General features: G+C 42.5%; 2 long non-coding RNA genes across 2 annotated transcripts in view; both read right to left on the reverse strand.

Annotated features, from left to right (window-relative positions):
- Positions 1-2,333: 2,333 nt before the first annotated feature.
- On the reverse strand, positions 2,334-38,681 carry LOC309529778. Its single transcript, XR_014218446.1, has 3 exons — positions 38,635-38,681; positions 38,055-38,096; positions 2,334-2,559 (listed from the first exon to the last, which is right to left on the reverse strand). It is a non-coding gene; the product is annotated as an uncharacterized lncRNA (long non-coding RNA).
- A 10,808-nt stretch (positions 38,682-49,489) lies between these two features.
- LOC309529774 overlaps positions 49,490-72,089 on the reverse strand; it is a 28,352-nt gene continuing 5,752 nt past the window's right edge. Inside the window, exon 4 of the long non-coding RNA XR_014218442.1 lies at positions 49,490-49,683. This is a non-coding gene — a long non-coding RNA (uncharacterized lncRNA). The remainder of the gene's footprint in view (positions 49,684-72,089) is intronic.

Below are 72,089 nucleotides of genomic sequence, written 5' to 3' on the forward strand. Positions count from 1 at the left end.
GTAGGTGGCCCAGGTCTTTGTGCTGGACTTGAGCTTTCCTGTTCTTTTCCTTTACTTTTTAAAAACTGTTGTTATGTTTTGTTTACAAAGCGACTAGGTACATTGCACCTTAATTTGCCCAGAGGCATCTATGCATATTGATTGGCATATGCAAATTTGTGTCATGGGCCTAGCTATAATCGTATTGGGGTACCTTCTCCCATCCCGTTCCTTTCCCCTCCAGAACCATGATCTGGGAGAGCTGTTTGTCAGTGATACGTCAATATATACTAGCTCTTAAATTCAAGCCATAACTCTTCTTTTTAATTTCCTTTTCCCTCACTGCATTTCTCTCAATCCCATCCCATCTCTCATCTTACCTCCAGCGTACTTCAAACAGAGGCCTTGATGCACTAGGAGCAAAAAATAAAAAGGGAGAGACTGGGGGAAAACCCCCACGGAAAAATGCTCCCTATATATAAGACTGAAACAATACATGCAGCATGATTGAAACAAAAGGCTCCCGCGTGCAGCTGACTCATAGCGCCCATCGCTTCCCTTTCTTGAATACCTGTCAATCAATCACCAGTCAATCACAGGAAGGCCCAATCAGCCACTTAATGACAGCCAGATGGCATCTACTCCCTATGAACTGTACTCCTGAAGTCACACACTTGCTGCCGATAACTAGCAGCGTTGCCTGTCCTGCGAAGTAATGAGATGTTTTTTGTATTCAGGCTAAGTTGTAGTGCCTCGCACCTCTGACAGGACAGCCCCGCGAACAGAATACAAGGCCGTTATTGGGCTGGCATTGTTTGGCCTTTCGTGACAGAATCAATGGTGGCTTTATAAACATTGATGCCCTTCCCATCATCCACCTTGCATAGACATCAGTCAGCTTCACTGGAGAGTAAATATGACTTGTAAATAACGTGGAGATAGATAGATAGATAGATATGGGCATTTGTAATTAAGCCACACAGACCAGACAGAACTAGGGTACCTACACAGAGTCTGACGTGATCTCTTTCATGCTGGTTTACCAACGATTTCAACCTTGACCTGAAGGGAACACTTTTTCTTCAACTGATCGGTAATTTAGCCTCTTTGCTTAGTTCTGGGGCTCTCTTGTAGTGAATTATGTATGGTGCTTCTGTGGTGCAGGCCTCTGTCCACAGAGAACACAGCTGAGGCTGTTAAATAGCTCCTGGAGACCTTAGTTAAATACAATTCCAAACGATTCCCTTCAGCCCTTGTTTGTATCTTTTCAGCTCTGCGGGGGCTTTGGCTGTGTACACATTAGCGGCTTAAAAAGCAGTTCTTTATCTCAATTTGGGTAGAAGCTGGTTTGGAGGGAAATGCATAAAAATGCAGTATTTCATAAGAAACAACAGGCGAGGTACCGGATATGGGCTGTGGCTAATGTCATTTCTATCCTACTCCCCAAACCAGTGATGGGAGGGCACTGGATGCCGAGGAAATGGGAGTGTGTACACAGCCTTTTTCAAAGAAACAAACAAAAAACACTGTACTTTAAAGTCATTACTTCCCCCTTTGAACCCCGATGGTGAGTTTCTGGGAAGGTCCTAAGGGGGCAGATTTCCTTTTACAAGAAGAAAATGCATAAAAGAGCCTTCCTGAGTCACAGCGCAACATCCTTCTTTTGGTAACAATCAACTCACAGATGAGTAGGATTGAACAATGTGTGATACATCAAGCCAGCTGCAAGTCTTCAGCAGTCAAGCCTCATATGATAGCTCACCACAAGCTCAATAAACCTATTGCTTTAGCCGTCTCCCTAGGACCAGCAGATCACAAGGATGTAGTTAACTTGGTGGGTTACAATTTTGTGCAAGACTCCTGCAGAGGAAGTCCATAGGAACCCAGAGAGCATTTTCTGTTGTTCACCCTTGGTGCCTTCAGCCACCAATGGGAAAGGGAGGAGCCCAATGGCAGACAAGCAGAGGAAGCCTTGACTCTTCCTCTGGTGCTGAGGGAAGAAGTCTTGGTGATGTTGCTCCCTCTGATGAATCCAGGGACAATGGCATTTCCCTTCTGCGGCATCTCAGCTTTGCCATGTCCAGCTTTGCTTTGCAGTTCACACAAGCCTGGGATGTTTTCTCCCACCCGTGGCTGTCTTTTGGGGAGGGAGAGAGGGATGGTCCCTTGTCACTCAAGGGCAGGCAGGTTTGCATCCATTAAGGGTGGAATGTAAATGGAAGCAGGTCCCCTGTGTGAGAAGCGGAAGCCCTCCCTACGCTCTCAGCACTGGCTGCTGGAATGCAGGCCAGGGAATCTCATTAGGAACCTAATACAAAAAGGGCACATAGATCCTGGGTTTGCAGGGGGAGAAATCAGATTAGCTTCATTACTTTATTCTGCACCTCACAGCGCTTCTGCCAGTGGACAATTACATTAGATCAGAAAGGAGATCAAAAGGCAAAATCTTCCTGGAACGCCGCTTTTCATTGTCTTATTGGTAGTGAGGTGTGGAGGTGGGGATAATTCATGCAGATGGAGGCCGCATCCACCATTGCTAACAAACAGGTTTGGGATAAGCCATTATTTTAGAAAGAGGGTCTGTAAGAAAGAAAGGAAAAAACGTTACTGCTTCATCTGCTCAAACTGAGAATCTCATGGAGGTGTTAGCCTTCACAGCAATACATTCCCTCAAAATTTGGCCACACAACTTTATTAACTCATTGTGCATTTTTGTAGGTGTGTAAGTTACAATTACCTCTCCTGGTTTTCAATTAAATAAAAAATTATCTCCTGCCCCAAAAGGAAACAGGCCTATCTTGTTAGCTGTGGTAATGGTCTTACCAAGAAGAGAAAGACACATGGCCCACAATACAGTGGTACCCCGAAAGACGAATGGCTCGCAAGACGGAAAACCCGAAAGACGAAAGGGTTTTCTGTTTTGGAGGCGCATCGCAAGACGAATTTCCCTATGGGCGTGCATCGCAAGACGAAAGCCCATAGGGAAATGCTGGCGGTCGGGAGCAAAGACTTTCACCCACAGCCGGCCTTCAGAAGAGGACCTCTTCTGAAGGCCGGCGGGGGGCAAAAGTCTTTGCTCCCCCTGCCTGCCTTCCCCCCGCCTGCCCTGGGCGATCTTAAAATGCTGGCGGGCGGGAGCGAAGCGTTAGCTGCCGACCCCCAGCATTTTAAAATCTCCCCCTGTCCCGGGGAGGTTTTAAAATGCTGGGGGTCGGGAGCGAAGCGCTGCCGACCCCCCGCATTTTAAAATCTCCCTGTGTCCTGGGAAGGTTTTAAAATGCTGGGGGTCGGCAGCGCTTCGCTCCCGACCCCCAGCATTTTAAAACGCTGTTCCGAAGGGGGGGCGGGGGGCGGGGACACCTGCCCCAGCCGCCCCACTTCAGAAAGCTGTTCCGAAGTGGGGCGGGGGGGCGGGGACGCCTGCCCCAGCCGCCCCACTTCGGAAAGCTGTTCCGAAGTGGGGCGGGGGGGGCGGGGACGCCTGCCCCAGCCGCCCCACTTCGGAAAGCTGTTCCGAAGTGGGGCGGGGGGTGGGGACACCTGCCCCAGCCGCCCCACTTCAGAAAGCTGTTCCGAAGTGGGGCGGGGGGGCGGGGACACCTTCTGAAGGCGGGCAGGGGGCGAAAGTATTTGTCCCCCCTGCCTGCCTTCCCAGGGGCTTTTAAATCGCCCCGGACAGCGGAGAAGTCCTCCGCTGTCCGGGGCGATTTTAAAATGCCGCCCGCCAGCATTTTAAGATCGCCCCGGACAGCGGAGAAGTCCTCCGCTGTCCCAGGGTTTTTTAAAATGCTGGGGGTGGGAAGAAAAGCCCTTGTCCCCCCCAGCCTTCAGAAGAGGTCCGGGGACAGACTGTCCCTGGACCTGGTCTGAAGGCGGTTTCCCTAGGAACGCATTAATTGATTTTCAATGCATTCCTATGGGAAACCGTGCATCGCAAGACGAAAAAACCGCAAGACGAAGAGACTTGCGGAACGAATTAATTTCGTCTTGCGAGGCACCACTGTACACAATGGTTTGTACTACAGAGTACAGCTGGAAACCCGTGAGCAAATAATAGTGGGACTTAATTCTGACTAGATTACAAAAATAATCTAAATTTATAACCCATTGGCTTAGTAGAGATGGTGCTCTGATGCTTCTAGCTGGGATCCATACCATAGTCAGAGCAAATCCAATTCAATAAATAAATGACAGTAGTATCCCATGTCTAGTATGAGAAGTGACTACTCATGGGAAAAACACGACAAGCTTTGTGTGGAAAAATGCCACCTTCTGAGGTTGTTATTTAGTTTTTGGCTATTTGGTAAATGTATAGCCTTTCCACCACATGCTGCTCAAGGTGGCTAGCTGCAATAAAATACAAACGCAACCCCCCCCCAAAACCCCCCAAAGAACAGATGAGGTAAAATACATTAATAAGACTTTTTTAAAAAAGCTTTCCTTTAAAAAGGAATGGCCACAATCAATCAGATTGTGATGATGATTTCAATTATGAATCTCTTCCTATGAGGCATTTCCAAACATATCATATGAAGCCGAAGTTCTATCTCAATAAAAATGCCTATGGAAGATCGCCAGGGAGAGAGAGGGTCAGGCAGCAGTTCCAAAGCCTAGCAGAAGAAACAAAAAATGCCATCTCTCAAGTTCTTTGCCAATGGTGCTTCAGATATTGGTGGGACAGACAGAAGAGCCTCTCTGATGGGTCTTAAAACACACGGGCCAGTTCATATGAGAGAATAGCATATTTCAAATCTTAATTAGAATAGCCAACACTTAGAATCATGCCTGAAAACTGACAGGCAGGCAGCGAAGCTGCGATAACCTGGGAGTCACATGCTGGCTTCAGTCAATTGCCTGGTTGCAGCATTCTGAAGCAACTGGAGTTTGTAAACAATCTTCAAAGGCAGCCCCATGCAAAGCATGTTGCAGTAGTCCAAAGAAGTTATAAGCTAAAGCATGCCATTGTGGCCAGATCTGGTAGGGACAGGTGTAGTTTGTGTACTGTCCTTAGCTATGCAAAAACACTCCTGGCCACTGCCAAACCCTGGGGTTCAAATTGCAGGCCTAAATTGAGGCATATATCCTAAACCATTTGCACCCCATCCAAAGATCTGCCTTTCTACTGAACGAGAACATGTCTATCTTGTTCATATTAATCGTCAGTTTGTTTGACTTCATTGATTGCTATGTGGGAGGGTGGAGGGAATTTAACCAGCAAGTTCTCTTAGATAGGATAAAAACCAAACCAGCCTCAGAAACCCTTAAAAAGGAGGGAGATGAAATCGCTGAGGAGGAAGCAGAACAACAAAACAAAGACAAGACAGCTCAAGGCAGTCAATAGCACAAATAATTCAAGAAGAATAAGGAACCATTTTTTTCCCTCTTCTCCACCGACACACACAAAAATCTATATTGTGAAATATTACTGACAAGAACGTCTGTTTTACAGTCTATCAAATCATTTCAAAAAGCCTTTAAAGGGCGAGATCTCTCTAGTAATTTCAAGGGACATCAATATCTGCAGATTTTATGCTGTGTCTGATAAACCCACTTGAGCTGAGAGGGATGCCTGAGTGCTGGATTCCTTCCTCTACATTCAGGGGTTTTGAACCTGCTGCCTGACAGATGCATTCTTGTGGCCGAATTTAAGGTGAGTATCAGGGAAACTCAAAGGGAGAGAAGAGTGATAGGGAGGAAAACAGAGATGAAAGTCAAAAGAGTGGTCCCCACCCCTCTTCCCCCAGAGGCCTATTGGGCAGGTAGGAAGAGGAATAGGGAGGTAGGGGGCTGGCAGAAATGGGGAGAGAGAGAAGGTGGCATAAGAAAGAAAGAAAGAAAGAAAGAAAGAAAGAAAGAAAGAAAGAAAGGCTCCATCTGTACATTTTAAGCAAAAGGATACTACTTTAAAAGTAATGGCTTCCACCAAAAAATCCTGAGAATTTGTAATTTGTTAAAGATGTTGAGAATTGTCAGGAGACCCCTATTTCCCCCCAGAGTTACAATTTCCAAAATGCCCTGGGAAGAAGTACTGGTTGTTAAACCATCCTGGGAATTGTAACTCTGGTTCGAATCCCCGCGGCGGGGTGAGCTCCCGTTGCTCAGTCCCTGCTCCTGCTAACCTAGCAGTTTGAAAGCACGTCAAAGTGCAAGTAGATAAATAGGTACCATTTTGGCGGGAAGGTAAATGGTGTTTCCGTGCTCTGCTCTGGTTCGCCAGAAGCGGCTTAGTCATGCTGGCTACATGACCCGGAAGCTGTACGCCGGCTCCCTTGGCTAATAAAGCGAGATGAGCGCCACAACCCCAGAGTCGGTCACGACTGGACCTAATGGTCAGGGGTCCCTTTACCTTTATGGGGTCTATTAAAAGCTCTGAGCACTCTTAACAAGTTCTTAGGATACTTTGTGGAATGCCATAACTGTTTAAAGTGGTATAATAGAGCTTTGAATGCACAGTGCAGATGGGGCCAAAGGCAGTCTTGTGGTCACAAGGTTGTGTCCCTGACAGATTACTCCCAAGAGAACACAGCTCCTGACAGAGAAGAGGTTCCCCACCACCCCTGATCTAGAATCTCCCCTCACGTGCCCATCCTTTCCTGTTTCAGAAAAGGAGCCCATTGTAAATCCCTTCCGTTTCCTTGCCCGTTAACTTCTGAGCTGACAGAATATGAAACAGGGTTTAAAGGCGAGATGTTCTGACAAGGAGAATTCCTTGTTTAAAAGCTCTAGTCATGAGGCACCCTTAATTAAAAATTGTATTGATTTCTCTCTTCCCTCCCTACTTCCTACTCCTAATGACAGGCACTGCTCTGGAATTCCCATTGTTAGTCCGGTTGACAGTTTAAGTAGTGAAACAAAGGGCATTTACACAGCACTTAGTGCAAAATTATTACTGATTAAAAAGTGATTTATCATGGTAATGGTATCTGCTTAGACTTTTGGTGTATATAACACATGCACACGCACACACGCACAAATGAAAGTGAAGAACAACAAAAGAGTGCCCCATTCACTTGATTCTGGATCCTTAGCCGGATGCAGTTGTTGATGGTAGAGATTGCTCACTAGATTTCAGAACAGTCTCTTAAAAAATAAATAAATTATTAAATTTCCAACAAATTAAACACAACACTACAAAAAAGCCAAAAAAGAAAAAACATACAATACAATACAATACAATACAATACAATACAATACAATACAATACAATACAATACAATACATAATAAAGAAACAAACATAATAAAAGAAACAAACAAGACAAAACAAAACAAAACAAAAACCATTTAAAATTTCAATTTCAACATCTTATCTTTCTTTCCCTTATTTCCTCGACCTCCTCACACCTCCCTTTTTGTATTCCACTTCTGTTAATTGTTTCAGCAATTCCTTTCCATCTTCCTCTGTTTTCTATCCTATAATTATCTTAACACATTTTAACCTTATTTCCCTTTAATACTCTATTAATCTATTTATACTTAATTCCTTATAACATTTCTACTGAAGCCATATAACTTCATTCCAATGTTCTTCTAACATTCATTAATTTTACAATATTTCTATAAATAATCTTTAAACTTTTCCCAGTCTTCTTCCACCGACTCTTCTCCCTGGTCTCGGATCTTGCCAGTCTTTTCCGCCAATTCTATCTAGTCCATCAACTTCATCTGCCATTATCCAACACTTCTGTGCTTCCAGGAGACAACCATTCTCTCAGCCAGCAAAGAGCAGATGGTTCACAACAAAGTTTAGGGGTCTGGCAGGGCAGGTCCACCTCCTTCTTTAGCATCCGTCAATATCTTAAGTTTTACTCGAGGCTTCCTGCCCTGCCAAACAACTCCAAAAACATCCCTCTGCCACCTCCTGATACAATCCATCCCATCCAAAACTTGCACTATTTGAAACAAAAGCAACATCCCCGGCATCACAGCAACCCTCATCCCCACCACGACTCGGCCCAACAATAGCAACTTCAGATTTGTCCATATTTCCCAATCCCCCTTCTCTTCAATCCAATGTCCTTCACAGTTACCCTTAAATAAATTCACATTTTTGGCGGTCATACTGGCCCCCAAAAGCCTCTCTTTCTCAACCGATGTTAGTCCAGTCTCCTCCTGAAGCTCTGTCAGGCTTTCCTTTCCCAATTCAGGTAGGGCTCTGGTCCTCAAATTCTTCTGTTTTTCTTTAAATTCCATCATAACAGATGTCACATCTTTGAATGGATGGGGCTCTGTCACACTCCAGTTGTATTGTTTTACATTCAGCAGCAAGGGTTTCTCCCTGACTTCATCCGCAGTTTGCCGTGTCGAAGTAAATTCCTGTATTGATCTCTGAATGGTTTCTGTGTTGGTGTTCACCTCTTGTCCCAGGTTGTCTATTTTCCTGTGAAGCTGTTCCAACGAATCGTTTATTTTCACTAATGCGACCACTAAGGCTTCTTCTGCTGACATTTCACCTGTTTTTTCCCTTTCCATTTACCATAACACTTGAGAAATTCAAGGTCAATCTCAGAGTCTCACAGTTCTTATCTTGCAGCTGGAAATCCCCCTAGCCCAGCTCTTATAAAGTAACCAATTTCAGAGATTTCCACTAGAGGGAAACAATGTCCCCTTTAAACACAACTCATACAACCCAAAGTTAATTTCAGATTTCAGTTACTTTTTACTCCTTTTTAGAAGCAGCAGGAGACAATAGAAACAATGTATTTCTCTTCCTTTGCTAGCTGTCAAGGAACGTTCTAAGTGCTGTCAATGAACATTCCAAAACGTCAGTCCTACTGGCAGCCCATTTCCAGGGTCAGAGCGGCTTTATTTTAACTCCCTTCACTCTCTCCTGCGGCATACTCAGTCCACAACTCCCCCCCTCTTCTCCTGCCTCCAAGGGGGGTTTTATGCTCTTTACCGATGGAAATTTAGGCTTTTACAAAAGGCTTTCCAAGACTTCAGCCTACAGCCTCCTTGCCTCAGTCTGTTTACAAGTAGGGAAGGCGGACTTCCTGTTTTGAACCTCCTCGTTTCGATGCCAAATTAAACTTTTAAAATCAGATTCTCCCGTCTCAGCTCTACTCAAGGGTAATTACTTTGGGGTCAAATTGTCCACAGGAAAAAGTCAATGCTCTCCGGCAACAGCTATCCGGCTTTGCTCCGTGGAAGAAGCAGACGATTTGAAGCACCTCGCCGCTCGCCCCACGTCGCTCCGGATCCCCGAAACCAGGTTTCCCCGCGGGTAGGGGAGGCGCAAAGGGTGCCCGTCGAATCCCACATTCACAGGCTTCTCCCGCCTGTGATTTATACGGGTCTCCGCCTTCGCCGTGGCGGCCAGACCCAAATTTCCACAGAGCAGATTCCTCCCGGTCAGAGGAAATCCGCCATTGCCGGAGGCACCAACCCGGAAGTCTCTAGATTTCAGAACAGTCTCTGAGAGCCAAGGTGATACTGTAGGTACATACTAGGTGCTCCCCTGCAAGCATATGCAGCAGTAGCCAAGCACAGCCCTATCACTGGGCAGAGTGAGGCAAGTACCTCCAGCGGCAGAGGCTAGGGAGTGACAGCGAGGTGATGGAGGGCAGAGCTGTGTGTGCCGTGCGCCCTGCCCTGCCTCCTTAAGCTAGCCTCCTTAGCATGGGTGCAAATGCTAGTCTGTACATCAACAATACTGAGATGGACCAGTGGTCTGACTAGGCATAAGACAGCTTCCTATACTCATATTTTGCATTCCAATGCAAAGTCCTGGCTCAGCCCAGCCTTTCTACCTGTTTTCTACTACTTCTTACATTGGGAGGTCAACACAACAGCCTTTGATACCAAAGAGGAAACAGGGAATGGAATCAAAAATGATAAATCAATTAAACCAGCATGGCTTTCTCTTTTTGCCACATTCTTTTTATCCTACTGTATGCCAAGGATGGGGAGCCTGTGGTCCTCTGGACGATGTTAGGCTCCAACTCCAGTTGGCTTCAGCCAACAAAGTCCAGCAATCAGGGATGATGACGTTGTAGTCAAACAACATCTGGAGAGCCACAGCTTTCCCATTCCAGACATGTGAAAACAATTGCCTCACTTTGCTTAAAGAAGCAACAATCCACACAGCTTGATGTAGATAATTAATTTATCACCCATATGGGATTTGGGTTCATTCAGTTGACTGGGCTTAGTACTTCTCTTGCTAAGGTGGCCGACATGTGACATATATCCTACTTCACAGACTCTGGCCCAAGAAAGGAGGACTACCCAGGCCAAATCTGGTTTAAAGATAAATAACTATAAAAGGAAGAGCCAGGGCTCTGAAGTTGCCACTGACCATTAGCACCTGTCTTGCAGACTTAGCAGGTATGCAGGTCACCTGATCACAGTATTTCCTACTATGCTGAGCTGTATTTGGTGATGCATTCCCCCACCCCACTCTTCCTAGGACGGATCCACTAGTAGCACACTGTAATTATGTACATTTTGTATGTGCTGAAGAAAGTAGCTGTATAAATGACAGCTAATTATGAAGAACTCTCCTGGGCATTAGTATCATTCTCCCCGACTACTTTTAATGCTGTATACCTAGGCAGCTATCGCGGAAGTTGATTTCACAAGAGAATTATACTGCTGACCCTTCAGAATTAATTTACAGAAAAGCATACCAATCCTCAGTGTAATGGAACAACCACCCATTATTTCAAAAATAAACTGGGGCACAATCCAGCCACCTGTAAGTTGCTTCGAGTCCCCTGGAGATCAATGGGAAGAGATGAGTGCTTGACTTATAGTTACGGTAATTTCCTTTGTATTGTCTCGATTTATCCAGGAAACTTTCAAGTGATGTTACAGATATCCACTGTGAACCAGCAAACACAGGTTTGGGATTGATTGATTGATTGATTGATTGATTGATTTACAATATCTCTGCTGGGGTCACCAACATGGGTGTCAAGTGAGTCTGCTAATATCTGTTTTCATATTGTTGTGTGTTGGTGGCGGGGGTCAGTCTGTATGATGCCTGAGTCCCTTCTAATTCCTGGGATCCTGGATCCAGCAAAGATTAAAATCTAGAGGAGGATTCCATTGTTGAACTAGTCAGGCAACTTTCATTGTTAGTTAATTAGGGTTGGCATATGTCCGGAATATCCCGAACATACTCTGATTACTGTAGCCCCCCCCCTCCAAAAATAGCTTAACAACTTTCCCAAAATAAAGCAAAAGCTCAACAACTTTTCTGTCCGGATTTTCACTTTTTGAAATATGGCAACCCCAGAGTTAATAGACCTAGGTACCATCATTAGAACAACAAAAGAAGTTGCTCTATGCCAGAGGGCAAATGGATGGGCTCCACCCTCACCTGGTTGGTAGTGAGAAAGACGAAAGCCAGAATGTGTGTGAGTTGAGAGCTAGAAGCTGATAGCTAGAGAGACTGAGCCCTTCTTGATTTCTGCTGCAATCCAAAGCTGCAACTATGGGGAAAGCAAGACTTCAAATAAGAGCAGATTTATTTTTATTTTTAAAAAAGACTTCAGGCAGTTAAAAACATTAACATTAAGATTAAAATACAGAGACAAAACAAAACAGATCAGCATAATATTACAACAAAAGTTAAGTAAAATGCAATAAAGCAATCTAGTTATTTTTGCACTGTTTAAAAAAACTATTTTAGACGCTCTTATATGTTTGCAAATCATATTGACATGCATGTGAAATGCATAGATTTGTTGCTTTTGTTAGCAGTAGTAGTATTTCTGAAGCAGGAGGAAAAGTCATGCCTTTTTAAATACAGAAACCGACTCCTTTCCCTGTGACTTAGCAATGTGCAACACTGAATCAAATAGTGCAAAAATCTATGATCCAGGCATGCCCTGCAAGTGAATCTATGAGATCTAGTTTGACATAGCTGAAATCCAATTTACATTACCAAAGGATCTGGCAAAGTCCTTTAAATTTGGCATCAAGATACTAAACAGGATCTAAACCAAATGAAACAACCAAATTGTTCATAGTGGCAATAAAACCTGCACATTAATCTTGAGTTTCAGGACAAAACAAATGTGCCATAAAAGGACCAACGACAACAATAAAAAGCAACAAAAAGAAGCATCAATTAAATATAGTAGTGTTTTTTTAATAAAGAAAAACTAAAATAGCAAGCACCGCAATGCCTCTCAACAGTAGGAACGAGAGTGCAGGTGATATCTTTGCCAGAGTCAAAGCCCTGCTGCCTGTGCTGTGATCTTTCAGACTAATTTTCTTAGCAGTCTGCATCTTTTTCCTCCCTTCCTCATTGACAGACTGTGGCTGTGCTAGTGAAGTGGCATTTATTGCATAAGCAGGTGTCCTAGTGGAGATGCAGGTGTTCTCTCCTCATTCTGGCATAATCTAGTCCTATGGGGATAAAGAAAGTTGCTTCTCTGTAGAAATTTTTTTCTACGTGCCCTTGAAGACAATGCTTGAAATTCTAAGCGCCTGATTATGCAATGGCATCTGAATGGAGCTTGTCCACCTGAGTGCTGATTTCAGGCGAAGGGAGCCGTGAATTCGCAAAGTGTTAGCCAAAGGCTAAAGTTGCAGTCCAGCACTGTAATGCGCAATTAACCAGTGCAATCCTATGTGCACGGAATAACGTCTTACAGTATACAGTGGTACCTCAGGTTAAGTACTTAATTAGTTCCAGAGGTCCGTTCTTAATCTGAAACTGTTCTTAACCTGAAGCACCACTTTAGCTAATGGGGCCTCCTGCTGCTGCTGTGCCGCCAGAGCACAATTTCTGTTCTCACCCTGAAGCAAAGTTCTTAACCCGAGGTACTGTTTATGGGTTAGCGGAGTCTGTAAGCTGAAGCGTATGTAACCTGAAGTGTATGTAACCCAAGGTACCACTGTACACTGGTGTTTATTCTCAAGTGTCCATATGGTTGCATCCTGAGGCAACAAGCCTACGTAGACTGCATGATTAATGTAATATTTAATTTGGCTCTGGACTTGGACTATAACTTCCCTAGTTGTTGATGGCTGAGTAAGAGTACCCATTTCCCTCTGCAATCATGGGGAGTGGTAATTGAAGCCCCCTTGGCCATGGAAAGCATGCACTCCATCCTCCTGGTCTTGGCATGAAAAGAGGGGTCACTTCCTGCTCCTCTGGTTGCACTAACAGCTGGGAATCACTTGCAAGGCTCAGTAGCCAATCGTAGGTGCTGAGGAGGCGCAGCTTTGGAGCAGACCTGAGAAAGAACTTCCTGTCTTTGGTCTGATCCCTGTTCTGGGCTGCAAGTGCCCTCGGTGGCATGGAGGGCCTTCCATGAGCTTCAGCTGGTAGCCCAGCTGTGATGTCATCTGGGTCCAGTCTGGCTTTAGTCGTTTGTGCTCTGGTAACTTCCAGGTTAGACTATTGCCATGCATTGCACCTGGGGCTGCCTTTGAAGATGGTCCCAATATGGAGAACTGTTCATGTTTACACAGCACAGAAGTTAAGGCAAACATCCTTTGGTGTATGTGGATTGGTTCCAATTGTTCTACTAGGCTGAAAGGCTTTTGTTTTTTGGTCTTGGAATGTTTTACAGCATGATCTGAAGTGGCACTTTATTATCTTATAGGAGTGAGTAGATAACAAGCAATGAGTCTTAGGATCTGACAACATTTAATAGACAAAATGCAGCGGTAATTAGTATTTGAAAGCTGAGAGCTTGTGAAGTTTTGTTTCTGGAACCTGGCAAAAATAAAACAATGGAGAAATGTTAACACGTCAGAAGCGTTTAAATCTGGAAAGCAGAGCGAAAAGGGTAATATTCAAACTACAAACATGAGTTCAGGATTCAAAATTCGGAATTCAGAATTTGAACAGTGGGAATAGAAAATTTGGAAACATACATCTCTGCCTTCAGCACTGAGATGTAACTTACATAAAAGGCTTTGCACATGCTGCTAGATCTCCATAAAAGCCAATTGTTAACAACATGAACCCAATTCCCCATTCTGCCCACCTTAAGTGTGCTTTCCCATCCTTGCTGAAAACAAGGATGACATTCTTTTCCATCCAACAAAAGTCCCCCCCCCCCCAATTCATCATCATATCCTACACTTTGGCTCTTTGGTTTATTATAGGGAATGTTAGGATTTGTCCATAGGAAGAGAAGGAGGCAGATATACTTTTGCCTAATGTGCTCTTCCCTGTATCTCATGAGTTCCCATGTGACCAGCTGGAGGTAATGAAAGGTAGGAGAGAAGCGGCTTGATAGGATTACCTAGGAATTAAACTCATTCTTCTCTACCTTGCTTCCCCTGCCCCCCCCCTTCTATGGGGGTTTTTCCTAATAGGCTTTTGAGCGAGAAGACAGAAGGAAGGAGTAGAGGGCAACTTGCATTGTGGCAGATTGGAACAAAAGTAAAAAACTGCCCAGGCTGGGGGCAGGAAGGAGAAAGCCTTCTTTCCGATGGTTGCTAATGGCCTGCGGAGGAGCTGCACAGCAGTCATTTCACAGATAGTATGGCAGGTCACCACGACAGATGTTCCCAGCATATGTGGAGAATTAATTACCCACTAGTAAACAAAATCTGTGATGCGGAGAGTCATTTTATCCAAATTTCTTTCGATTTTGCTGTTATTAGGAGCTTAATTTTTCTTGATCAGCCAGGCTCTCTTGAATTAAAGCGTTCCTTAATGGGCTGCGCTGAACGTTTTCTGAAGTAAAGTGTGGAGCGAAAGTGGTAAGGAGGAGGGGGCTGGGGCGAGAGAGACGAGTTTAACTGGAGATGAGTTGATTGGGATGCCACAGTGAGCGATTAGGAAATTATTTGATTAAAAGGCTGGGTACTGTTCATATAGGATTTTTTTAAAAAGTATTCTTACAGCCAACCTGTATCCAATAGCATTTTCACTCCATTTGCTGCATATTATGAAACAGCTGGAGCCCAGGGGGTACATTATAATGTTTCAAGAGGAAGGGCTTTGGAAGGGAAAATGGCTGTGTTTTCATTCGCTGTCAATATTCGGATGTGTTAATGTCGGGGGACCATATTGTGCCATTGAATTTTAAGCAAAACTCTATTTAAATCCACGATGAAATTGGGTTAAAAAAAAATCAATGGCAGTAATAAAGGCCTTGCATCATTAGAATACTATTCATATGTTCATGACCCAGATAGGAGAGCAACAAGGCCAGGAACCACATGCTATTTCTCACACACTTCCAACCCGTTCCTTATGGTGAAGGAAAGCATGGATAGAAGCAGATTGTAAAGGGACAATGAGAACTGAATGTTCTGAGGCAAAGGTCGTTTTACAAGTGTGAGTCTCCTTCATTCTATGGAAAGGATGCAGTTGTGTTCTCAGTCCTCTAAGCAAATTTGCACATGATCTTTCCATTCATGTGCTGAACTTCTGTTTCCACAAGAACACAATTCTTTTTCTGAATTGCTGTGTTGTCCATGTTTACTTTTGTTTGGCACTACAATGTAATGCTTGCTGAGTGCTTGACGCAAAACAACATGCCGAATCTCCACAAAATGGATGTGGGTAGTTGGCCACATTTGACTTGAAGGTGAGTATGGAGTTGGAATCTGTGGCTCTTATCAGTGCTATCTCTGCATATTCTAAGGTATTCATTTTCATTACCAACACTTGTTTGATACATTCTTTGGCGTTAAATACCATCTATACATCATCTTATAATAAGTTTCTTTCAAGCCATAACGTGCTGTAAATCTCATATCTGTTTCCCAAAGCTTTTCCCAGGCAGCAATATCTATCTTGTGTCCAACATCTTTTGCCCGTCATTGTTGTTTTAACCATTTCATCCTTCGTTTCCCATGCTAGTAACAGTTTATACATTTTGGAAATTAATTTCTCATCGTTTTCACGCAAATTAATTTCAAAGTATGACCGTTGCTCAGCAAATCCATTCTTTAAATCCTTTTTATAAATTTAATTTAACTGGCGATACTGAAACCAGTTGCTCACTAGGTTTCGTATTTCATTAAATTTTCAAAGCTTACATTCATTTTCATGGTTACGACGGCAGCTCTGATCCAGCTGCTGTAAGCAGAGCCTGCAATTTTGTGCCTACTATTCTAGTTGCTTCCTCCCCATTACTACTTGTGTCAATTTAGCCAGAGGGCCTGGTTACCTTCCCTCCATCAGAAGGAAAAGGAAAAAAAACAAAATCCACTACTGACTGACGGGGGGACAAGTTAACTTGGGAAAGGAAGTGTGGTGCTCCTGCAGTGCTCTTAGGTAATTGCAAAGCTTTTTAGGGTTTCTCACTGGTTAATCAACTGAAACGTTAGTTGACTAATCTACCTTTTAAATCTTATTTAACAAGCTAGCAATTCTATACCAACAGAAGTGAAGGACAGTGAAATTTCATCCAGTATTTTAACACTCCTTTGGCTGAAAGATCACCCAGAAGAGATAGAGAGACCCAGCAGCATGAAGGCTGGTACAAATCATAAGACACTTAGTTACAGCAGTGATGAAGAGAGGAAACAGCATGCCTGAAACCAAGGATACTTTTTATTTTATTTCTTGCTCTACTTATTGATTTCCTGTCTCTGTTTTTACAGGCTTGACCCATCGCAGGAAACACGAAATTCCTTGAATAAAAAGGGATTTGATATATAACACCAGCTTGTGTTATATTTCTACTGCTAGCGTCCACATATTTATACGGGCAAAAGCTTATTGCACCTGCTTCCTCTGGCATGCTCATTTTAGGGGGTTGCAAAGAATCCATCGCCCTATCTTTCAGTAGAGAAACGTCAAAGGCAATTTAGATGTTCATGGTGAAATTCTAGCTTACTGGTTTCAAGAAGCCAATGAGAACGTTGCTGTTGGTGGCATTGGGTGAGGATTACTATTCGGTTCAGTGTAGCCTAGGAAGCTGCCTTATAAGGAGTCAAACTGTTGGTCCATCTAGCTCAGTATTGCGTGCACTGATTGGCAGGAGTTCTCCAGGATTTTTGACAGGGGTCTTTCCCAGCCCTACCTGAGGATTCAGTCTGGGACCTTCTGCAAGCCAAGCAGATGCTCTTGTGGAACAGGCAGAGTTAGGGAAGCATGACTGGTTTGCCCACACTGGCAAGCCAAGCCAAGAGGGCACCACAGCAGTCACAACAAGAATGACCTAGAACAAAAAGTGAGAGCTGGGGAGCACCGAATTTTGGCATTGCAAAGGACACTGATGAAATGTAAAAACACAAGGCTTCTGGTTCCGCTCTGCCTTAATGGAGGCAGCCCAGGTTGGAGATCATAGGTGAAGGAAAAACTAGGATGACTGAGGGTAAATCATCCTTGCAATCCCCCCCCCCCTGGGACAGGGAGAAAGCAGTGTGTGGCTCTCACTCCAGCATGCAATGTGTGGGGCAGGGAGGTGCTGGGTGCAAAAGCACTTCACCTGGTGAAAACCCTCCAACACCGTCATTAAGAAGCAGAGGTTCTCCTGTTATTTAGAGCTTAATTGGACTAAAGGACATGCATGCGCGAGAAGAGATGAGATCACAAACTGCGGAACAAACCAACTGCAAGACTTTAAGGTTTGAATTTGAGATAAGACTTCATTCGGCGCAAAAGATGTGGGTGGGGAGGGGAGCTTGTGGTATCTTTATTTAAAGTTTACTTCTTTACATTTATGATTTGGCAACCCTCCTCTGAATGTTAGTTCAAATTATATTTGTACAAGTGAGGGTGGACGAAATTGGATTATAAATATGGAGTATAACATCAAATGGAACTGTGTGTGTAAAAAAAATAGGGAAAAGGGAGCAAAGCTCTATTTTGCAAAAGGTTAACTTAGAACTGACTCTTCCCCATCCTTTATTATGTTACAAAGTGAACTGAATAACGCTAAGAGAACTTGGAATTTAATTTAATTGGAAGGATAATCAGCTGGAAGGAAGGATGAAAGGAGTCTGTGAGCTGCCAAGGAACTCATAAGGTCATCTGCAGTTCAACAGACTCCTCTTCTTCCCAGGGTGAGAGAAAAAATGGTGACAACAGTTTATTTGCTGGGACAGAGTGACTTTTGCAGCTGTCATTAAATTTCTCAGTGCAAAACAACAAAGCACTGGATGGAGCTATGGAGAAATTTCTGGAACAACAATGGGATATCAGCTTCGCCCAAGGCATGATGGATAACAGCAAATCGGGGGAAAGAAAGACATAACATCTTAGAAGGACAGGAAGAAACACCACAGGCATAATATTTGCCTCACACAGGAAGAACAAGGATATAGTTTAAGTTCCTCACTTGAAATTTTATAACTCATTTAATGTGTCAACACGAATAGTAGTTATTAATATTGCAGTTGTTCTACAAGGGATCATTATTATGACCGGAATGTAATTGAAACTAATCAGATTTTGGAACACAGAAATCAAGAAAACCATCAAATCATCAAATCTAGCATGCAGGTGGCCTCTTTAACTAAATTGTATGATTTGATACTTGAATGATTGGTATTAATAATTGTATTATAAATTGTTATAATGAGGCTATTATTGGACTGTAATTGAAAACTAATACAAAAATATTCAAAAAAAGAGAAAGAAAAGAAATTTGAAAACACAAAGTCTGCTTCTGGAAGGTTGCCTGGAAGAGAATGTGCCCGTAGGGCTTAACATTTTTTCCCACCCATGTTCTAGTGGGGACATGGAAATATTTAGAAGAGCAAATGATCTTCACAATAGTCCTGTGGGCTTTCCCTGCCTGCTCTCCTCCTCTGTAGCATGGAAGCATCTCAGTGCATGGGAAAGAGACTTTGAAGTTGGCTAAGATGTTAATTTGAAGTGATTTGGAGGAGAACAAGCACCTCCTCCAGGTCTGCCAAAATGACAAAATGATGGTTGCCCTGCCACTATTTACTCCTCTCAAAAGTAATATAAATGATTAGGTGTAAGTCAGATGGTAGAAAAATGCCATGCCAGCAAGTTAAGGAGAGAGCAATGTAAACCAAGCAGTCTACCAACACTCAGCGGTCATTAACTGCCCCCCCCAGAGGTAAGATAGGCTGTCCCCTGGATTCTCTTAAGTGCTGCTTCTGCCCAGAAAATGCTTAGTTCAAGAAGCATCTTGTATGGACTTCATCTGCTCTCATTTATTATTCCCAGCAATAGATGATTAGACCAATTCTCTGATTAATCAAAGGCTCACTTTGTCACCAGCTGTGTGAGACCAGAATTTTAAATCAAACGCCAAAGGCTGGAGCAGAACAATCCCGGAAAAAAAATTAATTTTTTGCAAGAAATATTTAGCAAATAAAGTCTAATTTTATTTTCCACTCAAAGTTCGTTTCACAGCCAGGCGTCATTTATCCCATAATTGTCCACTTCAGTTCCCGACACACAACCCCCTCCCTGCTTGCTTCTTCAGAAACACTTCATATTGCTAACTGCTGGAAAGAGCAGGCCCGCGTATCCTATGTGTGCAATTTTCATGTGGGGACTCAGTTCTTTTCGTCTAAACACATTTTGCAAAATCTCTTTTCTCTTTCTTTCCTTCTCCCCCTTCCCTATCTCCACCCTGTGTGCCCATCTTTGCCTCTCCCAATCTTTCCTTCTTTCTTCCAGTGTGGACTTTGTCTACAGCAGGTTTTTGGTTGTTGCTGATGTTGTTTACATTTGGATTGGGGATGACAACATAGAATGGATATATTAATTTAATATACTTGTTAGTCACTTGTTACCTGAAGGGCTGCAAGCGACTTACAACATATTTAATACATTAATATTAACACATCATGCCACAAAAATGAATATGAAAATGGAACTACCCCTGTAATGGCCAGTTTGGCAGTTCACTAATAACAAAGCAAGGGCCTGAGGAAAAGAAGATAAGTCTTTTCCTGGAGCCAAAAAGATGTTAGTGAAGGCACCAGGGAGACCCTATTGGGGAGAGCATTCCACAGATGGGGAGCAACAACTGACAAGGCCCTCTCTCTTGTCACTATCCTCTGAGCTTCCCTATGACGGGGTGCCTGGACTTATTAAATAATTGTAAGAATCATACTGGGGTGACAATCACAAATATAGTGATTTGGTTCAAACCAGAGCGTGCAGGGCATCTGAACACTTATTTACAATAATTTTTATACCTCCTGCCAAGGCAAAAGTCTGCTCAAAGGTGATGAACTGAACTGATCTTTTGATTATCATCATCATCACCATCATCAATATTTTGTCTGCCTGCAATGCATCCTTGAAGTCTAGTAATGCCTCTTGTCTGGATGAGGGACACAAAAGTGTGCATAGATAGAAACTAGCTTACAGCAGAAAGGTAACAATTGCATTCATTGCTCTGCCTGCTTTTACCTTTGGCCCTGTTCACCATTCACCATTGGCATGTAGCCCTCAGAAGACTGCACAGGTGAGAATGTGGCCCTCGGTCTGAAAAAGGTTCCCTGTTCCTGGACTACTCTGATGGGCAGCAGCTCTCCAGGCTTTCAGGTTGAGGCCTTCCCCATAATCAGGTAATTACATCTTTTACCTGGAGAAGCTGGAGACTAAACAAAGACGTTTCTGTATGCAAAGAAGGTGCATTAGCCCTGGGCTTCAGTAACTCCAATAAGCAATTCCTGAGGTAGCTGAACATTTTTTTCAGTCAGGTAATACTTCTAGCTGTTCCTCTGCTTTTTCCTTTGAACTCTCCAGAATCCTATAGCTCTCTTTTTCTTTGGCGATCATTCGTAGCCGAGTAAGATTGTCTTCCATAAACACGGTCTTAACAGTGAGTCTGTAAGTGACTGTGGAGGCCAATTCTGGATCCACACTTTCTTCCACAGTGGGGACATTGGTTTCCGGGCAGTAGTTGATCACGGTGTGGATTTGCCAAGCGTGCCTTCCTCTTAGCACATTTCTCCCTTGCGTCCTGAGTTCAAGTGTCTTCAAAGTCCATGCCACCTTTGGTAAAGGCTGTTCTCCAGTTGGAGCACTGGCAGGCGAGTGTTTCCAATTGTTGCTGTTTATACAAAAAAATTGCCTTGAGACAGTCTTTAAACCTCTTTTGTTGACCACCAGCATTACGCTTTCCATTTTTAAGTTCGGAATAGAGTAGTTGTTTTGGAAGACGATAATCAGGCATCCACTCAACATGACCAGTCCAACGAAGTTGATGTTGAAGAATCATTGATTCAGCACTGGTGATCTTTGCTTCTTACAGTACACTGGTATTAGTTCGCCGATCTTCCCAGGATCACTGACAAATACGCTCCTATAGCATGAATCACTGAAGGAAAGCTTTATTGGAGAAACTATACTCATTTGCCTTCGTAGTTTTCTCCTTAAACAAGCAATGCAAGCTTACTTCATGCCCATGGGTTTTTCCCTCTGCTTTTTGATGTTGTGATCATTTATACACACATATTTACCAGAGAGGTAGTGTTGGTCCTGAACTTACATTCAGAACTCCATCCATAGGAATAACAAGTGGTAGGCGGGTTACTTAAAGGATGAAATTATTTCCATTAACAAGTTACCTAATGGCACTACACATTTCTAATTAGTCACAGGTTCAAATGATACTGTTATTGGTTTATGCTTCAGGGCATGAACAACCTTGAATTAACAGAATAAACTTATTATAAACTGGTAATTAAAGGTAATTATAAAGTAGGTATAAGAAATCAAGTGATATAACTGGCTTATAAGAGAATACAGAGGGTTGAGATTAATATTGTGCGACATAATTTTGGGCCTTGAAACTAAATTAATGTATATAATATTTAAATGCATTTTGTAAGAAAAATTTGTAATTGTGGGAAGACATTAAAGGATCATTCATGGCTTGTTGCATTGATGGTAATATTAATTCATGCTCGATATACCTCTTGATTATCATCAATATACAGCTAGACATGAATTAATTCACCTTGGTTCACACACTGTCATATCTGGGCTTCATTACTCTCAACTTTGCTTCGTATCCACTGATGTGGTTAGAAGGATCCTAAAATATCATGTTCCATATGTAAACAGGTATGTTAGAGCATTAATTCCCCTAAAAAACACTGGAGGAGATGAACATAATTTGAGAATAGGCCTTTAAAGCTTTTTTTTTAAAAAAAAAACATGAGCGATGGGACCTGCATAATATCCATAGAAATTGCATACTATAATAGGGGTACCACTGCCAGAAAGCCCTGTTTTGCATGTTGACCAGCCTAATCACCTTTACAGGCATGAGTTACAGCTGGTTCTCTGAGCTAGATGTCAAGATATGGGTACAACTATATGGGTGCAAGTGGTCCTTTAGGTATTCTGGTCCCAAGCCCTTCAGGGCTTTAAAGACAATAACCTGCATTTTGATCTGGGCCCAGAAACACACTTGCAACCAGTACAACTGATACATAATGGGTGTTACACGTTATGGCTGCCTTGTCCCTACCAGTAATACAGTGGACCCTCTGGATACGAATTTAATTCATTTGGGGGGTCCGTGCGCACCCCAAAGAATCTGTATCCAGAGGTGCCGCTTCTGCACGCATGCGTGGCTTGATAGAGCACTTCTGCGCATGCATGAGTGGCAAATCCCGGAAACAATACTTCCAAGTTTGCCGCTTTCACAACCCAACGTTTACGTTACTCAAGAGTAACGTAACCCAAGAGTCAACTGTAACAGGGTGGCTGCATTTTGTACCAGAGCCATTCCCAAAGGCATGCGCTGGATGTGACAGTGCATGGTCAACTGAGTTGTGATCTGACTTCTTTACATAGGGTTGCAGTTGGTGCACTAGTCTAAGCTCCTACAAGGCACTCTTAGCCATCATCATGATCTGAGCTTCCCCAGTGAGCGATGAGTCCAGCAGTACCTACAACCTGCAAACTTGTTCCTTTAGAGTGAGTGCAACCTCGTGAAGCCAAGCTGAACACCTTTCTCTGGGGTTTACCAGTTTCCCCACTTGCAACATGTCCAATATCCCCACCTCTGTATTAAGCTTTGGATTGCACCTTCCCATACATCTGAAAATGGCCTCCAAACACTGGTTTAGGGGTTTCCCAGCCTCTCTGAGATGAGTTGGTGAGAAACAGAGGTAGAATTGAGTAATGTCTGCATACCAATGGCACTTCAGCCGAAGCTTCCAGATTATGCCTCCCAGTAGCTCCACATAGATATTAAATAGCATGAGTTTCAGAATTGAATTTGAACACCCCACAGACCAATGGTCACTGGGGGGAGAAAGGCTGCTCTCTCATGATGACATCTCAGGAAGGACCAGAAACACTGTATATCACCATGACTCCTAAGCCCAGCCCAGATAACTGGCCCAAGAAAATGCCATGCTTGGTGGCCAAAAATGCTGCTAAGAGGTCTAGGAGAACTCACTGGGTTGTAGTCCTTCTACTTACTGTATTCCCTGATGCAACCAACAGAGCAACCAAGGCTGTTTCTGTTCCATAACTAGGTATAAAACCGTATTGAAATGCAGCCAAATAATCCATATCACCCAACACTGCCTGCAGTCACGCCTCTAAATATCTACATTAAACTAGAAGATTAATACTTAAGATCCTAAACATGTGTCCTCCGAAGACCTACTCATTTTGATAGAGTTAGCCATCCCACAGGCACCTTTAATATTCCATCTTTCTTTTAATTTTCAGTTTATGAATCCTAATTTGCACATGAATAGTGCCTTTCTCTCAAGTTATCAAGTTCTGAGTGTCCAGAAATTGGTGGTGTTGTGAGGCGGGAGCAGAATCAGTGGCCTGAGTCAGTCAGTATTCTGGCAGCTTCCTACGTCATATGTTCACCACGGGTGAATGCAGGTAAAATTTCAAACTTTGATTCAGTTCACTTCTAAGATTGATATGACAGCTTTGTACAGCCCATAACCTTGGAGAGCTTATAACAAACTCTGGTGAAAAAGGAAGGAAAGATGCTGAGTAATAGCCTATATAAAGAAGTCCGAGAGTCATTAATACTTTGCACAATAGCAAATCTGGATTTGCCACCAAGTATCAGCATGCATGATATACATGCTAGCACCATCACACTATGCCTCTTAAAGTGTACACTCAAAATATCTTAGCAGTAAAATTGCAATGTGTGAATTGGCTGCAGAGATGCCTCTTTACCAAGTACGCTACCACCCTGCCAGCAATGACTGAACTTGATGCAATATTCTCAAGGACCATTTGAAAATATGAATGCATTTTGTGCCAAACTTGGGTTGGATCCAGACTGAGCTATTGAATTTAGGTTGCATTGATATCAATGGGACAATTTATTAATGACTTCTGTAGTATTGGGGGACTTATATTCCATTGTTTTTATTATTGTTATCATTATCACTATTATTACTATTACTATTATTATTATTTACTAAATTTGTATAGCACCATCGAAAGATCACAAGGCAGTTTAGAAAATACAAATACAAAATGAGAACACAAAACACACAACAGAAAACAACAACAAACCAATAACCCACCTCCCACAAGCACAATTAAAAGGTCATAGATTGTTTAATTAGCCAAAGGCCTGGGAGAAACGGAATATATTTGGCCTGGCGCCTAAAGATATGTAATGAAGGCACCAGGTGACGCTCCTTGGGGAGAGTATTCCACAAACAGGGAGCCACCACAGAAAAGGCCCGTTCTTGTGTTGCTAGAAAGAGAACTACCGTAAGTTCAGCCAGCTTTATCTTGATCTGCCCCCATTTCCAAACCTTAATAAGAGAAAGAGATGAAAATAAGAAAGCATTCATTAAGTTGTAGAGAAGCTAACACTAGAAATAACAAATGGCACAGCTAAAGCAGCAATTTTATTCTTAAAACAGGGGTTAGCCAACATGGTACCTTCGTTGTGTTGTGGACTACAACTCCCATCAGCCCCAGCCACCATAGTAAATGGTCGGGAATGATGGGAGCAATATTACTGGATATCTGGGGACCCCTATATTGTCTACCCCTGCTCTAAAGAAATCTATCATATGGAGGCATAGCTATGGAAGCTTTAGTTCTGCATTGTGTGTGTGTTTGTGTTTGGGGGGAAAAGAGAGAGAGACAGTGCTTGGGAATGTAGGTCAGACCATTAATATAAATTTGATCACTTTCTTTTTATTCTTCAACATTCCCTATAATAAATCAGCTCACCTCCTCACCCCTACCCCCCTCATACATTTCACCCTTTCCGTCCTGATTTCGGATCACCGAATGTAAATCTGTGACAAGGGTATCTATATATAATATTAATGGGGCTGAAGAGGGTTGGTGTGAAATGTGAGTGCTTGCCAAATAAGGAGCGATCAGAGCCGAGCTGTTCATTCTCTGTAGCATGCTCTACATCATCTGCAGGACAAATGTAACATCATTAGGCAAAAAACCTAGCCATTCTGCACGGAAATGGCTAGGCTGGAGGTACCAATCAATCTAGCCGAGCCAGTCCCCTCTGATACTGTCAGAGGCAACAGACAAAACAGATTGCCGTCTTGATCACAGAGCTTCCCGAAGCACAGCAAAAACAACCCTGCTCTTATCTATGAGATGCCCGTGTAACCAGTTGTTGCATTCTCAGAATAGATTTAGCCGGATGGACCGAACTTGTATGATTCATTTGGAAATAAAGGAACACTCACATGATAACCAGCCCAGCAGTTCAAATACTGGGGATGTGCACTTATATAGTTGTCCAGAATCTAAACCTGACCAGGCAATGACCTGTCCAGGACAAGGGGAAACATCAACTTTCAACACCCTTAGATAATCTTTTCCCTATTCAGAAAAACTAACAAGGCCCAGGATATGGGAACAGGTCCTATTCCATTCATTCACTTATTTGAAAGCATTTGTAAAGGGTTAAAAAAATTAAAAATCATTTGGGACAGGCCCATGGCTATGAAAACCCGAACTGTTCCAGCCAGGTATGAACATGATATGATCATTGAAGTCATCCAAGACAATAAGCCTTGGGAATTCTGATGCCAATGTGGAGACCACTCTGGTAAGCTTGGGTAGAGAGACTTCAGGCTATGGGATGGGTGCTAAACCAACACTAAATGCAAATGTTCAATTCCAGAAGATTTTGGCATAGGGTATGTTTACTTTGGCAGGGCATGTTTACATGGGAGACTTGCATGTTCATTTCGAAGTAAGTGCCACTGAGTCAAATACACTGATTGCAGATCTTAAAAATAGCTCACTGCAGGCAATTTCCGAGGACTTGCACCAGTAGTGAGCATCATCAAGCAATAGAGAAGACCATGCCCCACTAGGGCCCTCCACTTCTATTAGCTGGTGCCTTCTAGCCCTGTTGCTGTTGCTCCTTCCTGATTCTGAGCAAGTGAGCAGTGGAAGGAGCAAGAAGGAGTTGCATCTTCCACTCACCTAGTTCTCTTGATCTGTCTGGGTGTGTAGATCGGGCCTATAGGAAGAGGGCATACCCTTCAAGTGCCCCAGTGTTACTGGGACATTCCTGGAATTACAGCCTGGCTTCTGATATGATCCCAGAATGTCCTGTTTCCTCCCTCCAGCGCCGCCACCACCAAGCTCAGGGAGGAGGATGAGTTGGTGCTTGCAGCCAGCAGTTGTGTTTGCAACAAAACCGGAGGCAGCCAATAACTTTCCCCACCCTGGCCAATGCTTTGCAATTCTCTCTCTCTCTCTCTCTCTCTATATATATATATTGATATCACTGATTTGGGGTTCTCTACTGAATTTCTCTACTGAATTTCTAGGCACTTATGACACCCTGGAATTTTATTTTAAGAAATGTGACCTGGGGCCTCCATGAGAATTGAATTCCCAAGGGAAAGGATAGTGTCTCATGTTGCAAATACAGTGGTACCTTGGTTGTCGAACTTAATCCGTTCCGGGAGTCCGTTCGACTCCTGGAACCAGTAGAAAACCAAGGCACGGCTTCTAATTTGCTGCAGGAGCTTCCTGTACTCAATCAGAAGCTGCGGTAGCTACGTCAGACGTTCGGCTTCCAAAAACCGTTTGGCTTCGCAAACAGGAACACTTACTTCCGGGTGTGCGGTGTTTGGGAGCCAAGCCGTTCGACAACCAAGGTACCACTAGATTCAGAAGTGATCATGACAAAATATTACAACAGGGACATAGAATATTCTTGTGGTGGGGCATTAACTGTTTTTTTTAAATGAGCTAATTCATATATTTAAAACTCTTGGTGTAAGGTGGGAGAGAAATCTTAATTTAGTACAATCACAAAAAAGGTGGCTATGTTTCTTCCAGAAAAATTAATAGGTCTACCTGAATAGTTTAGAGTTTACAAAAATAAAATAAAATTATAAGATATTTATTAAGATTTTCAAAATATTACAAAATAAAAAAAGAAAAAAGAAAAATACAAAATAAAAGTAATTAAAAACAACTCAATCTTTCCATTACTTATTTTTCATTAGCTTGTTTCCCGGACCTCCTCACGCCTCCCTTTTTTGTATTCCAATTCAGTTTGTTGGTTCAGCAAATCCTTCCCCTCTTTGTTTATCCTAATCTTTAATCTTACAATATTGTAACATTAAATCTTTACCTATTAGTAATCCATTTTTCATATTCCCTTATAGTATTGCAGCTAAAAACCACTTAGTTTCTATCCAACATCATTCTAACATTCATTAATTTTACAATATTTCTGTAGATAGTCTTTAAATTTCTTCCAATCTTCTTCCACCAACTCTTCTCCCTGGTCTCGGATTCTGCCAGTCATTTCTGCCAGTTCCATATAGTCAATCACCTTCATCTGCCATTCTTCCAGAATGGGTAAATCTTGTGTCTTCCAATACTTTGCAATGAGTATTCTTGCTGCTGTTGTAGAATACATAAAAAAGTTCTATCCTTCTTTGGCACCAATTGGCTGACTATGCCCAGGAGAAAGGCCTCTGGTTTCTTCAAGAAAGTATATTTAAATACTTTTTTCAATTCATTATAGATCATCTCCCAGAAAGCCTTAATCCTTGGGCACGTCCACCAAAGGTGAAAGAATGTACCTTCAGTTTCTTTACATTTCCAACATTTGTTATCGGGCAAATGATAGATTTTTGCAAGCTAGACTGGGGTCATGTACCACCTGTATACCATTTTCATAATATTCTCTCTTAAGGCATTACATGCCATAAACTTCATACCTGTGGTCCATAACTGTTCCCAGTCAGCCATCATTATATTATGTCCAACATCTTGTGCCCATTTAATCATAACAGATTTCACCGTTTCATCCTGAGTATTCCATTTCAACAGCAGATTGTACATCCTTGACAAAATCTTAGTTTTGGGTTCTAACAGTTCTGTTTCTAATTTTGATTTTTCCACCTGGAAACCAATTTTCTTGTCCGAATTATGTGCCTCCATTATCTGATAATAATGAAGCCAATCTCTCACTTTATTTTTTAGTTTCTCAAAACTCTGCAATTTCAGTCTATCTCCCTCTTGTTCCAGAATTTCCCAATATTTCGGCCAATATTTAGAGTTTACAAAAATGTATCACACACACAAGTTTTTTCTATCTCTCTTGTATACCATGCAGAAAAAAGGAATCTGCAAGGTTCCAAAATAGTGCTGGAGAATCAGCTGATCATAGCATTCTCTTCCCCCACCAAAATCTCACTTTTTGATCTAGCAGTAACATTTAACTCATTGATAGTTCTTGTATTTAAAAACTTGCTCGTGTCCCCCCCAATCTATTTTTAGCACCCAGAAAGGGTTAAATATACCATAGGTTATTTCTGTATCTCTCTGTCAAGGTCACAAGGTGCAGGGAGCCCAGTTCATCGTTTGCAGGACTAATAAATCTCTCCAAAGGTCAGCATCTGCACTCATTATCAGCCAATCAGTTTTAATTCCAGTTTTAATACATAAACTGCTTGGAAATACACAGAAAACATTTTGTGGGTACCTGCATCCTATTTTATTCCCTTCTCTTTTTTTAAAAAAGAGACTGTTTGTGTCAGTTTATTAATAGTTTAAATAAAGGAAATCAATAGATGCATTAGAGGTATTTATCTTTAAAAGCATTTCTGTTTCTAAAAAATATTAACTATAACAACAATTAACAGACAAATATGTCTCCAACCAAGCTTTTCATTATATCTGATGCTTCATTTACAGAACTGGGACTTGTGAAGGCTGTTTCCCTGCTACATATGTTGTGCATCTATTTCTTCCAAATGAATCTAATTCACAGATGAGTAATCAGCGATGAGTTTCATATTTTACTCACTATTTAAAATTTGGGTTCTAAAACCATAGCCAGAGCAGCTTAGTGATAAGAGAGTTGGGTCTGAAATATATCTGTCAAACATGGCTGTGACGATGTCACGAGCAAACCACAGTTCCATGTTACACCCAAACATAGGGAACTGAGGCTTGTTCTAACCGAAGTCACTCATTAAACCAAATTCAGAAATTATTCCAAATAAGAATGACTAGTAGTAGTATAAAAGGAAGAAGAAACCAGAAGTAGGGCATTCTCTCAGAAGGGAAAGTGATGGAACATTGTAACAGGAGCAAGTGGTGTAGTGGTTAAGAGTGGTAGTCTCGTAATCCGGTGAACCGGGTTCGCATCTCCGCTCCTCCACATGCAGCTGCTGGGTGACCTTGGGCGAGTCACACTTCTCTGAAGTCTCTCAGCCTCATTCACCTCACAGAGTGTTTGTTGTTGGGGAGGAAGGGAAAGGAGAATGTTAGCCGCTTTGAGACTCCTGAAGGGGAGTGATAAAGTGGGATATCAAATCCAAACTCTTCTAACTGGGAATGTTAGAAGTTTTGGAAACCTCTGAGGAGGTTCTCCTTGCTATGAGAAGCTGATATTGAGGAGCATTTCTACCCTAGTTCACTTTATATTGTAAATGGCCCTGTGATCCTCACAATGAAGGGGAGTACAGAAATTGAATAAATGAGTAATTAATAAGGGGAAAGCACAAAATTGTATCCAGTGCTGTAAAAGCATCAACTGCCATTTACGAAGCGACCCAAAACCAGTAGTGACGTCTCAAGTAGCAGAAACCAGCAAGTTAGAAATGGACTGCAAATCCATTTACAGCTTTTCATTCTTATAAGTGTGCTTCCACTTGGGAAAAAGGAGCCCTGCATTCTGTTGGGCACAGCTCATGGGTGGTAAAACTCCATATAACATTTCAGTGTAGAAGCATCCACACTCCCTCTTTGGAAAGTCTTCTATCATGTCAGAAGCAACTCAGAGGCACAAGTATGTGAGATATTTCTGCTTGAAACAAATAGTTCCTTTCCTATTATCTTGTTTCTCTTCTACCACAAGGAGGAGCACTGCTAAGAGGGACTGTAGCTCAGTGGTAGAACACCTGCTTTGATCATAGAAGGTTCGAGTTTCAATCCTTGACATCTCTAGGCAGAGCTTGAAACTCTGAAGAGGTTGCTACTGATGTAGACAAAACTGAACTAGATGGACTTATAGTCTGATGGTACTAGACAGCTTCCTGAGTTACAATGAATTTTTATTGTAATACTTATGTATTAATTTACAAATTGCCTTCTCTATGTGGGTCAAGGCGATTTACAAAATGAAACAAAAATCCTGAAAATAGATTTTAAAACAATACAAAGATGACCATCTATGGCAAAGGCCTTTTCATCCATCTGGAAGAGTCTCACCTCTTCGTGTCCTTTCCCTGTATAAATTGCCCATGCAAACTCACCATGGAAACCCTTTATAATGCAGTCCTGTTTTGTTGTGTTTTAAACAGAAACTTCCAGGCATCTGTATGTGACACTCCAAGTTGCACCTGGATAACTGCAGCTATGTAATCATAGAAGCCCTTGAAAATAAATCCTACATTATGTATAGAGTTTGCCTTATCGCCTACCGTACCCTTCGAGGGGAGATAATAAATCTAATTGATTCTCTCGTGCGTTATCTTAATGCCAAAGAGTCCAACACAAAATTGTACAGCAATATTGAAATGACCACCACACAAAGTCAACATGATGCCAAGGAAAAGAATAGAACAATATTCTTAATTCTGAAAAACTGTATTGATAATCAATTGAAATGCAGCCACCATTGAAGAGCTGTCCAATTTTCAACTGCAGTATAAGTTGGGAAACAATTTGAAAATAATGGCTCATACAAAGAGGGTGGGTTGCTGGGTAGGGTTTTTTTTAGACAGTCAATATGGACTTCATCTGAAGGACAAATAAGATTTTGGCAGCCTTTGTGCTTTAGACATTATCTGCAGTACACGCCAAAGTGGCCCAACTCCTCTCAGAGTGTGAAATCCTTGTGCTTGACTTTAGTGAACCTGCATTTAATGGGATACTCATCCTCCACAGCTATTTCCAAACAGTGATCATTAACACAACCACCAGTGCCACTATTATTAGTATACAATCACTGTAAGTGTGGGTGTGTCAACTCATTCCATATGTGGCTTGCTGAACTCATTTGAAACGTTTAATTACTTTGTAATACTTCCTCTTATCACATTGGGCTGCATGGTTTCTGGGAGTAAAACAGTTGCAAGTTGTAGCTCACCTCTGCAAAAGAAAGTTAATAATTTTCTTGCCCATTGGACAACACAGTTTTCAGTGAAATTCATTATTTCTGCTCCTTTGACTGAAGGAAACGAGCCTCTTAATCTAGGTTTGATTGCCCCTCTGCTTTAGGAGGCAAGGCCTGGCCTTTGAAAAGTCTTTAAAAAAACTGGTATCATACAGACATTTTGGTGGAATTATTATGGATTTGTGAGTAGGTATGAATGGCAGCATGCAATAAATGGCTGTTGGGAATAAGATGGGAGAGTCGGAAGCCATTATGAGCAGCCGGAAAGGTCCAGGAATAAACAAAATGGAACGTGAGGAGGGTACGAAACGGAGCGAAGAAAGTGCCTCAGGCAACATATGCTAGAGTAGAGGGAGGGTCATTCCTCTGGAGCACACCCCCCGTCCCGTTCTAATCTCTTGGAGGACAAAATTGCAAGTGCCATAGCTGGTTGCCATCAGGTCTGGTGAAGGAAACTGACCCCTCACTGGTGTTGAAGTAAGACGCAACTGAGAGTCTGGTCAGCAAGGAAGCAGTACCATGGACAGCTCCAAAAGAAGCAAAGAGAAATCTACAGGCAAAGTTCAGGTTGGGTCATACCTACAACCAGCAGAGGTTCGGAGTAAACTGAGAGTTTACATGTTGTTGTTGTTTAGTCATTTAGTCGTGTCCGACTCTTCGTGACCCCCATGGACCAGAGCACGCCAGGCACTCCTGTCTTCCACTGCCTCCCGCAGTTTGGTCAAACTCATGCTGGTAGCTTCGAGAACACTATCCAACCATCTCGTTCTCTGTCGTCCCCTTCTCCTTGTGCCCTCCATCTTTCCCAACACCAGGGTCTTTTCCAGGGAGTCTTCTCTTCTCATGAGGTGGCCAAAGTATTGGAGCCTCAGCTTCAGGATCTGTCCTTCCAGTGAGCACTCAGGGCTGATTTCCTGAGGAATGGATAGGTTTGATCTTCTTGCAGTCCATGGGACTCTCAAGAGCCTCCTCCAACACCATAATTCAAAAGCATCAATTCTTCGGCAACCAGCCTTCTTTATGGTCCAGCTCTCACTTCCATACATAGCCCCTATTATCTTTTTGGTGTCCTTGCCTCTGAGGAAACTGCTAGTGCTTACAGGGAAGAGATGCCGAACATGTGGCTCCCCAGAAGTTGTTGGACTACAACTCCCATCATTCCTGGCTATTGACCATGCTGGCTGGGGTTGGTGGGAATTTCATACACACATACATACATACATACATACATACATACATACATACATAGCTGTATTTGTATGCCACCTTTCCATTGTTGAAACCAGGCTCAAAGGATGCTCTGCCTTTGGAACTCTAGCTGAGATTCCTGATGGGTGCTTCTGTCTGAGATCTTGGGAAAAGAACACGTTCCATCGAGGGATCTGAGGAGCCAACTGTTATTCACCTGCCCTTGCTCTCTTCGTTGTTCTCTTTAGCTGTCTGTCGATGGTTCAAAATGCTCCTCTGAGAAAAGTATTCAGCCATTTAAGGCGCTCTATCTTTTCCAGGCAGAGCTAACTACACATGGTTAGGAGATTGCTTATGACATAATTAGTCGGCAAGCTGGCACCAGGTGGTGATCGGTGAATCTTGCAGCACATGGAAAGGTTAACAAAATGAGGTTCGTACCTCCGAAACAACCATGGGAAACCTTTTAAAAATTATTATTAAAAAGGAAGACCCTCCTGTAATGTTAATCGATTCAATGTAATCGGTTTAATTCGTAACACCATCTAGGGGGAAAGCGTTAACAATTTAATTGCTGCTTGCTTTTGAAAGAACACAATCCCTATCTTTCCCCTTTCCTTTCAAAAGCGCTGCCGTTCAACACAAGCAGCGCCTCTTCTGTTGTATAAGCGTAGGGAAAACCTATAGGCTCGCGACCCAGGAATGTTTTCTTGCCGGGGAGAGCTGGTACTTAAAATTCTTTGCACAGATAATTGCATCATGTCTAAAAGAGTAAAGTGTTGCAACCTTCCTCTGATATTTTTAGCTCGACTTATTTCATCTTTGCGCAAGCCAAAAAAATTTGATACCAGTAGCAAATCAATATTATAACAGAGAAAGAGAGGGCGGAAGCTCTCGGAAAGCAGCCAGATTCCCAAGCTGAGTTGCTAAGCAGATAGGAACAACTTCATCACCGTCCCTTCGAAGTAGCCTGAAATGACCATCTTTTGTGGCTTGTTTATGACACTCGGAGCAGTGGGGGGTGCGCGCGCGTAGATTTCTCCAATGCACTGCGCGCTTGCTGCCATCTCATGTTCCCTTTTTGCAGTTTGCTCTTCTTTTTCCCCTCCGTTTGGGCAGCGGGGAGGAGAGAGTTTGAAGAACATGTTAGTCCGCAGCTGCCTATCTGTCGAGGACAGTGGGCTTGATTAAAGGGGAGCTCCCTCCTGAATTTCACACATCACATCAATCATATTGATCAGCCCCCAGAAAGGCAACATATTGTCTGGGAATAAGCCAAGATGGGATATCAATTTCACAATAGCACTTATGTCTTTCAGCCAAGAACTGGTTTATTTTTGGCCACTGAAAGCCGAGACTTGCTGTGGAGTTGTCCCCCACCGCACCCCTGCCGCTCCTTTCAGGTCTATATTTTGCCTTTATGTTGACAGTGCCAATTTTGCTGTCACAGAAATCTTAAAATCAAGGCTTGAACAGCTTTTAATATATATATATATATATATATATTAAAAACTCCTAGATCACTCAAGGATGCTATGTGCAACCTTGCTACATTTGATACTTTCATTCCAGGGAACACAGATTCAACCTTCTCGTAAACATATTGTTCGAAAACAGCAACTCTGTCACACACAAAAGACAACATCTCTCAGCCACACATTTATGTAAAACAGATTTCCACACAAGAGGATGCATGTACAGCTCGCTCTGGAGCCATGCTTCCCTCCTATCACACATATTTTTTTAAAATAAGAAATACATTTGCCAAAATGATTTAATAACTCAGACACATCATATACTTAAAGACATAAAATGCACAATTAGAAGTTCCGCGAATCACCTAATAAATCAGGTGTGGGAAATCTTTGACCTTCCAGATGTTGATAAACTACAACTTCCATTATCCTTGGTAATTGGCTGTACTTGCTGTGGCTGATGGGAGTTGTAGTTCAGCAACATCGGGGGGGGGCAAAGGTTCCCCACACGTGTAATAAATAGAGCACCAGTCCATGGTGAAAACATGACAAAACACAGAACATACCTCTGGTAGGGAGGAGGCCAGCTAGGGCTAAGCTGCTTTCACACATGTGTTTTGGGCATCCACAGTCAAACTGCAGAATTTGATGCTAGCTGGGAAGCCAGCACAGACTGTAGTTTGAATGCTATATTTTGAAGTATATAATAATAATAATAATAATAATTTATTATTTGTACCCCGCCCATCTGGCTGGGTTTCCCCAGCCACTCTGGGCGGCTTCCATAGAAACCAAAAAACACTAAAATATCATACATTAAAAACTTCCCTGAACAGGGCTGCCTTAAGATGTCTCCTGAATGTCAGGTAGTTGTTTATCGTTTGACATCTGATGGGAGGGCGTTCCACAGGGCGGGCGCCACTACCGAAAAGGCCCTCTGCCTGGTTCCCTGTAGCTTTGCTTCTCGCAATGAGGGAACCGCCAGAAGGCCCTTGGTGCTGGACCTCAGCGTCCGGGCAGAACAATGGGGGTGGAGACGCTCCTTCAGGTATACTATATAAAACAGATGTAGGTAAAAATCAGGGCTGGGGAATGACAGCTCCCAGCATCCCTTACCATTGGGCGTGCTGGCTGGGCTGATGGGAATTGGACCCCAACATCTGGAGGGCTACAGGTCCCCCACCTCTGGTATAAATGAGTAGACAATTTTTTATTGCCTAATTACCAGAGCCCCCTCTAACCTGCAAGGGTTAAGTTAGCATGTAAAGGGTGTTAGTATGCTTGCTCTGCTCCTTCATCACCATTCTTGCAACATGAAGAAGAGTTTGGATTTGATATCCCGCTTTATCACTACCCGAAGGAGTCTCAAAGCGGCTAACATTCTCCTTTCCCTTCCTCCCCCACAACAAACACTCTGTGAGGTGAGTGGGGCTGAGAGACTTTGAAGAAGTGTGACTGGCCCAAGGTCACCCAGCAGCTGCATGTGGAGGAGCGGAGACGCGAACCCGGTTCCCCAGATTATGAGACTACCGCTCTTAACCACTACACCACACTGGCTCTCATGAGTTGGAGGGTGACCTTGTGGACTGACTGGAGAGTCTTCGGGTCTTGTGGAGGCTCCCCATACGTAGGGCTTTAAAATGTATAGTGATCCTCTGCAAATACAGGAGGTTCATTGCTTGAGGAGATCACTCTCCATGCTTGAGGTTAATGAGAATGGTGAAGGGGGTGGGAGCCTCTTCAGACATTACCTATTGCCCCTACTTCCCAAATGGTGGCTTAACCCTTCTAGAGGAAGGAGGAATAGCACTGCATGTGGTAGTTGCCTGGATTCAATCTCCTGTTTGCTTGGTGCTGAATACAGAAAATTATTCCTTGTGCTACACCCTCCTGTACTTATGGAAATAGCCCTGATGGATGACCCATGTGTAGGCAATAGTTTTTTTTATGCACAGCTAGACTTCTGTGTATTAGGGATTCCACCTTCAAATCAAACAGATTATATCCAGTTGTGCCCCTCCACTTACAGAAAGTTCTTACATCCAGTGGATGCTTCTGTGAGCAGTGCGTCGGGGAGACAGCTCCCCATGGCCCCCAAGACCTGGTCCAGACAGTTGGTTTGACTTTTGGTAGTGGTGTTGGAGGAATATAGAAAGCTGCTGAGTCAGACCACTGATCCGTCTCGCTCAGTGTTGTTTACGCCGACTGGCTGCCGCTCTCCAGGATTTCTAATGGTGAACATTCTCAGAGCTCACTGGAGACGCAAGTTGTGGCATTCGTACAGAGCCCCCGGTCATCTCACAGACTATTGACCCGTACACCACTAATCTACTGCCACCAGCCAGGTAAAATCACTTCAATCTCAGTCTGATTCTCAAGTTAATAAAGAAGAGGGTATTTTATTTCAGACACAAACAAACTTTTACGGCATTCCAAATGTTGTTACTCTTTACTTTCTTAGTCTTATTTTCCTCTCTCTGTCTCTTCTACCTCCCCTCACTCAAGAACCCACTGCCCTAACTGTCTCTCTATTTCCAACTGCTTCTCCAATTGCCTTTCCTAACCAGCCAACCCACTACAACCAACCAACTACCCACCAACATCTCAAACAAACCTCGGGCTAAGCCCTTTTATACACATCTAGGCTCTGCCTCCAGCTTTCCTATTGGTCTACATTTTTAACCCTTTCTTTTCCCCTCTACAGACAGGCTCTAAACGAATGGGCAAACGCCACACAAGGGATTGAACCTTCAGCATGCAAAGTGGATCCAGTCTACCTCTTGAGCTACCGCCCTTCCCCTACAAGACAGGGCACAGGGCTGCAGACAAAAGGGGGACTTTGCAAAAACCGATTGCCTCTTCTGTTTGCAAAAGCTTCCATTGTGGGGGGCACACAGTGCAGCACAATTCAGTGCAGGGTTTGGGGCCCTCCTTTAAACATTCTGCAGAGAATTCTTGCAACTGAACTTCAGGGTCCAGTGGCAATACTGTGCAATGCAGGGCACCCAGTTTCCCTACGTCTGCCTGCCTATTGCAGTACTCTGTGCCACATCCTGTCCTGTTAAGGGAAGTCCACCAACCCTCAAGAGGGGGCTACAGGAGGGGGTCACAGGAATTATGAAGATCAGAGCATGATCAGAAGTGCTTTCTCCTAGCTCAAAAGTTTGATGACCCATGTGTGTTTAAAATGCTACCCAATCACTGGCTCCTTTTTTTAAAAAAAACTTCAGTAGCAAACAACAACTTCTCCAACCATTTATGTATTTTTGAACCAAGATAGGAGATCATGCTACTTTCCTGCAAATTAAGTAGTTAATATTCATGTGCAATCCCTTCTAACAGTCTTATCTTAAAAAGTTACTATGCAGCTTGATTAATATAAGCCTTGATTTGCAATCCTATACACACCTACCTGACAGTAACACCCATTGAACTCAGTTGGGTTTACTTCTGAGTAGATATGTGCATCATTGCAGTGTTGATGTTCTATGTGGTTGATCAATACTGCAATCCTATACATGACTACTCAGCGATACATTTGACTGAATTCAGTGAGGCTTACTCCCCAGTAACTAAAGTGATTAAATACGTTATTATACATTAGTTACAAAACAATTATTAATGCTGCTATAATACTTTATTATTATAATTTCCCCATATATCAACATCCCTTTCTCATATTTCTGCTTACTCAATATCCCTGTGTTTACTGATTTTTGAGAAGTTTACATTTAATTTACTGGGATGATTAGATTTCATGACCATTTATTGAAAATCCCTTTTTTAAAAGTACCATTATTAGCATTAACAGATTTATTGTTACTAAGTGAACATGCAGGAAAGGGTAATTGAATGTTATTTTATTTTCTAAGCAAGCACAATAAGCTATGTTTATCCTTTAAAACAAAACACGAGAGAAATGTTGTGTTTAAAATTCCTTAATTAAAATGTTTCTTCCAACTTACAAATTTGGGTTTGATTGGCAGCACGTTTCAGAAAGCTCCATCCTTAAGAAAGGTTAGCAATAGGTTGTGTTAGATGACTGAGCTTGCAAGGGTATCCTATTCAGAATTCTGCTGATCGATAAAACTCAAAAGATACAGCAACAGAAATACTATTTGCATAAGTAAAGTACACACACATTGGGACGCAGTCGACAGGAATGCGTTTAAACACAGGGCTTTAAAAAACAGAGAGAAATAAAAATGTGCCGAAATAGATTTTTCAGGCTTTGATAATTTATCATCATTTCCATGGAATTTCTTTACTGTTTTCATCTCGATCTTTCTAGTTATCTCTCGACCATTTCCATATGTAGCCCATATTATCATACGCTGAACTAAGTCAGCAGTTCTGACATCTTCATTTCGGTGTCCTTTCCTGTACCTTTAGCAATGTTAATGTTACAAATTACAGGAAGGCATGTTAATAGCAGTACCAAAGAAGCAGAAAGAAATGAGCATGGGCTGGTGTTTTTTTTAATGTTTTTTTTTTAAAGAAAAGGAACGGAAAGGAAAGGGGGTGGGGGTAACCCTAAGTACTGACTTGGGATTTCCTGGGCCCATTGTCAAGTCAGCCGAACCCTCCGCCACTTCCATTGTGATGATAATGGATTCCGTGTTGTTGGCTCAAAGGTCACGAGGTCACCGTAAGCTCCTTAATGGACTGTGAAATAACTTTAACTGCATTAACCTCTCTGGATCACGTGGGGTCGCACCAACACCCCCTCCTGAAATCCTCATTCGCTTATAGAGACAATACCATTAGATTATTTTTGCTTCTTCTCCTTTTTGCAATAGCAATAGCTGCTCAATGTAATTATGCACTTAAGTATTTCCATTAAGTGAATAAGACTTTAAAAAAGATTAACTGGGGTTTCTCCTGCGTCCAGGATAAAGGTAAACTTAAGGCAGTGGTTTGCAAACCCTTTAAAAAAACACCACCACCTCTGCTGGAGAGACAACACTGCTTTTAAAGGAGGAAGTCATTAACAGAAATGTAACACTCCCCCCCCCCTTTCGTACAATCATCTGAAGAAGAGTTTAGCTGGTCGGGTGCCCACATGGTGGGCATGGATTACTAATAGCTTTATAGAATGGCTGCACACAAACTGGGTGATTATTGGCAACATGGGAAAAAATCACTTATGCAGAAAACATCAGATGAAATGTGACAGCTTGTTACCCTTATAGTACTCTGTTGTCGGAAATCCCTGCCATTTGGACTCTCTGAAAAGACATTGTCTCCAAAATACATTTATGGAGAATGCCTCGGAATTCCAAGTCTGACGCCGGTTTGCCAACTACAACTTTTAAAATTTATTTTAAACTCCACCAGTTTAATTAGCCACTGTTCGAAATGCAAATGTTTTCCTTTGGTGACTCGCAACATTTAAAATGATTAAAGCCCATATAAAATATAAAGCAATGTCGCCGATATCATAAAAACAGCAGCAAAAACGTTGCAGATCATTCTGTATCATTAATTCCCTTAAATATATCACAGAAAGCTGTACCCGCATAATAGAGGGTGCTAACTAAAAGCCTGGTTGGCATCTGTCTGTCTCGGGAGACAATGGAGGAGTGTGCCTTTGGGGGTGAGGTCAAGCTGTTGGGAGGTTGCAGCGCCTGCTGTGGCTGTAGAGACCAATGCGGGAGACACAAGTTTTGTTCCAGCTGGGGCAGATGAAGGCATCCAGTTGTGCTGTTGCAGATGCACCATGGTGTTTCTTCTCTCTGCGCTCCTCCCAGCGGTCATTCCTCCTCATGCACAACCTGACTGTCTGTCTCCAGGCAGTGCGGTCCTCTGCAAGGGATTCCCACGCGGCAGGACTGATGCTTCCAGCCTTCATGTCACAACTGCAGAAACCTTTGTATTGCAGAGTTGATCTGCCACTGGGCCTGGTGCCTGAAGCCAGCTCCCCGCAGAGCACATCCTGGGGGATACTGCCATCTTCCATTCTGTGGACATGGCCAAGCCTGAAGAACAATGTGTTTGCAGCCTGCCACAACAAGGCAAAGAAGACTAATATGCATGGGTTTTATAATTGATTTTACATTTGTAAACCACTTAGAAGCCATTCTGGCATATGAGCGGTATATAAATTAATTAAGAAAAAGTAAATGTCTGCAGTAGCAACTGGCCAGGGCTGCACTGGTGAGGCTGCCTGACTCTCCTGTGTTTCTAAAGTCACATGTCACTGCCCCTTACCAAGAGAGGTGCAACATCAGAGCTAATTTGATGCTCCTGATGCTGCGGCCGCACCATGCCAGCCTTCTCACTGCCTTGCTCCTTCAGCTGTCCTACTTAGTAACTGGCAGGGATGTGTGGCATTGGGAAGACAGTAGAGCAACACAGCCCTGCCCATGCAACCCTGTTGGCTGCTACTGGCTGTGAATCTTGGGAGGTGAAGTTCCATAGATGCGGGGCCACGGCAGAAAAGGACCTGTTCTTTTGTATCTACCAGCCGGACCTTCTGGCAGGTATATGAGCAGGATCTCCGTAACCTTTCACCTCCTCCATTGCTTATGGTGTCAGATGCCGGGGCCAGTGCAAACAGACAGCTCAGGTCCAGCCCACCCAAATAAGTTCCCATTTGCTTGCTCAGTCCAAAGAAACATCCCACTTGCCACCCCACTCCATTCCTTGATAACAGGAGCCCAGTATGCTTGGGTCTCACTTGCTGGATCAGCATCTTCGCTCGCGTAGGTACCTGGTTTGCCTTCTAGTCTTGTTCCTGCTTATGCCCTGGACTGATTTTAGCATTTAAGCTTTTGGCAGAAAACATACTCCAAGTCCACCATCCAGCGAAAACCGGGACACCTCTGGGTCCCCCAATGTTGAAGAGGGCCTTGTGTGCATGACCCAATGCTTTCTTTTTGTGTTTATCCTGCACACCTAAATGAGTCTTCTCTCTCGCTCTCGCTCTCCACTCCCATAAAAGTTAGCACAGGCATCATTTCCATAGCATTACATCTTTGCTGAAATTAATAGAATGGACAGCTGATGTCTGTAACATCCTTTATTTCTGAAACTCTGATGTATCCGTTCTAGTGCACCAGCACTTATAACTGTCCATTAGGAGCTACATCGAGATGGTCACAATCACTCAGAAGCCCCTTTCCACTTCCTAAAAGCCCCAATTTAGAAAATGCACATTGGAAGTCAATGGGGATTTAAGACACGCTTAAAGTTAAACATGTGCATTAGTGCTTTGCCGGAGAGTAATGGATTTCAACATATGCTTAATGTTTAAGTGGCCCTCTTAAGTATCTTCCCAGAGCTGGCAAGCGAGAGCAAAACTCTGAAGCTCATCTTTCCAAATTGGAAATAAAAATGTTAGCATATAGACGCAATATGGAATGTATAAATACAAGGATATGCAATCGATTAAAAAAAGCAACCCTCCACCGTTTAAAAAAATATTTTGGATACATTACTAAGTATGTATAATTTGTTTCTAGGCCATTCACCTAATATGGTGAATCACTCAATTATTCCGTTATGTCCTTGAGAATACTCACAAGCTGCAAAATATTGGAGCTAAATATCCAGTATAATCTAGTAAACCCTGAGGCTCCCTTGGGCAAGATATCACACAAAATCCCACCTCCCATGTGCTATGCAATGGATCTTGGGATTCCTTTGCCTGCTGATTGTCCCACAGCTAAAGTAACTCTCTCTCCTCCCTGTGGTTTAGTGCAGTGGCCCCAAGTCCTGATGGGCTGCTACTATCACCGAACCACAGCGACTGAAGTCTAGCCCTGAGCTTGCAAAAGTCACCCACACCCCAAAGGAGTGCTGTTCAACCTTGGGTCTTCAGATATTGCTGGCCCACAGATCATTCCCAGGCAGCTTAGCTGATGGTCAGGCAAGATGGGAGTGGTAGTCCAACAACATATGGGGACCCGAGGCTGAAGAAAACCACCCTGCAGCTTTGCCGAAGCATACCCTCCAACTGCCCCATTTTAAGAGGGACACTCTCAGATTCATAGAACTATTCCCAGCTTCTGTTTGGATCCAGGAATTTCCCGCTTTCCCCTTCCAGCACTGCCGCTGCCGAGCTTGGAGTGGAGCATGAGCTGGCCGGCTGAACCTCCCCATGGCTGCCACGGCAGGCCTCCCTTCGGCAGCTTGTAACAGCGGCTGGAGAGCTGTGAAGATGCTCTCCGCGCAGGTGTTGTCCTCACCTCCCTTGCATGCCCAGTGGAGGAGAGGAGTGGCGCCACCACCACCACTCCTTCTATCCACTGCTTCCACCCCCGTCTCAGGCCTGACCTGGGAGTGGAGCTGTGGGCTGGTGGTGCCAAAGAGCAAAGGAGAGGTGCAACACTGCCGCCGCCGCTCCTTCTCCCTATTGCTTCTGCCTCTGGTGTTCTGAGGCACATATTCACGACCCAGATCCAAAGGTAAAAATGTTGGAAGGTATGTTGATAAACCCTAGCTTCATTGCCAAATGGTTGCTTGCTGCCCCATAGCGGCTGGTGGCAAGGCTTCGGTTCCCTCTGATTACTCTTCCCGGGCGCCCAATCAGCAAAATCGCACGCACTAAACACAGCATGGGGAAAAGAGCAAGTTGCTTCCGTTTACCAAAACAGGAAGTGGGCTGTTTTGGCTGCAAACAAACAATGAGGACAAATGTGTAATGAATAAGTTGTCTGGAAGTTGCTACCTCGGCCTTTCCCCAACCTGGTGCCCCCCCCCCGAAGTTTTGGAGTCTGTTGTGATTGATGACCCGGGAGGAGATTGTGAGCATAAGTGGGCAGAAAGAGAGTTTGCGTCATTACATTTTATAAGTTCAGCAAGTATAGGTGCTCAAATGTGCCTGCCTATTTATTCATCTGTCCATCTGTCAGATATTCCAATAAGTGGCTTTTGTCCAGGTTTGTTAATTGTCTTACTTTAAATCTTGTGAGGATCCTATGCCCTTTTAAAATGTGGTTTTGGGGTTTATTGGGTATTTTGATTATATATTTTGTGGCTTTGTTCTGCGAACTGCCCTGAGTATACCTCCGGGTATAGGGCAGTATATACAGTAAATTCAATAAACAATACATAACAACAACAACAAATGCATTCTAGCACATAGAATGTAAGTTTCAAAGGAAAGCGTGTACGTTGCAAATGTGGGTGTGAAATACATAAGGAGCACAGAGAGGCTGTAGCTAAAACAGAGGTACAAAACCTTGATGGGAAAGATGTCAAAGCGGGGGAGGGGGGGTCCCAAGGGTGCTGCATTTCATCTTGTTCATCATTATGTCAGCCCCTGAGACCACGTAACTAGATAGACAAATAGATTGATGGTTCCTTGACCTTTGCTTTTTTCCACGGTTTTATCACTCTACGACCACATCCCCAAATTTCTTAGTCTCTTTGCATCAACCCTTGTGTCAAGCACCATCATTACTTTTAGTTCCACAGATGTTTTACATGTCCCAAATCATTTTTTCCAGGTGTTGTTTGCTGTGGATTGCCATTATAAAAGAACCAATAAGTTTTTATTTATTTATATTATAGTATAAATAAATCTTGTGACGCGGGTGGCGCTGTGGGTAAAACCTCAGTGCCTAGGACTTGCCGATCACAAGGTCGGCGGTTCGAATCTCCGCGGTGGGGTGAGCTCCCGTCGTTCGGTCACAGCTCCTGCCCACCTAGCAGTTCGAAAGCACCCCTAAGTGCAAGTAGATAAATAGGTACCACTTTATAGCGGGAAGGTAAACGGCGTTTCCATGTGCGGCGCTGGCTCGCCAGATGCCTCTTAGTCACACTGGCCACGTGACCCGGTGGTGTCTTCGGACAGCGCTGGCTCCCGGCCTCTTGAGCGAGATGAGCGTGCAACCCTAGAGTCGGACACGACTGGCCCGTACAGGCAGGGGTACCTTTACCTTTATAAATAAATCTGGTCTTGGGTTTGCCTAGGCTTCTGCTTGCTATAACCTTAAAAAATTTAGGAGGCTGCATTTAGACTCCCCCATAAGCAAATACCATCATAATTATAATGTGATTTGTATTAATTCCAAAACATCCAGAAGTAGCCCAACAACGAATTCTTTCCAGCTATTCATAGCCACAGTTTTTGCTATCACTCCTTCTTTGTGCACTTGTTGCTTGATTCAGCTGTAACTTTGAACATGCCCCAAGACTTTGTGTACACTGTGGTTTTGTTCTGAGCATGGGCATAGCCAAGGGTATGTGTGTGCACCCTATTCATGTCCTATTCAAGGTTATTCCCCAGAAAAGCTGAACAACTTTGCTCTGTGGCTCTGAGCAATCAGTATGATGCTATTGCAAGGAATCAAAGGAAGTAATCCAAACTACGATATTTCCAATGGAGGAAGCACAAGAAAAGCATCAAGGAAAGCCCAAGTGCAGGGATGGGGAATCCTTTTCAACCTGGGGGCCACATTCCCGTTAGGCAACCATCTGAGGACCACATGGCAAATATGGCTGGGACCAGATGCAAACACAGGCAGGGCAATGCATGTTAATTTTATGTTTGTACAATAAGTTAGCTTTTACACCCACACCCACACCCACCTCTATCCTGCATCCAGAAGGGCTGTGCGTGAACTCCCAATTTTCCCTGTGGCCCCAATCGGTGGCCCTCTGTGGGGTTTCTACAGAATATCTTCTGCCTTGTGGCTGCTGTACAGAGGAATTATCTCACAGTGACCAAATTCCTTGCCGTAATCATATAGAATGCAAGGAAATGCCCTCAGTTAGTACTTCTTAATTCTGGGAGCACCCTGCAGCAAGCTCCTTAGCATTCACTTTTCCTGGGTGCTGACTCCTTTCCCGATACAGAATGCTCCAAATAGCCAAGAGACTCGTTGCGATTTCCCTGCCACTGTCTGGTGGTTTGTTAAAGTAGGAACATGTGATTAACTTGAACACTTCTTCCTTTGTCAAGCAGTTGGAACTGCTAGCAAGAGGGCTGGCCCAAGACATTTTGGCACCTGAGGCAGACCCCAAAATGGCTCCCCCTCTTCCTGCCAGGGAAGAAGGGGCGAGAGAATATCTACAATAAGAACAAGGGGAGGAAGAAAAATCGGTATCATGTTCTGCTGCCACCTGAGGCAGTTGCCTCATGATGCCTTGTGGGTGGGCCGGCCCTGGCAAGCAAAAGCGATAAGTAATGGAAGAAAATAGTGGCCTTGGAAATTGTAACTTAAATACTGATGATCAAATTGTAGACATTTCCATTGTTTCTGTTGTGATTTACGGTTTATTAATTCTCTTACCTTAATACCTCACCTTTCTGGAACTCATGGGTATGGCTCCCAAGCACTCACCCATCCAGGCACTGAACAGACCTCGGACTTGCTTGAATTCAGCAAAGTGTTGGCCTCGCGGGCCTTCAGAAATGAAATGCCGCTAGGAGCTACATGAGGCAAGGGGGAAAAAATTACGTTTGTACTTTTTGACACTGTGTCCATATTTGAGTTCCCCACCGACTCATTCAGTTCCAGAACACTGGTTAGATTTGTTTCAGGCCCTGATTGTCTCTAGTGAGTAACTTTTGACAGCACACTTGTCAGTTTCGAGGTTTATATTTGAAACTCTTTCTCTCTCCCTTTCTCCCTGCTACTCCTTACATACCTGATTGGGGTTTTCTCTCATGGCTAAAAATCAACCTGTTTTCGTTTAATCTATCTGACATTTCAGCCAATATTGCGGCCTCTCGTTTCTATGATTTTCAACATTTGTCACAGCTTGGGATGAGAGGTAGCCGCTCGCTAACCAAGCAATGCTGTTTGCTTGCTACACCTTTCTTTTATTTCTTTGGCAGCTGAGGAATGTCAACTGGGGTTTTTTGGGGGGCTTGCAGCCTGACACCGAGAGATACTAATCACCTGTAAGTCTCGCTGAACATTGGAGGAACATCTGAGGCCCAGGGACTGAAGGAGTGAAATGTATTTCTGATTACGGTTCCTGCAAAAGCAACTGTTAAGAAGACAGCTTCTTCTTTTTTAAAGGCATGTTGCTCCGGTCAATGAATTAAACACGGTTTGATTTACAAAACGCATTGGTTTTTTTCAACATCCAATTTGAAAATATAAGGAATCAACTGCAGAAGAAGAGAATAAGGTTCTGTGCAACAAAGTTTGAAGGGGCACGCAGGTAGTTTGCTTTGAGACATTTAAACTACGTACTGCTCCATTTTTTTGGGGGGGGAGGTACTTTAACAGAGAAGAAATAACTTTTGAAGATGGCGCTGTATGTTTCAAGAAACACAGAGCTGCTATTAAACATAAGCATCTACCTATAAATTTATTCATATATGTAGAGTCTGAAGAGCAGCTGTGAATTAAAATAAAAAATTTAAAAAGCAAGTCCACACATTAAAACAGCAGCAGCATTTATTAAACCAGCATTCCTCAAGCTGGGCCCTTCCACATGTTTTGGACTGTGTTTCCCATCATCCCTGACAATTGACCATGCTGCCTGAGGCTGACAGGAGTTGAAGTCCAGCAACATCTGGGAAGCACCAGTTTGGAGAAAGGCTGTATTAAACAAGTGGCAGTAACATAAAAGTGTGTATCAGCAGTATGTAAATGATCTGGTCATTCCATAATTGCAGCACTATCCCTGCAAGGCCCTTTTCTGAGGCCATCAATGTAATCTGAGTGGCAAGGATACACTCAGAAGAGTCTCTAATTCCTTTCCTCCCTCAATAAGGTGTCAAACATTTCTCATGTCTTGGATGTCACAAACTGTGTTCAGGTGCAAACGGCACATTTAAATAACTATCACACTCCTCGAAAGAGTCATAGCTTTTCCCAAAGAATTGTAGTTTGCAGAGCTGAGAGCTGTAAGGGAAGCTCTATTCCCTGCACAGAGCTACAATTCCCAGAATTCCAAGGGAAGACTGACTGATTCTTAAATCACTATGTGGGGAATAGGGGAATGACTCTTAGTACCCTTAACAAACTACAGTTCCCATGATTATATAGGGAAGCCATGACTATTTAAGGTGAAAAGATAGTGCTTTGAATATATAATGCAGATGGGGCCATGACTCACATCGGATACAACCCAGCTAAATCACTGGTCTTCAACCAGTGGGTTGAGACCTACTAGGGAGTCACAGCCTTATTCAAGGTGGATCACAAGCACTACCACTATGCAAATATATGGTTAAAATTGAGAAATGGGTCCTCAAATGCATATTTGGATTCAAAGTGGGTCCTGGGTCTGGAAAGGTTGAAGATACTTGAACAAAATAATTGCACCAGCATCATGGAATTTCCCCCCTCTCCTCCCTGCACACATGCCCCTTCCCAGTGCCAAATTTGCTCTGGAGATGTCACAAGGGAATGTGGTGAGAGGGAGAGAATCTTCTTCCCATGTACTCTATGCATATTACCAACAGACTCCCACAAGGGCCTTTGGATCAGCAGAGCAGAGCATGCTGGTCAGAAATAAGAGAACATGCTAAGCTAATGGCAGATTTTGTGTGCAGGGAAAAATTTCTGTGCGCATACAGAGACAAAGAACTTAATTAATCGCCCAGGAAAATGTCTGTGTATATATATTCTGTGAACTCTGTCCCCATGTAACTGTTCCATAGAAACTTTATATATTTTAGTTCTTAAAATATAATATCATTTTCACATGTGGTGCATTTATTTTCATAAGTCATTTGCAACCTTGGATCAACCCCCATCCAAGAACACAAGCGATGGAAGCCTTACCCCGATGGGTCTTGCTCCCATTAGTTTCCCAATAGATGATGGATTTTTAATATGCAAAGGCATTTTTCATATATTGGAAGACAATTAAGAAAGGAGAGCTTTGCGAGCCCGGAGTTCCCCTATGTTCACCTCATGGTAGTCAAGGACAATTCCAGGCCTCTTGGGAGATATTAAGCCTCCATTTTCCTGTTACATCTGAAGAGAACAGCCTAGCAGAAATACAAAACGGTGTCTCTGTATGTGGCTGCTGCACATTTTCCCCTTACAGTTGTTAAGCAAAATCTGTTGTGAGGACTTTGCTCATGCCCAATTAAGGTTAAAAAATATTGCTGAACTTAAAATCTACATGGCCACAAAATACATTAGCCTATGTGGTAAGTTTGTCAGCATCCATCTTGCTGTCTGATCCACCCAATATTCAGGGCTTCCTGTCAAAGATTGTTTAGGGTAGATATTGGCTTGTTCTGATCATTTGTTTTCAGTGGCTACTGGAGCAGAGGCCAGAAAGATGTCCGTCTGTCTTAGAAGCATGGTGGAAAAGTCAAGGAGTTCTGATGAGGCAGGAGTAGAAAAGATTAAACCCTCTTTTTTTACTTTTCCCCACCAGAGAACTCAAAGGAAGTGACATCACATAGTGCCTTCTCTGGTAATCAGGAACTTTGTCAGTCTTAACCCCTTCATATCCTAATTTAGCAAACATAAATAGTTATGTTGACTGCAAATTCCCACAGCAGTGAAAATAGGAAGCTGGACTAGATGGGCTTTCAGCTTGATCCAGCAGGGCTCCTCCTATGTACTTGTGCTTTATTCACAACCTGATGCTTCCATGATCTCAGCCTGAGCACAGTCAGAAAACCCTCTTCCCTTCAAACATTATATACTATATACTAGACTCATATTCTAGTTTCCCAGAAAGGTACGATATGAAGCAAATGGGGAGAAAGCATTGAAACAAGCCAATACTTGCCCCTAGTACTGTAGCCCAGACTTTCCTTGCTCTGCTAATTTTTCTACTTGCAGATTCTTTCTATTTTTATTTTTCATACCCAGGCTATCGTTATGTGGTGCAATCCATCTTTTCACCTCATTCTGCATCATGGGCAGATTCAGGCTAACTTGAGTCCTTTCGGTGTTTCATTGGTTCTGCTCTTTGCTTCATGGCTGGGGTATCATTTGTAATTCAGCTGCTCTTAAGCTTTGTGGGGCAAGAATGATACACAAAGGGAGGATGTTCCACTTCTTCGGCTTGGTTAAGATAGGCATTAGTACAGGGCTCTACTTGAAAGTGTTCTCTGTTTGAAGAAGGGGCTGTCCAAGCCTGGTTTCAAAACAAAGGGGGAAGCAAGGTCTTTGATGTTGCCCACCAACAAAATCTAGACAGAAGACTGAGCAAGCATAAAGATCCCTTGGTCACAGTGTTCCCCAGTATGGTGACATGTGTCCTATTTCTATTTAAATTATAGCAATTATTTCCAAATCTTTACATATACATTGGCAATTTTATGCAAATTTGCATCTTATTTTTGGGTGGCTCTTTCTTTCTTTCTTTCTTTCTTTCTTTCTTTCTTTCTTTCTTTCTTTCTTTCTTTCCATAGTCCTGGAATTGCAATGTGAGCAGAAATCTTACTTTATTTTGTGCTGAATTCAAGTGTTATTTTTGCACTGAAATGCAGTGCGGATTGATGCAAGTTTGAATTTGGCCAAAGACCATCTGGATTCAAAGCCCTCTTCTTCTGCACAGACTTACTGCCTTGCCTCAGGAAAGTTCACCAACTCTCAAGTCACATTTCTTCTTCTGTGAAATGGGAGGAGAAATGCCCTAATAATGTAATAAAAAGAGCATTTAAGACTTTGCAGGATTATGACACCTTCCCATAGAAGATCACTGAAAAGAGGATGTCTGGAAAGAGATACTGGACTATTTAGTAAGAAGAAGCCCTGTGAATGATTGCAGTTTCCAATACCTTTTTTCCTAGTAAAGTTCTTGCATTACCCTTATTCTCCTCTAGATCATTTTTGTGTGTTAATTCTTCTATGCAAATAAACCTTGCCACAATCCTTAGTTAACTGCCACCTCATAGATATATTATATATACCTATATGTTTTATCAAACTTGTGTCGTTTTCAAAAGCTATGACCTTAGAGTGCATTCCTCTATCAATTACAGAATTTAGGTAGAAAGTACTATGGTCAGCAAGGCCAAAAAGGATCCAATTATTGGCATAGCCTCATTAAAGGACCTCTAATAAATTACTTAAGTGGACTCCAACAATTATGAAAACTAATGAAAATAATCTTAAATGGCTTAGAACAAGCCTATATCATTTTAACATTTACATCATAAAAATAATACTCAAAAGGCTTTTTAGTTCTGTAAGGAATTATTCTAGATACTGAGCTAACTTCAGCTCTGTCAAATTTAATGACCTAATTTGGGGCAGGGGGAGAGACAAAGTTGAAGGAAAGTTTAACAGGTTTGGGTGGGTTGAATTTTTCGATATGCACCTTCCCCTCATTTTGATGGACGAGACTGTGTTATATGTAAAAGTCAGGAATGTAATGGTTGCTTCTGCCACTGCTTGTTTGTAGTGTAAGAGGCTGCCATAAAACAAGAAAAAAATAATTCTGGGGCTGTTGTGTGAAGGAGAGAAGATTCAAGGGAAGATCTGACTGACTCACACATATTTCCCTACGAACTCACATGTTCATAGCTGAGTGGCACAGGAACTCTACATTCATACATCCTGCTCAATTTTTATTTAGTTTGTCTACATGAGAATTTATATCTCACTATGATAAGTCCAGGGGTGCTTACAGTCATCCTGGTTTGTTTGCAGGGAGATTAGACAATGTTGACTATTTCATTCTGATTTTTGCCAGAATGTTAGTGGATGTTGCATCAAAGCAAGTGTTGCTATTTTTTCTAATTATTATTTCATGGAATCATAGAGTTGGAAGGGACCCTGAGGGTCATCCAGTCCAACCCCCTGCAATGCATGAATCTCAGCTAAAACATCCATGACAGATGGCCATCCAACCTTTGCTTAAAAATATCCAAGGAAGGAGAGTCCACAACCTCTCAAGGGAGACAGTTCCACTGTCTAACAGCTCTTACAGTCAGAAAGTTTTTCCATATGTTTAGTCAGAATCTCCTTTCTTGTAACTTGAAGCCATTGGTTAAACAAGCTTTTCCCCTCTTCCCTTGAGATATTTGGGTATTTTCAGTATTGCTTAATATATAACACTATCCCACACTTATCCCACACTTTCCAGGATATTTTCTGTCACTTTCTTCCACACACACACACAATCAAATCTTTGGGATTTGCTGTGGCCTTGTTGTGCAAGAATATAATTAGTCAACCTGACTTTGCCAGTGTGTGAGTCACCTGAAAACAGTGATGGCCTGGAAGCACCCAGTAAGAGAGGGCAAGGCAGTTTGGCTCATCACCCATGTTAGTTGGCTCTAATTAAGTCCAGACGGACTGGCTAAGAATGTGGGTTGGAAAGCAGAGACATGGGATTAGTAGGAGGGACTCGGCCCCCTTTATAAGCAGCAGAAAATGATGAGGAGAGAAGGGAAGAGGGAGGACTTACAGGACGTACGGAGATTGTAAGGGAGGATTTTTAACAGCAACAAATCTGGAGAAGAACGAAAGTTCTGTGAATTCTAGTTAGTCTGCAGGAAGGAAGTTCATACAAGTCCTCAACCTTCTCCTGTGATGAGCTGGGTCTCCTCTGTCCAAGAACAGAAATTAGGAGTGGCTTTAAGCTGCATCCTCTAGCATGGGGCAGGGAGGAGCTGAAAACACTCTGTGGGGCTGTGATCTGGTAGGTAGTTCCACACCCATCTTTTCCCAAATTCATCAGTGTGGCTAGGCAATTGACTAACGTTAAAGAGCATCATAGAACAACGAAAACAGCAATAATTTTGTCATTTATAAACTAACTTTTTTCGTTTGTAAATTTGAGAAAGGGGGGGGAGAGATTCTAAAATAAGAAAAAGAAATAACGTATGAACAATAACAAACCACCATGTCACAATAACCACCACTACATCCATCTTAGAGTAGACATCAACATGGCTTATATTAATTTATAATAATAATTTTGTCATGAAGCTTTATTGGGCAGTGCCAGTTTGGTAGGAGGAGGCAAGCTGTCCACACAATGTTCTCTTGATAACAGCCAGAGACTCTAGTTGTGGGATACTGGTATATACAGAAGATACATCAAATGTGGCTAGCCATACTAATCCCAAGGAACCGAAACAGTCCTTAGTGTAGCTCTCTCGAGTGGAGCAAAGGGTCTTGAATAAAATCCTACATACTGAGGGACAGGGGTAGTTCTACCTGAAACTCTAGGTGTGCTGGGGGAGGTAGAAATGGAAAATTCTCCTATGCAAGCAGCTTTGGGTTTTTTACTGGGGCAAAAGGCTTCAGTCATGGGGCTCCATCCCATTGCTGTAGTTTGGTTAAAAAGATGGGGATCATCATCACCATCATTTGCTTCTCATGCTATTCCTAACTATTTGTGTGGGTGGGTCCTGTCTGTGCACAATATATTTAAATATAATTTTATTACAGATCCTTGGTATTCAGTGTAGTGGTGCACTTTTTCCGAAGAAAAAAACTACACTTATGCTGAACATGTGGTGAAATGACATTACAGCACTTTCTGTTCTTAAGCATTCCTGTGCACCATGGTTTACTGTTGAACAATATTTTGGAGGAGACGTAATTATTTTCCACCAATTTCCTCTCCTATTCCTTCCTCACACTGTTGTGTGAAATCTATTGATTTATTTCTTATATTTCTAATCTTGCAAATCTCATTACGAGCGCGCGCACACAAAGGAAAACCCCTCTGTGGTTTTCAAGGGCACTCTTGGATTGAGCAAATGCAGCCATTGAAGACTCCTTTTCCTGTTGCACATAGGAAAGGAGGAAAAACATGGAAAGCCTCTTGCCTGGGATGCAGGTTGCCAGCACAGCCACCCCACCGCGGGAGAGTTAGATAAGATGCAGCTGTAGTTGTCCCAGGTACCTAGTTCCCTTTTGGCATAAAACGGCACAGGCAGGCAGTTCAGAGAACCCACCAGGTGAGAAGGAGGATATAAAGAGGCTCAAACATAAGGAGGATAGATAGATGATAGATAGATAGATAGATAGATGATAGATATAGATAGATAGATAGATAGATAGATAGATAGATAGATAGATAGATAGATGATAGATAGATGATAGATAGATAGATAGATAGATGATAGATAGATAGATAGATAGATAGATAGATGATAGATAGATAGATAGATAGATAGATGATAGATAGATGATAGATAGATAGATTTTGGAGGAGACATAATTATTTTCCACCAATTTCCTCTCCTATTCCTTCCTCACACTGTTGTGTGAAATCTATTGATTTATTTCTTATATTTCTAAGATAGAAAGATGATAGATGATAGATGATAGATAGATAGATAGATAGATAGATAGATAGATAGATAGATAGATATAGATGACAGATAGATAGATAGATAGATAGATAGATAGATAGATAGATAGATAGATAGATGATTGATAGATAGATAGATGATAGATAGATAGATAGATAGATAGATAGATAGATAGATAGATAGATAGATAGATGATAGATACAAATATTGCTTAGCTGTAAATCTTTTCAGGCAAAGGACATTGACCACATAGCAAGGAGACTTCTGGCCAATCACTAGGACAATGGTCCATATCAAGTTGTTTTTTTAACAAAACAAAACAAAACAACAAAACAAAACAAAACAAAACAGATGCTTAGTTATCACTTTGCTCCTCTCTCTCTCTCTCTCTCTCTCTCTCTCTCTCAGGAATGGGTTGGACTCCAGATGCTGTTGGACTTACAACTCCCATCAATCCTGACCACTGGCCACGTTGCCTGGGACTGATGGGAGTTGGAATCCAAAAACTTCCGGAGGTGCGCAGGTTCCCCTCCCTTGTTTTAGAGGTGGCCTAAATCCCCCCCTCCCTGACTACATTAAAAAAAAAAGCTTACATGCCACAGAAGAGAAAGTGTGGGCTTTTGTTATTAATGTTGTAGAAATACAAATATGTCCACCTAAGAAGAGGAGTCTTTATTAACTCCCACAGCCCAGAAAATTAAGGCACGGCTCATCAGGATCTGAGCTTGCTCTCGGCTAAATTGCAAGGGACTAGTTGAGTTTTGCCGGGGTTCATAATGCTGATAGAGCGGTTTCCACGTGAATGAAGGATAAACAGCGATTAATTTCAGCCAATAAATAATGGTTTGAGGTCCACACTGAAAGAGGAACAATTACTTTTCCATTTTTCCTGCCAAATGAGCTGATAAGAGAAAACAGGGGAGTTGGCCACGTAAATCAGTCTTAATTTTATCTTCCCCATTAAAAAGCAGCCATTAAGACCATCTTCGGCTCATTTCATCCTCTTCTTGTTTCACTTTTTCAATTTGCACAAAAGGGGGGAGTTTGCTCGTCATAAAATTTCACTTTGGCCAACCTATCATTTGCATCTGAGCCAATAAATAGCAATTAGCATAAACATTTAAATCAGGAACTGGAACAAATTCTTGTTCCCTGAGCAAGCTGTTAACTTACAGTATTTTGCGATATATAAGAAGCGTTAAAAACAAGATCTGCTGGGCACAATGATCCCTCCCCAACAAGATATGTTGGAATGAAGGGGAAATGTCTTCCTTGCCAGAAGCCAAGAAGCTTAATCAATGGGAGGCTTTGTGAACATAAATGCATTAAAGTTTGTGAGGTGCTCAGACAGCCAGTGGCGATAGGCACCACATAAGTGCCCTTTAGTTGAAGCAAAGACTCCCGTTGGAAGTTTGTCTTCCAAAAACATCCAAAATAAGACACACACACACCAAAAATTGGGTAAGGGGAAAGAGAATAATCATGGGAAGGTCTCAACAAAATCCAAAAATGGATAGTGCAGATATGGGTGCAATTTCTTCCAAGGAAACAAAAGTCCATTGAGAAATAAGGATCCCTTCCATGATCAAACAAAGCCTTCTGCGGTAGAAGGAAACCTTTGGATCCAGCTCATTCAATGACAAGCCCCACATTCCATTGATAGAAATGAATATAAACAGGCCATATGGTCTTCAAACTCCAGGCATCTCTTTCTGGCTCCCAGGACTCTCCTGAGACCATTGACCAAGCCCTGCTCCATGCCTTCTTTGAGAGCTTTTATCTGGCTGGAATGAGTTCTGGAACTGCAAATGCTTCTTGCCTGCTTGGATGTGATATGTCTGTGTACAGAAACCCCTTAGTTTTGCATGGTTGGAATGTAGTCACCTGTACCCCACATTCAGCAGTGGGTGCATTCCCTAAATTATGAGTTGTGTGAAGTATTCTGATGTGGTTCTCTGCTCCTGCACTCCAGATCTCATGTGGCCACATTCAACCTCAAACATAGAATGGGTGAGCCTTGCTTGCTTTCATGCTTCCATAAAAGATAGCGGGTTGTCGCCAATTCAGTTATATTCAGGAGAGCCATTGAAATTAGCGGATCTATGTAATTCATGTTTTCAACGGGTCTATGCTGGATACAACCTAGTGGCCATCTATGCAACAAACTGCTTCTCTTGAAGTGTCTGCCATAAAGCATAGAGGAAAGTAACCTTTTTCCAAAGCAAGGGATCTCTGCCCATAATATACAGAGCTAATTACTCACTGTCTCTGCATCATCACATGGAACGCTGTGTTCCTGCTCGGTGTTTCTGATTACTTGCTGATAGAAGTACAGAGACCCTCAACACAACAGGCGGAGTGATATATGCAGTAAATACTCTATATCTTCCAGTATCAGAGCTGAGCTGTAGACAACAGCCTGAGTTGGACCAAGAACCAGGAGTCATGGGTGGAAGCCAGTAGTCAGGACTGAAGAGGAAATCAGAACTGAAGGCCAAGCCAAGAGGTAGGATTGAGGAGCAAATCAGAAGTCAGTATCAAAGGCTACAGGAACAGGCCAGAACTTAGGAAAACCTTGTTGTTCAATCACAACTTAATGAAAACAGGAAGCCCTATTATACTCATTTCTGTCTCTGTTTTGAGCCCTAGAAACTTATTACATGTATTTGAAACAGGGATGGCAGAAGTTGTGTTCGCTGACATACCTTTGGTGACTGTAACCATTGCTGCCCATAGAATACATAAACTCCAGGCTCTTGGTTATTCAGTTAGAACCAAGGTACTAATGAAAGAGGAACCACTTTGTCTCTGTTTAATACTCCTTAAAGGAGCCTATGCTAACTTTGCCAACTTTGGTCTACTAAGACCTTGCATTATATTTAGACTTCACCAGACACCTTCCCTAACGTAGCAGTAGATAATGTTCTGTACCCTAAGCTCTGTACTGCAACCACATTGACCCATACTCTGGCTAATGGACCCTCTGTTGTTTTGGCTGGCAAGCTAAAGAGAGCCACAAGGCCTTTTTTAAATGTGAAAAAGCAGTGGGGGGGGCACATAGTGAGGCCAGGAAGCTACTGAGAGCTGCAGCTGCAAAAGAAAGCAGAAGAAAAATTTATTCTACCTTGTAACTTAGCTCACATAAGAACAGCACCCTAACTCTAAAGTTTGAGAAAAATGCCTTCCTTCCCTCTCTGAAAGCTTCAGAAACTCGTATTTTATTTTATTTTGGTGAAGAACAATTGGACCAGAGGAAATGTGGAATGAGTTTTAGCATATCTTTAAATATAGTTTATAGGAATGAAATGAGTCTGGCTTTGAAAAAGGCTTACAGATCTCTCAAAGGCAGACGAAGCCAATGTTGCTGGGCTCCAACTTCCTTCAGCCACCACCAACAGGGGCAATAACCAGGGCAGGTGAGAGCTGTTAGTCCAACAACATCCTGGCAACTCTTACTCTAAAGCAGGGGTCAGCAACCTTTTTCAGCTGTGGGCCAGTCCACCGTCCCTCAGACCAGGTGGTGGGCCAGACTATATTTTTTTTGGGGGGGGGGAATGAACAAATTCCTATGCCCCACAAATAACCCAGAGATGCATTTTAAATAAAAGCACACATTCTACTCATGTAAAAACACGCTGATTCCCGGACTGTCGTGGGCCAGATTGAGAAGGCGCTTGGGCCGCATCCGGCCCCCGGGCTTTAGGTTGCCTACCCTTGCTCTAAAGGAATGTGGGAGAGTTCTAGAGAGGTGGAGTGACACAGCACGGATCACTTCCATTCACAGAAGAGTCATTCTCAACCTATCCTAATGTGTGCAAGTATGGCTATATGAACATCCTGTCTGTGGTGCGATGGCAAATTCACACTTCCCAGAAAGCATGTATATGTGGACCTCTTTCCATAGGTGAAGCGATAGAGAAATGAGATGTTTTTCACTTTTTATGGATCCACTCCAGATGCATAAATAGACGCACTAAGCTGTGTACATATATTAAATTGCAATAATTATGCGAAGTTGTGATGAACATATCAACATTTCCTTTCATAGAATTCCATTCATTGAAAACATTTCAGAATCGCCGTGAATTGTACACAACCCCTCTTCTTTCCTTTGCTATTCAGATTACCCTCTGCAAGAGTTATTCATTCTCACACTATCTCCATTTGCTCCAATCAATAAATGCATATTGATCTATATTTAAGGGGTTTATCTGACAGCCCTCCTCTAGATTCTCTCTCTTCTTTTTGTTAAAAAGTTATACGATGTGGTGTCCCCTGTGAAGCTAATCAGAGCGCCCATAAGGTAATAATCATTGAACGCGCAAGTCTTGGACAGAAGAACATCCCTTAATTGACACATAAATCTGAGTTTAGCCCTGTTGTTCTCCTGCACTGGGAAAGTGTTTGTAACAGTTAAAACGAGAATGAAAAATATGGGCCTGGAATAAGCGTTGCTTTATCCCTGCCAGGCTGAGAGTTCGCTGTGGTAGCCAGACATATGTCTGGCTTTCACCCACAGATGCTGCTGTGCTTCTGCAGAAGAAGAGAGACAGACCGTACAACAATGGAGGAGCAAGAAGACGATAACAGTTTTGCTAGTGCCAGGTTTTCAAAAACGATGGCTCCAAAGAAATCATTAAAACTGGAGATTATTTAAAATGACAGTTTGGGGAATCTACATATTTGTCCTTTCTGAACCTTCATGATACACTTAATTAATATTTCAAGCTTTTCATCGCCATGTAATTTCCCCTTCTGTAGAATCATAAAATGGGTCCAGTGAATTATGCTTAGCAACTTATGTAGCTCATTAAGAAAAAAAAATACTGCGGTAGAAACATACCTGCAATCATATAAACCAATAGCCAGCTCTGAGCTTTCCTCGTGTCTCTCTTGATGTAGTCAAACCAGCACGATCTGTGTACAAGAGGGAGGTCTATCCGCAGGCCTGGGAAATCCCCAAGTTTTACAGTACAACTTTTAAAACGAAAAACACCTTAAGGGTAGGGAACCCTCAAGACAGCCCAATGAGGATAGAGAGAAAGGGAGGAAGAGGGAGAGGGAGAGGGAGAGAGTAATGTTGAGTGATGAGGGTACAAAAGTAAAACTGAGAGAGGTGACAGGAAGGGAAATGGAATGGAGTATCCTGGGCTAAGACATGATTGGCTGGAACCTTGGACAGAAGCAGTCAGCAGTGCAGTATTTTGTTCCTTATCAGTAGTACTGGAGATAATCAAACTTAACATCTCAGAGCTGCGATCCTGAACGGTTTGGGCCTCGGGTAGCAGTTGCTGTTGGATGAGGAAGAGGAGAAGGAGAAGGAGGAGGCATTTGTGGAGAATGCCAGAGGCAGGGAGCAGCTTGAGAGAGAGGATGGGGCCCCCGCTGGCTCCCTCTCCCAGTGATAGACTTTGGGCTCTCAGATTTCAGTGGCGCCCTGTGTGACGCTAAAATTAGGCACCCCTCTGCCTCTTGCAGGTAGCTGAGAGGCAAGGAGGATAGTAGAAGGGAGAAATTATTGGCACCTGGAGGTAAGAAGAGCCTCCTGGATCCAGCCAATGACAAATCTAGTCCAGCATCCTGCGTTCACAGTAGCCAATCAGATGCAGGGACAAGAGCACTTCCTGCCCCATGGTTTCCAGAATCAGGGATTCAGAAGCATCATTGCCTCTGAACATGGAGACAATCATGGCTAGTAGCAACTTGATAGCATTATCTTCCATTAATTTGTCCATCTCCTTGCCCTGCAGTTTGACAGATGAGATATATGTTTTCAGGAGCCAACCTGTTTCTGTGACAGTAATTCGTTTTAATTGTTCTAAGTTTCTGGATGTCATATTGTTGTACCCTGCCCTGGGACTTCCTGTTGAAAGGTAGGTAATAAATCATCATCATCTGTATCTTTCCCACCATTGCTCTTTGCCACACTTTTCTCTTTCTCTTATCTCTGAGAGGAGTAAGGAAAGACGAGGGAGGAAGAGAGACATAGGTATATAAAGGGTAGAGACAACCCTCTTGTTGTCTGGATAGGTCATTTCCTGGTTCACTCCGAGAAATTATTTCTAAATGGCCCCAGGGATGAAAGTGAGATCTGCCCTGAGAAATCGATGGAGTGTGTCCACCCCACCTGCTCTTTCTAACTCATTTTTTATTTAGTGTGAAACATTTAAAAATAGCCCTGTAAATGCAGATTCAAAAGCAGATGCAATTCATTGTCACCAGCTTGCAAGAGGCTGTGAATAGGAGGGAGTGCATTTGACAGCCCTGCAGTGTAAACTTGTACAGTGGTACCTCGGGTTACAGGCGCTTCAGGTTACAGACGCTTCAGGTTACAGACTCCACTAACCCAAAAATAGTACCTCAGGCTAAGAACTTTGCTTCAGGATGAGAACAGAAATTGGGTGGCGGTGGCGGGAGGCCCCATTAGCTAAAGTGGTACCTCAGGTTAAGAATAGTTTCAGGTTAAGAACGGACCTCCAGAACGAATTAAGTTCTTAACCCGAGGTACCACTGTACTGAGTAGGGCAGCTAAGGCTCCAAGTGTAATATTGTCCAAAGGTATTCGATTGCAAGACGGGAGCTGGGCTGAAGGTTTCAACAACCCTGCTGTGCTACCCATTGCTATTTTCCTCAAGTTGCAGGTTTGGCTGAAAGAGAAGTACCGTATTTTTCCTGTGTATTAGACAAGGTTTTTTGACTCAAAAATCATGTCAGAAAACTGGAGCCGTCCTATACATGGATAGTGGCAGGGGGGAGGGGGAGCTGCGCGCCACCAGCCAGCTGGTTGGCGGTCCGCACTCCAGGGAGCTTCCTGCCCGCAGTGGTGAGTGGGGAGCGGCTGCCTACTTTGCCAACCCCCAGCAACAGCCCTGCTGGGGTGATGGCGCGCATGCAATTCCCCCTTTAAAAAGCTCAACAACTTTGGGCCATCTCCTCATTTTCTTTCAATTTAGTCCCCCAAAATAGGGGGCGTCTTATACATGGGGGCATCTTATACATGGAAAAATATGGTGTGGGTGTGGGTGTGTGCATATAAGTCCTGCAGTGTGGTTCATTGTTAAAATCCTATTGCAGGTTGGGGGGCTGTGCAGAGTGTGAGAGAAGATCCTGAAAACCCTGCAGTGGAAGCCTACTGTTAACCTTTTAGGTCAGAGGTAGGTCTGGGGGTGATTTGGATTCCTTGTAAGAAAAAATTGCCATTCCTCTGAGGTTGCAGCAGAGATCAGACCCAGTGGCGTAGCGTGGGGGGTGCAGGGGGGGCCGGCCTCACCGGGCACAACATCTGGGGGTTAGGGTTAGGGGGCGCAAATCCACGGGTTAGGGGGCACAAATTACTTGCCTTGCCCCGGGTGCTGACAACCCACGCTACGCCACTGATCAGACCTTTCAGACTTTATCCCAGGCCAAATTCAACACCCTTGAGTGCCACGCACCATTGAATTTCATGCTGACTAGTTGTACTTTTAAATGTTCAAAATCTAAAAACAAAACAAAAAACCCAGAAAAATGAAATTTTGCACGTGAAATAAAACCCAAGTTACAGCAGTATCTCATGTATTTGACTTTTAACTTGGCTGCCACCACTGAGGGGAGGGTCTCTAAAGGTGACCTTAATGTGTGAACTGGCTGATGTAGAAGCAAGTGATCTAGAAGGAATCAATGAAAATGTAAATTTAGAAATGATACATTTTAGCTCTGGCTTTCAGGCCCTCTGTACTGCGTCACCACAGAACATAGGATGCTGCCCTATACAGATCCAGAAAAATGGACCCATCTCAAGGATTTCACACTCTTCAAGTTCGGGGGGTGGGTGGGTTATGGGTAAGTTGCATTTGCTGCCCATCTGTCTGGCACGCTGCTTTAAGAATCTCGATGCACAGCGTTGTACCACTCAGCCACAGCCCTTCATGCAAAGAACTGCACTGCCAGTTAGCTTTTAGAAATTCCATGTTTACCGTCGGAAGTGCCCATTATAAAAGACAGCAGAAAAGCCAGACGTGTGTGCCATGCATGCGCATACATATAGAACATCCCTGTAACGTGCTGCGATGTTCCACACACCATTGTATAATTCACCTTACAATGCTAAGCTTTTCCTGTTGCAAAATCTGGCATGTTGGATCGTATGTTATGTCTGTGTGCCGTTACCAGTCATTATAGTTCTGCATATATTACAAACATTACCCCGGGGCCCTCATGAACCCTGTCGTGCAAATTTTCATAAGGCAATTTAATCCTACCTAGTGGGCACTTAAAACCTCCTTGGGGTATAGGCGCTAAAAAGAAGAAGTAAAAAGAGGGGATTATGACAATAAGTGCCATCGAACAGACTGCAGAGCCTTGAAAGCCCCCCTCCCCTTTTTAGAGGTATAAAACCTTCAGCGTCTCAGACTGTAATTCTGTCTTAATTGTTCCAAAGATGCTAGTCATGGTTGTGTGTGTGTGTGTGTTTAAAAAAAGGAAGAGGCTAAACTGAAACCCAGAGCCCTTATACTGGTTAACTAGACAGAACACAACAGGTCCTATGACCTACTTTTCCTTTCGACAGTGCAAGTCAAAGTACTTAACTTCAATCACTATCTCATTTACAACCCCCCTCCTTCCAAAAATAAAAAGCATGACAGTTAACACTAATATGATGGTAATTTCATATTGTTTCTGCTTATGAATTTGTCTTCCCGTTATTAATCATCCCTTAAAGTACTGACGCTGCAGAATCCTGACGTTGACCAGCAAACCATGTACTAAGGACAGTAGCACCCAAAAGGAAGGGGCTACGTCGGAACTGGAGAAGCGAAAAGTTTTATTAACACCAGAGGCCCATTAGAGTGCTCTCTGTTCACCTTCAGTGGAGCAATAAATGAAGAGAGCCAGAGAGGAGAGGACTCCTACTGTCTCTGCGCTGGTAATGCACAGCCAAGCTGTAGTCATGTTGTAACGCTTGTAAGAAACAGATGTTCCTTCCCTGACAAATCTCCTTTCTTGATTTATTATTCATTTGCTCAAATCACAATGGAAAGTCTTTGGCCCATTAATTAAATTCCAAGCAAAATAAAATTTGCAGCAGAACTCATTACTGGTAAATGACTTTGACACTTCATCAGATTTGAAGGTAAAATAGGCGACTTTAAGGAAGTTAAAGGTGGCGAGAGCTCGGCCCCTTTCTGCAACCGTTGCAAGATGATAAAGATTGTGATGAAATTTTTATGTTAAGCACTGATCTTGAAAAGTTCGGTTTGGTGTCTTTCCTGTTCACCCCCTCCCAACTCACCCCCACGCCAATCCCTTTTGCTGCAAGTGCTAGGATCGTTCAAACAGAGGGGCCCCAGATAAAGAGAGGTATTTTAGAGAATAAGAGACGGTGCTGTGAATTAAAGCGCAGGCAGAGAAGTGGGATGTGTTTAGCTTCCTTGTTTGGATACACGTTGCAAACAAAAACAGCAAGACCACACAATAGCGGCAATAGGAATCCAAGAGGCTTTGCTGAGCATAGGCACAATGTTCTATAATATGCAAGGAGTGATTGAAGCAAAATTGAATTTTTAAAAAGAGAGGTGGCAAGAAGGAAGAAATCATTGTGAAATGTGGGTTGAAAATGCTGGGTTGTTTTTTTTTTATGACAGCTGTAATACACTTTGTGAAACTTGGGAATCAATTTGTCTTAACTTCCAAATAATACAAAGGAAATTTGCCTCCAACACTAAGCTCCAGATCTGGTTTTCAGTCTGATAGTACAAATTTGGTACATGCAATACTTGGTCAGGAAAATATAAAAAAAGATTATTGACAGCATTAACTTAGTACTGATTCTATCATCAATGCAATTGTAAGTAGCCTTTATTTACACCATAAGTATTTGCAGGATTCAACTGTGATATTCATTAGAACTTGTACCTGAATTAAAAATTAAAAATGGAGAAAATGAGACATTTAGGAATTCAGAAAATAGCACGCCACATCCAGACTAGTACTGTATCACTGGCAAATACTGATTATTCATTTGTAAGATATATCTGTCACCCTTCAGCAAAGATCCCAGGTCAAGTTACAAAAATAAAAAAAATACGTAAACTATAAAATATAACAAATTACTGCATTAAATGGGGGGGGGGTGTATTTGCCTAGTGAAAGATGTTGCTGCCAGATGAGCCTTTCTGGGAAATTCCACAGTTGAGGTGCTACCACCAAGAAGGCTCTTTCTAGGGTTGCCACTGATCATAACATCAGTGGGGGCTGAAGCCCATTAAGACTAGAAGGAAGTCAGGGTGACCAACAGCAGCCAATGACAGACAGAACCAACTAACTCTAGATTTGTCCCCATCTGCTTTTGAGTTCCACTAATGCAATACTGAGACTATTCAGGAAAATTGTGTCAGCTGGTGTCCTAGACTGGTTGTGAGGAAGGAGTGAGGCAGGAGGGTGGAGGTTGGCAGGACAGTTCCCATTCACCCTAATGGACCACCTCCATTGCATTACATGGGTGGTGGGGCCTTTGGAAGAGACCCGCTAAAGGTGGCTAGGCATACTTGGGATAGCAGACAAGAAACAGGGGTAACTCTCTTGCCCTGGCGCCACTTTGAGGATGGGTGCTAGATTTTGTTTAATCACCATGAGGATTTGTAATGAGAGACCTACTCAAAGAAATGTTTAGTGGAAAGCAACCAAAGTGAGATAAGTTCTAAAAACAACACCGGGAGGATGTGGTTGACAACCTGTTTGTTCTCCCAGGTGTCTGAAAGCAGCAGAATAGACAGACCAGCAACAAATGCTGCCTGCTGTGCATGGCTGCAGCTGTTACATTACTGTCAGTCAAGCAGCCTTTGGAGGCATAGGAGTCGTCATCAAAGAAACGGTGGAGAAAGCCACACAGGAACACCTAGGTTCTTGCCAGCTGCTGATGCTGCCGGAAACTGGTGCTGCTGGTTCACATGGCATGGGGGTGAAGGTGAGGGAACCTGGTCCTTCCATGTCTTTGAACTGAAAGGCTGTGCCATTGGCTTTGGAGGAAAGCATGGGAAACTGAGAACATAAGAAGCAGCCTTATACCAAACCAGGACCTTGGTCCATCTAGCTCAGTAGTGAGTGGCAGTAGCTGTCCAGGGTTCTAGAGAAACATCTATCCTAGTCCTATCTGACAGTGCCAGGAACTGGGCATGGGACCTGCTTCATGCAATGGATGTGGTGTTCTCTTAATGAGCTGCATCCCTTCCCTCTTCCCCTTCTACTGAGCAATGGGGTAACAGATGTAGCTTGTGTGAGCAGATGCTCATTAGGAGTTATTAAGTGGACAATTTTAAAAGGATACTCTTTCTGGGGTGCTTTTCTATTTTGAATGACTCTCAACTCAATACCTTACTCTTCTTTTTGGTGTGTGTGTGTGTGTGTGTGTGTGTGCCCCCAGTCATTTCCCTGATGTCTTTGTTTATAGACTTGTCTGTTGGGGGAACATAGCATAGTCATTAAAGCAATCCTCAATCACTTGGAGTACAGGGGCAGCTCTGGCTACAGTTCCTGCCTGAGTTAATTGATACTTGGCCAGCAGCCGCAGCAGGTGGAGCAGAATGTATGATGCTCCCTAACAGCGCTGGCTCCCCCTAGCCTTCACGAGTGCATTTGGTGAGCCTATCTATGTTTTGGACAGAGTGGAATCCTGGTCAACTGCATCTCACTTATCACAGAAATTCTGTTTTTGCTGGGGGAACACTGGTTTTACTCATTAAATAAAATGAGTGTGTTAGTGCACAGCTTTCACAAATTGTAGGGAGAGTGGGAGACACTCATTGATCATGGTAGGTATTCAATTTGACCACAACCATGAGCATAACAGGTGTGTCACAGGAGATGTCTTGGTGGGGCTATGTTTATTTAAAGGTATGCAAATTATCTGCTGTGTGACTGTGTGGAAACCTAGCTATTAACCAGTCAGTTCAGGCTAACGGTGTCACACGAAAGGGGGTGGCTTAACTCCATCCCCTTCTATCAGCCCCACACCTAAGCGTGGGTAGGAAGGCTTTCCTGACCCATCCTGTCTCAAGGCCCAATAAATCAGTGATTGTCACAGGTTAGCCAGAAAGGGATTCCTCACCCAGCCAACAGGCCCCATCAACCTAGAAGGCAAGCCTCAGGTTTCACCTTGCACCTGCCCTGTGAAACTACGGCCCATGCTTACCAGGTATGACCAAATTTATTAATACTATTATTATTTAAATTTCTATGCCACTTTTCCAAATGAATATGCTCAAAGCAGCTCACAAGGGTGCTATAAAATGCATATCAATACACCGTTACAATGACTATCAGATACTAAATCATTTCAAAACACTCCAGCCAATAACTCGATTTGATTAAATGAACATTTAAAGACATCAAAAAACAAAGCATCAATCAAATATATACATCAACCTAGTCAATACTGCCAAACCATCAAATTAACACAATGAGAGAAACAGAGCAGAATACTAAAAAACCAAAAAACCACAAACAAACACAAACAAATATAAAAACCCCAGTCAGTGAGGTCAATAAGGCAACTTGGAAAAAAAATCCTATTCAGCCCCCAAAAGGCAACCAGTGAAATTTGCAAAGTACTTGGGAAGGGGAGACCTGCAAAGAACAGAGAAGGCCATCAGAGGGGCAGAGTGGGTTTTAATAGCCCCCTGGCCTCCAAGGTTCTGGCATAATGTGTGAGAGCACGCTATGTGGCTGAAAGCCATGCCAAGATTTCAGCCTTGGTGCAGCTGTAAAGGCCTGCTGCTACCAGAGCCCTGGGAGCTGGATGGCTAAATGTCCTGGACCCTTTGGCATTCTTAGAAGAGTGGGAGAGAGGAAATTCAAGGCTAAGGCAAGGGCTGCACAGCCCTGATGATTCCTCCTTTGCACACCTTGATTAAGTGCTTGCAGCTGGGGAGATGGAACAAGGAAAGGGAATGATAAACAGATGCCATAATGTCAATATTTTAAAAATGGGAAAAGATAGAATCAGTATTTCTGAAGAAGAGGAACTTAAAGAAATCACTGAACTATCTGAAATGAAAAGGATGCACCCGTTGGTTCTCAAAGACAACTGCAAATAAGAAAAGCAATGGAAACTTGGGTAAAAAGAAATACAGTTGGAATTATCATTTTATATGAAGAGGATGGTGTGTGGAATGTAACGCTCAGAGACAGTTATAAATGCAACTCACTTATATACTGACTATTCCCCAAACTGTTTAAACTGATGACCTGTGATTTAAACAGATTTATTTCCATTGGCATAAATGCAGCTAAATTGGCTTAAAGTCAAGTTCTTTGGCTTAACTGTATTGAGGATAGTTACTTAGAGTCAATCAGTATTTGCTTTGATTTATTTGTTTTTAATGGGTTCAGGAGCTTCGATGCACACACAGATTTCTGTTTGCAAAAGCTGCCCTATTAAGCGGATCCACCTGCATCTTAGTTTGGTTCCTTAGCCCTGCTCAGGAATGAACTATGCAGTCTCATGTGCAAGAGATCCACTTGTGCCCTTCTGAAAATGCAGAACTCTGGGTTAAGGAAATCATGCAATCAATTCATTGGAGAGATGAAAAACAAAAACCACTCCACTAATCACCACAGTTTTCCTAGTGAAATGGTTCTAAAATGTTTTGTTCAAAATACAGTCACTCATACTTTATTTTTGTTGTTCAGGTGAGCCCAACAGTGGACCCCATTTTCTAATTTGCTTCTTCCAGTATTGTAACAAACTGTGGTTTCCATGAGCCTGCCTTGTTCATTCTCGTACGGGGGGCGGGGGGAACCAAAAGAATATGGCTTTGTGTACCAGAAGTGTGGCAGCTCTTCAGAGGCAATGATCCAGGTGGATATCTCCAAGGACAGGGCCTGTTCAGTAGTGGCCCTTTCCAGGAAGGCTTGCCTGGCACCATCCTTGTGCACTTTTCACCACAAGATAAAGAGCTTATTGTTTCTTTATTTCACCACATTTCTATACTGCTTGGTTGCAATAAAACCTCAAAGCAGTAACCTCTGCAATCTGGACTTTTTTATTTTTAATGTGTTTTTAACTTGGGGGTGCACTAAGTTCTGCTTTTTTTGTACTTATGAACCCCCTGTGGGTTTATGTTTTACTGTTTATTTCAGTTGGTTTTTTTTTACTTGTTTATTGTAAACTGTTCAGTTGTTATGGAATGCCATAAATGAAACCAAAGAGAGCATCTTTTCAGAAGCTTTTTACATGGACGGAACATGAAATTTGGCTTGACCAATGTTAGGACTTGCTTCTAAGTCTGCTCTGTTAAACCCATGTGGGTGGATGCCATTAGACCCAGGCATCTAATCATCAGATATCTTGTTCTTCCTTGCTCTCTAGTTGGGCCAACACATGCAAGCTATCTCATGCTGCACCGTTAGAATAATCTGCACCACTTCGAGACTGCAAGTGTGTCTGTGGGGCAGGGGAGGTGATTGCATTTGTGAATGCCACCCCACTTGATAAACTCAATGCTGGTTTTGACCTTTAAAGCCCTATGCGGCCTAGGACCCTTGTACTTATGGGACCACCTCTCCTGGTATGTCCTGCAAGAGTAATAATAATAATAATAATAATAATAATAATAATAATAATTTATTTATACCCCGCCCATCTGGCTGGGCTTCCCCAGCCACTCTGGGTGGCTTCCAACAAAATATTAAAATACAGTAATGTATCAAACATTAAAAGCTTCCCTAAACAGGGCTGCCTTTAGACCTGGCCATGTGTACACATTGCACATGAGCAAAGATGTCACCTGAAAACTCCACGTGTCACACTTAGACCAACTAACCAACAAAGGCATAGAAAACAGGCAGAGGAGGCTGGCAGGCTGGTTCACAGTGACTTCAACTCGGCACCCGCCTGCTCCCTATTTTCCTGTTTGCTTACCTGGAACCTGGTTTACTGGACTCCCCCCCCCCTCTGACCTCACTTTTGGACCCTCAATTGCTCCTCCCATTGAGACATTTTGGAACACCTCATTCTGCTCAGCTGCACTCAACATCATTTAGGATAGAAATTTACTGGGAAAAGATATATGAGTCAGAGGGAATTTTAAACAATTGGAGGTGAAAATAATTTTCGAACTTACCTTGCGCACAGCAACTTACATTAGTTTTATGAGTTCCAAAAACGTGTTTGAATTTTAACATTCCCCTCTCCTTCCATCTCTGACTCAGGAATTCACATAAAGTAACATAATGAAATTTTGAATATGATTTATGTAATGTAGAGCTTAAGTTGCATTTCTCCCCATTGTTTCATCAAACCATCATTTTTTTATGATGTTTATATACAAAAGAAACATAAATGGTTGGTGATCCAAAGGCTAATATTTTCAATTGAAATCTAAACAGATTTTAAAACAGGCACAATTTGAAAAATGAAACAATCAGCCTTGTTAATTGTTTTGTAATTATATATAGTTATTTTAGTTAAATTGTATTTTCAGCTTAATTTTATGCTAAACCACAATTTTACTAAGAACTGAATTAAAGATCAGTATACAAATACTGAAATAAACCAAAAGGAATTGTGGTATGTTAACTTAAACAATTTCATGTCAGTCAGATTATCCAAAATAAAAATAAAGCAAAATTTATACCATCCACATTTATATTCTAAAGTTTTTAGAGAGTGATAGTTCTAGTACCTTAGGAAGTAAATAACTATTCCAATTCAACCCATTAATTTAAAAGGCACTTCTTCAAATCTGCTAAACACCCCCCCCCCAAGCAATCCAGAAGGAACATGTGACTTCTTTAAAAATCAGGGCAATCTAATCTAGACCACCAGACAATAAAGAAATTAATTATATCAATCAGTCAGATTTTTAGTGTTGTAGCCGATGGCCATTGCAATATAAATCATAAAAAACAAACATAACCCAATAATAAGTTAAAACATATCCCATTTTTAGAACTATGAATTATCAAAATAGAAAATTGTAAAGTTCCCCAAATCACGTAGATTAAAAAAAATCCCCAGTGGCCTCAAATCAAATTCAATATGAGCATGTCATTGTCACAGCACACACATGGCACGGCAGAGTCTGCCTAAATTGAGCTCTTGCAAGTCCCACTGATATCGTAAGGGGGTGATTTGCAGTTCAGTCCTGGACAGGTTTCCTCAGAAGTAAATCCCATTGTTGCACAATGAGTATTTCTCTTAAGTGAGTCTGCAAAGGATTTCAGCAATAAGCATGTGTTTCATTCTCCCACGGGGCCTAAAAAGTGTCAAACTTTAATGTGATCTTGTTCTGAGCTAATAGGAGTTATGCATAATATTATATAACAAATTATATGACAAGTGGCATTGCATTGTTAGCCTTCCAAAGGTATCAGACTTTCTTTCTTTCTTTCTTTCTTTCTTTCTTTCTTTCTTTCTTTCTTTCTTTCTTTGGAAAAGCATTCAAGTAATTGATAATATCAGATCTGAGAGTGGTGTCTAGAAGAAATTAAATCTGGGGACTAAATATGAACACATATATAGACATACATTTGAAATGCTTCCTATTTTGTGTGATTGATATATAATATATATATTACATTGCATTATAAATCTTTCTTGAACTTTGATGTCGGCTGTACCTCTGTCTAGTTCAATGTAAGTAAATTATTCTCTGTGTGACTGCCTTTTACTGTATGGGCTGTCCCCTAAATACGATTTAATTTAGAAACAGAGAGAAATGGTCAATAGTCTTATGAACGAAAGGATGCTTGCAGCTGGAAGCAGGTCCTGAAAACAAATGCCGTTTCTGTCCTGCTTTACAAAGGTCGGTGCAGCATCTTAACAGCAGCGGCTGTTTCCAAATGCAGCCCGTCTCCCTCTCTCTCTGTGTATATATTCAATTAGGGAATAAAACCAAATTGAAGGGGTTAAACATTGTCTGTATTCCCAGTTTCTGGTCCCCCTCAATTCCCACTGGGTTTTTTAAAAAAATGTAACGAGAAGAAAAGCAATTAACGGGCTTAGGAAGTAAAATTTTCCATATGAGACTTTGCTTTGCAAAGAACCACGGATTCTTTCCAGGGGATGCGAAAGGAACTGAGCTGAGAGGTTTTAGTTTTTTGAAAACCACATCTATATATGGTTATATTTGTATATATATCTTAGAGGCTAGGAAACAACTCCGCTAACATAATAGCCAAGACTATGGCCACCGCAAGCAGTCCGTAAAACAGAAGCCAACACAAGGAAGATCAAATGCCCATTTATCAGCACCAGAGGAGAGTTTGGCTTTTTATAACGTATTGTTCCTTATTCCCTGTGAGGCAGCTTTGTTTGATAAAATGCTGAGTGCAGTGTAAAAATATCCCTTCTCTCTGTAATTTGCACTCCTCTCCATTTAAAGCTATTCTTGCTGCAAACGAGAATTGAAAGCTGCTAAAATTAAGTGGTGTCAGTTTTCAATGACACTTTAATGATAGAGCGCTCAGCAAATGAGATGAGAATGAATCCCAGCATCTCGGCTAAAGATAGTAACTGGCGTTAAACAGCATCATGCTCCAGCTAGGCTACACTTCATCTGCTTCATTCATATTTAGTAAGGAGCCGAAATTGGGATGCTGTAATTAAAATGGTCATAAAGGGAGAAATGTAAATGTCTAATGCAGATAACGTGAAGCAACACAAGCTGGATAAGTCAAAGCTCCTCATAGAGTCGTCACCTTAAGGAATAAAGGTCATTAAAAATAAATAGGAAACAAATTATCTATTTATTTATGCAAAGTAGTTGCACAGAAAAGCTACCAGAGTGGGCATGCCCACAAAACCTGTGTCCTCAGGAGTACAATCGGAAAAGGCACGACACAAAAGGAAAAGGGGATAAGGAGGGAAGAGGAAAACAAACCCAGGAACCAAATTGTTGATGGTGCAAATAAAATAAATAAATCAAGAATAAGTCATAATGACCAGCTCAGATGGAAACAGGCGGCTCACACTTCAACAAAAAGGGCATGGCAACTCCTAAGGAATAGTACGGCAATCCTGATCCATGACTCTCAGGGTTCTAGTTTCTTGAAAACAAGCCTACAGAAATAAAAACGAGAAAAAAGATGAGGAGCTCCCATGCCTTATTAAAGGCATATGGCATGCCATTTCACACAAGAGTTGTAAAAAAAACCTCTTTGTCTACACAGGGCTTTGGCAGAGATCTTATGAAATGCCTTCCATTAATTTAATGTCATTCTTTCTTGTCTGAGTAGGTCTGGGACAGACTAAGAGCTCTTAACAGGTTACTTAATTAATTAATACCTTTAATTGGACACCCTAGGAACTATTGGTTGAAGGGTGGTATAGAAATGTTTGAAACAAGCATCTAGGGACAAAGTAATAACTGTACCTGGTAATCTGGGTCTGGAGAGGCAAGACCCCCCTGCACCCGAATATAATTGTACGAGAGAAACACAAATTTGGGGGACATCAAACTACATGCAATATTAGTTTGGCTATAATACAAAATGTTACAGTACTTGTGGTAATTTCTAGTTTTGCCTGACTTGAAGTTCTCAGTCATTACCATATTGGCCTGTATACTGATTTTAGGTGCATATTTTCAAGTGTGGATATGCTGTCCATTTCAAGATTGAGACACACTTTAAAGAACTTAGTAAATGTTAGGAAGCACCTGCTTCCATTCCGACTTCTTATATGTTTAGCAAGGTAAGTCTCCGAAATCTTGGATGCACACAATTGGGATACAGAGAAAGTGCAAAGGACAGAGGCAAGGGTGGATGAAGCGACCATTACAGGAAGGATAATATAATGTAGGGTCCCAATTTTAAATAATAAAAAATTAAAGGTGCCCTCTGTGAAAATCCCTGGAGGTATCTGCCT

The sequence above is a fragment of the Podarcis vaucheri genome (assembly GCF_965113315.1).
Source record: "Podarcis vaucheri genome assembly, chromosome: 3".
Taxonomy (NCBI): domain Eukaryota; kingdom Metazoa; phylum Chordata; class Lepidosauria; order Squamata; family Lacertidae; genus Podarcis; species Podarcis vaucheri.